Source organism: Canis lupus, chromosome 7 (assembly GCF_011100685.1).
Source record: "Canis lupus familiaris isolate Mischka breed German Shepherd chromosome 7, alternate assembly UU_Cfam_GSD_1.0, whole genome shotgun sequence".
In the NCBI taxonomy this organism is placed as follows: domain Eukaryota; kingdom Metazoa; phylum Chordata; class Mammalia; order Carnivora; family Canidae; genus Canis; species Canis lupus.
The window spans coordinates 58,074,795-58,137,029 of NC_049228.1; the positions used below are offsets into that span (position 1 = coordinate 58,074,795).

A 62,235-nucleotide genomic window follows, 5' to 3' on the forward strand; every position below is an offset into this window, starting at 1 on the left:
GTGTCCTTTCTCAAGGAACTCATAGGCTGGCAGGCATAGGAAAAATAGTGTGTTAACAGAAGTAAAGGAGAGCTAGCTAAGCCAGCAGCTTGAGGGCAGTGAAAGAGATATCAGGAAATGCTCTCAAGAAGTGGCAATGCTTGAAGTGAGTGTTGAAGGGTAAGTAGGAAAAAGCTAAGTAGATGAGAAGAGCAAAGAGTGTTCCAGGTTAAGGAACCAGGGAGGGGCAGAGTGATGGAGGTATGAGAAAGCATTCCCTATTCTAGGAACTGCAAATAGTCCATACATCTGACTTAAAGTGAAAAAAAAAAAAAAAAAAGGAAGAAGAAGGTTAAAGTCATTCAAAATGTAGAAAAACTTTTATTGACTTATTGGAGTCACCTTAGACCACCCAACATATACCTGCTCACCACAGTGGTGATCTAAGATCTCTGAGGCTTTGGGGTCAACAAGCTTACCTTGGAATATTGTCTTTTTGGAAGATCCTTGGCTCTCTGGCCTCAAGAATGTCTCTGTGTTCAATAGCACACCAACTGTCATGAAGACTCCTAATGGCTGCCTCCGTTGCATCTCATAAAATAAGACCTGGCCATTTAGCAGCACACAAAATTTCACTTGTTCCTCATTTTATAACAAGTTAAGACCAAACCCCTAATGGGATTCAAGATTCTCCACCATTTGCCTTTCTCCCTAATCTTTTGAATGAAGTCAAAAGCATTTGAAGATTAAGAATAAGAATAGGCCATCCTGGGTTTGAATTTTAACTCTGCTACTCACTTAAGCTCTAATACAAAAATAACAATGCTTTAGTATCTTCATGTGTGACTTGGATATCAGTCATACCCAGTGTTATTTTATGAACTCAATATGATAATATATTCTAAGAAATTAGAACAGTAAGTGTCATATAAAATGGCTGACTATGTAATAAGTTTATAATGCCTACTTTGTTTCAGACATTTCTTATTATATTTAATTTTACCACTTAATATTCTTTGAATATATCCTATGTTTTTAGTTTTTATACCTTTGGAATCCCTGTCAGACACAATTCTGCTTGGTCTAGCTCAGATCTCACCCTTCAAGAAGTCTTCCTCAATTCCCCTTATTGAAATTCACTATTCTTTTCTTATTTCAACAGAAATTGATGCCCCTGGTAGAGGAACAATAATGATAATTTTATCGAATTTAAATACAGTGGGAGAAAGAGGATATTTAATTCTGTAACTTATACAATGTCTGGAATAATTTTTGGAATTTATTCAGGAGATTTGTTAGTTTATAGTGAGCATTTACTAAGAAAATAATGATTTTATTGAGAAATTTTACCATTGGTGAGTAAATGAATTATTCTGAATTCCAATTTACAAGTGAATCCATGCTCCTGTATTATACCCATCATGATAGAGACAATAATCACCCAGGAACATGAAGGGAAGAGGTTTTCTGGGTGTGTGTTTGTGTGTAGAACACTACATACACCAAAGAGAAAATGAAACATTTATTTCTTTTATCACATTTTTATTGGAGAAACATATAAAATATTATTACATTTGGTAATGTATTGCCATCAGAAATATCTAATCCAAAAGGAAATTTTTTCCAATAATTTTTTTCTGAAACAAGTTTGTAAATAATCTGTTTTTTTTTTTTAATATTTTATTTATATGAAGGAGAGAGCATGAGCAGGGGTAGGGGCAGAGAGAGAGGGAAAAGCAGACTCCTCGCTGAGCAGGTAGCCTGACTCTGGGCTCCATTCCCAGGAGCCTGGATCAGGACCTGAGCCAAAGGCAGATACTTAGCCAACTGAGCCACCCAGGCGCCCCTGTAAATACTCTGTGTTCTTGTCTTCCTTTCCCTTTACCTAATAAGGCAGTTCTAATAGAACTTATTTTTACATTTGATAATGACTTCCCTTCAGGTAATTGCAAGTGGCAAGATAATATGATTCAAACTATATGTTATTATACTTATTAGTTAAATATCATTTCTTGAACTTATGGGTTCATTTTCAAATTTTAACATCAATGCTATATCATCTTTATATCCTAGATAAATCAATACCCTAACTCTTCAGCAGGGCAAGGGAGATCTTACTTATGCTTTCTATTTTATTTGGGATAATATTTTAATAATACACCAATTTTGGAGCCTTATGTCATATGTGAATGATACAGACCATCTTGGAATGATGGAGGAGTTCCTTCTCACTGATAATATTGAGAGAGAAAATGAAATGGTTCTGGTCTTGTTTCCATGGACAGTATAAGGGAAAACAGCCACCAGAGATAGATTTCCTCTTTTGGAAGCACCATTAAATCTTTGTGTATTGATAGAAAAGTTTATAGAGAAATTTTCATAGCCTTCTCACAAGTGGTATCAGTTAAACTTTTAGTACTATTTTCTTCATCATTTCTCAAATCTCTTATTGTTTTCAGTTTTAAATCCATTAGCACTTTACATTTAATTATTCACCAGTTTTTTCATAATTTGAAAAATTATTAGCGCCATAGAATGCAGAATTCAAGAGAGAAATATCCACATCAGGATATGCTATGGCACTGAATGCATGCAAGGTGTTACATGGCTGGTTTGTTGACTATTAAAATGACCATGGTATTAATATGCTCCTTAGCTACCCTATGAATTCATCAAATTATAGAGTTATGAAATGTAGCAGAATCTTGGTTGTGAATAACCACAGTAAGGAATGACTATAATTACTGGTAATACATGTAGCTTGGAAAAGATGAGAAAACATGTAAATAATCTTCTGGCGTCATACCGTTTCAGCTGTTCTGCACTTAAACGTCACAAAACCTTTTTTTTTTTTCTTTTGAGAGATACTTTTTCTTCCAATTAGGAAATAACAAAGACTATGCAATGGGCCAAACTTGATCTCCATGTCTGATATAGTTATAGTATTGAAACATGGACCAGAGTACCTGAGAAATGGCTATAAGATTTTGTTCCACAACTAGCAAGTTGTAGTCACTTTACCTCTCTGGTTCTAGATTCCTTTTCTGTAAAATGAGAGAATTGGGCAAGAGATTATGGGAGATGCTCCTAATTCTAGAGTAGTTTTATTTATAAAGGAACAAATTAAGCAAGAAGCACTACAGTTATTTCCTTCCAAAAGGAATAAGCCCTGAAAATAAGTTTATTTCATTTACATTATTTTATGAGTCACATTATAGTTGCTACTATATAGTTTACATATTTTACAGAATTAAATAAAATTATCTTGCTAGAATTTCTTTCTCTTAAGCCCACTTTATACTTACTAAAAGCAAGCAATCTGTGTATGTGTTTCTGTTTTATTCATTCAACATAATATAGCAGTGTTAAAAAGAGAAACACAACTTGGTAATGGACTTAAATATTTTTTTAATTATTCTTGGCAGGAACTCAAAGCTGTATCCCCAGAGTTTTAAGGCTACGGATGAGTTGGAAGTTCTAGAAGACAGGTAAATCATGTTTGTCTTCTTCACGTATTTATTCACAGAGACAAGACCAGCACTCAACACAGTAGCTTCTGAGTAAATATTGTTGAATATATGCATAACCAGAGAGGTACTTTGGAGAATACTTGATCGCTAAATGAAAGCTCTATGACTTGGGTCAACAAAATGGAGTAAACCATATTTAATATGGTTTTCTGACATAATTAGCAAGAATAGAGAAAACATTCTAAGAAGGAAATACTTTAATGCTTTCCCTAAGAACTGTTTGTACTCTATTGTTGTCATAATTCTTTTTACTATCGTAAATTAATTTACAGTTACTGATATAAATCAATAAAGTGCGATAAAAATTCATCCATATTGATTAATGTATATATGCATATCTATATATATGTAATTCTTTTCAGTGAACTATTTTCAGTAATGCACTCAGCTGTCAAACTCTCTCCCTGTATTATATTAGTTATGTCCTAAATATTGCATATCTTGAGAAACTACTGAAGAGACAAATGATTTCAGGCTGCTAATGATAGATGCTCTATTGTCCTTTCCAACCTTCTTTCAGAAATGTACACTTCATTCAGTTTTTCAATTAAAATTTTTTAACAGAAATATTTCTCAAAAGATAAATATGACTGGTAATTGTAGTCATGACTTCTTTTGCAACCTCCAAGAACAAGGGCATCTTGGCTTGTATGACTAGTCCTACAGACCTGAAGATCTCGAAGATTCACCTTATGAGTTATGTGCTATTTATTAGACAGTATCAAAGGAAATAAAAGATTTTAAGTTTTTGGCACATTATTTAAAACCTGAAAGAATTATAAAAGGCTTATCTAAAGTGCTTAGCCATATTCACCACCCCCCGCAAAAGACATATTCAAAGAGTAGCATTGATCTTAGAATATCTGAATATTTGTTGGCTATTAAAATGTTAAATATAATACATTTATACCTTTAATGGATATGTGGGTGATTACAAAGTACAAGGTCTCCATATAGAGTATTGACCAAAAGCACTACTGTTGGGAGTAATGTATGTTACTATACCGTGTTACTCTGTGTCGAGATGTCATTGGGGATGTGGAACCAGTGGTTTGGCTTATATGAACGTTGGGACTCACCATTTGTGTCACTTGAATTTCTGGCCCTACCAAAATACCGCCACTCATTACAGGTCCCATACAGCCATCAGTCATGGTACTGCTGTTCACGTCAGGCATACCAGGACTAGATAGCACTCTCTCAGTGTAGATTACATTGTGTGCGTTGGCTAGCTCAGCAGGTACACAGATATTCCCTTGGACATCATAAACAGGTGCCATCACTGTTTCAGTCACTACAACATTGGGTGCAAGCTGAGGATCAATAACAATTGTAGTGGGTTGCATACATTGGTCAGCAGTTGAGTATGTCTCGGTCACTACGATATCCCCATGGATTATGGGCTCAGGTATTGCCATTTCTGCCTGGAATTCAGCCTCTGAGAGGGTCATTCCTGAAGAATCATTAACAAAATAATTAGGCCCCAGCAAAGGCAGGTCGGTACTGATAGGTATACAGGCCTGCTGTGAAGGAAATGGCTCAATTTCTGTGTCTAAGCAGATTTCAGCCAGAGTCCTGAATTTTGGATCTAAAGTTTCCCTGCAGCTTTCATCTAAATCATCCACAATCCAGCTGCAGCAACCAATGGAGCCAACAGGAGACCCTACTCCCTCGTGGTCATAGATGAGTAAGCAGTCATTTGCTGGCCGACCTTCATCTTCATCTGCATAAACATAAGCTTTCTAAAATTAGAAGAAAAATAGGAAATTAGAAGCCTCTTTTCCCTTAAGATAACCAAAGAATAATAATAATGCTTTAGAGATGTCAGATTTGAGAAGATTTTAATGGAATGAACTGAAGAAAAACTGATGATTTTTTTTTGCTCTATTTCTAAATAATCGGGATTTTATTTTTATTTATTTTTATTTTTTCAATAATTGGAATTTTTAAAAAATATTTTATTTATTTATGATAGACATAGATAGAGAGAGAGGCAGAGACACAGGCAGAGGGAGAGATAGGCTCCATGCCGGGAGCCCGATGTGGGACTCGATCCCGGGACTCTAGGATCCCACCCTGGGCCAAAGACAGGCGCTAAACTCCTGAGCCACCCAGCGATCCCCAATAATTGGAATTTTTAAAGGAGATCAGATTCATTAATAGTGAATAGAACTTGAATGAATGTGAACTGTTCTTATTTGAAAGCTAACATAATAATTTTTACATTTTATTCAGATTTTGACAATCTGGATTTATCAAAGACGAGGTTTTAGTCTTTTGGACTTATAGTCTTTTGTTTCTCTGACATGGTCTAGAAATAACAAAATATATTTAGCTATGTTCAACATGTTATTTACTTAAGGAGAGAAATTTTATCAACTTAGAATAAAAGCATGTATGAAGATGTCAGTATCTTTAAGCTCCAGAGACTTATGTTCGAATGTTCAGTGGTTTTATGTGAACTAGGTGAAGAGAGCCAAGCTGACTTTGGAGTTAGGTTGACACCAAAAAAACACTAGGATGATACCTACTATGATTTTCAAATTATTTTTAATGACAGCCCCTTTAAATGAAATCTTAGGTAGGAGCCCTCTATGTAGAAGAGATGAAAGAGAACTTCTCTGAAGAGGTGAGGTGGCTGCCAGTTTTCTCCCCGATTTCCCTCAGCTGCCATGGCCCTTGTTGGGTTCCATGAAATCCCACGGGACCTGGTATAATATTACCTCCTTTCTATGTTATAAATAAGGTAGCCGAAGGCCCAGAGAGAGTGAATGGAATGCCCGAGACTCAAATAATTGTAGAAGGCTACCTGAAATTCAACTATCCTTTTTATACTACATCATGCTCCTTACCCTCTGGTCTGTACTAGACTCTAAATTCAAGCATTAGAAAGAAATGATTTTAAGTCTTGAAATCAATTCTTCATGAGTTTGGTATTACCTTAGAACTTTGCTGTTTAATATTTTTAAGTCGACACCTTAGTAAGAGAATAATCCCCTCTTGCCTGGGGCACAAGTTGGCTGTAGGGGTGGTGGTGGTGGTGGTGTAAAACAGAAAAAAAGAAGCACTGCACTCTTCTGCAGGTTTCACCTAGTAGAGGGAGAGGCTGCATCTCATCACCTCTGAAATCTAGGGCCATTTTTAAAGTGTAGAGCTGATATGTTTGGGAAAGGATGAACCTCAGTGCTCACAGAGAAAGGAGAACACGTTTTGAATTTATTTGACCTATCAGGCACCAATTGTAACCAAAGGAAATAATGCCCAGTGCAATTTTGACATTAATGGTAAAGCTCTTTTATTATTAGTGTGATTTTTATGAATGATTTGTTAAATAAAATTTCTGTGACATTTCTATGATACATATATAATTTGTGCCCATATATCGAGTGTACTCAGTGATAGTAGTCACTCATTTAAATAATCAATGCTATTCATGGATAGTCTGCAGTAGTATTTGTAATCACCAATTTTAAGAAATAGCTTAGAATTACAACATCCTTAGCATTTTTGTTTTGTTTTGTTTTGTTTTGTTAAGAGCTATGATAAAATTCATGTATTACCATATAGGGAGTAAAATGGGCTAGTTGAACTCTAAGATGAAATGGATTTCTAGTTAAATAAACATACTAAATAGAGATTCACAGGGGATTTATTTACTCTTTGTGCTACTCTGTTAGGCCAATCCAATGCCTATGGAGCTTTCTTTGGAATGCTCATAGACCCATGATCCCTTCTCTAACTGGGGGACACATATCCTTGGTGATGGGAGAATAGGAGACAGGGGTTCTGGATCTTGATCTATCAGCAAGTCATGGCAGTGCTCTGTTCCTGAGTTACCATTCTCTTCCTTCCCTAGTCCTGGCTTTAATTTCTTTTTTTTTTTCTCTTTTCTATTGGAGGTACTTGCAAGGCAGGAAGGACACCATAAGGAGAGGACATGGATACACATTTTTTTTTTCTTCTTGATCAGAATCCTCCTGTTTTGCTGCTGCTATGGGAAACAAAGTGGGAAAACCAGAAGGAAACAGAAGAAGAAAAATAGGAAAAGAGAAGTAGGGAACAATGAGGGATGCTAGCCTTTTCCACAATATTAAAATAGAGTATGTCAGTTGAATACGAAATGTTTTTGGCTGCACTGCCTTTCTGTATTTTAAGGAGAAATGAAATACTTCTTATTCAGGATGGGGATAGACTTGAGAATAACTGAATATATTTCAGAAGAACCTGTTGGGACGCCTGGGTGGCTTAGCAGTTGAGCATCTGCCTTTGGCTCAGGGTGTGATCCTGGAGTTCCAGGATCAAGTTCTGCATCAGCCCCCCCGCCCACCACGCCCCCCCCAACGCAGGGAGCCTGCTTCTCTCTCTGTTTATGTCTTTGCCTCTTTTTATATCTCTCATGAATAAATAAGTAAAATCTTAAAAAAAAAAAAAAAGAATCTGCTGAATGTTATCATTCAGTCCAAGACTATTTTGTGGGGCCATGTGCAGGGGGATTACCTCAGAGAAATAACTGTCCAAGAAAGCCATATTCAGGCCCATATCTGCATATTCCCACTGAGTTCCTATAGTGGAACTCCTCCGCCGCGCTCCTGCTGCATCTTCGATGGCCAGACCGGCAGCTGTCCCCAGCCCCGTGTTGAGTTCCACTCCTGACACACCCCCTTCAACTGTTCCACCACCGGCGTAGGTGTTAGTGTAGATTTCTGAAAGGAGAGAGTGTTCGGGAAACAGTGCTTGAGGGTCTGCACGGATTATTCATGTAAAACACTGCCAGCCACTGTCTGCTGTGTCACACCACCACCACCACACAACATGAGTAGGTTCTGGAAAGCAAGGCTGGGAGCCATCCAAATTCTACCCCGTCTCAGGCTTGCCAATAAAAGTAAGTAAGCGGTACAGAGGGAGCCAGCTTTCGCACGTGGCCCCACATTTGCACAAGCTTCTCCCCGAGACTCAGGTGGAGAACTAGCCAAGAGGAGCAGGACCTCTGCCTCTGCTGCTTGGGCAGGTCAGAGAGGGCTTGCACCCATCCAGGAACCCTCCACTGCAAGGCCAGCAGAAACAGGCACAGTCCTTATTCACCCCAACACTAGAGGGACAGCTGGCTTTTAGAGGAGTGGCCAGCCACCTTAGGCTCTTTGCATCCAGGGTGCAGTTTGGGACACTAAGGAGCCACTGCTGAGAAATCTCATGTCTGCTCTAGAACTGGGCAACCTCTCTATATTGTTCAGTCATTGCTCACTAGCTGGGTATTTTTTATAGTATTCCTAGATGTACATAGAACTGAAAAACTAGGAGAATATAAGGCTGGTGAGGCAAATGCATGTGTGGATTTAAGAAAATTCTTCAATGTATATTAGAAGAATATATTTGCTGCTTTTTCTTTTCTCTTATTATTATTTTTTTTTGAAAAGCTTGTGTTACAAATAATGGCTACAGTAGCACTCTGTGTAAGGCTATTCTTATAGTCTTAGAATATACTATTCTAAAGTATATTTTGTGATACATATACATATTTTATATGTATTTGTATGCATGTATATTTTGTGATATATTTATTCACATACCACACATATACATATAAAACATAAATTATATAATATATAATACATTATATAGCATATATAATATGTGTATATTTCTGTGTGTCACTCTTCACAATGACACTTTGAAGTAGGTACTATCATAACCTCATTTTCAAAGATAAGGAAATCGAGGCCCAGGGAGTTTAAGTGCTGGCCCAAGGACATAACTGGGAATCAAACTCAAATATTCTGGTTCTAGAGTTTGCCTTTTTAATTGCTGCACCATACTGCACTGCCTTTAGTTTAAGAAAAAGAGAATGCTGATTTCAAACGTAACTTTTCCTCTCATTATAATCTCCTCCAAAAAGTTTGGCAGGTATACTGTTTATTTAAAAAAATTACTTTTACATGAAATTTATCTGGTTGGATAATTTTGCAAATTTCAAAAAGAAAAACAGATTTTGGTGTCCACTGACCAGAAGAATCTATACGATCCTGGGTATTAGAGGCTGTCATTGGTACACATATATTTGATACATCCTGAAAAGAAAGAAAAATATTTTTTAAGTAAATTCTTTATGTTAAACATATAAAAATTGACATACTTTTATTTTTATGTCTCATATAATTGTCAAGACATGCATAATCCCACTGAAATCCCACACTTCTCTGGAACATGACAGTCCACTCACCCTGTCCTCAGGATGGGCCCCTTCGATTCTCCAAGACTGCATCACTCCATCACCTCCCTCTGGCACAGGAGCAAACCTCGTCCCCAGGCCTTCAGGCTGTCTTCGTTTGCAGCAACACATGAGCAGCAAGAGTGGTGACACTACCCAAGAAAGTAGAAAGAGAGTTAACACATATTGCTCAATTTAGGAAGTCATTAAAAGTATCCTTTTTTGAAAAATGCAGCATTCTATTTAGAACCAAAGGGATAAATATAAATGTAGGAAAGCATTTCCTAAAGGATTGAATATACACATCCATGTTTATGAATATAAAATCACCAAATCACAGACTTTGAATGCTGGGCTGAAAGGAATTTGAGATCACATAATCAGGGTTCTTTACTGATAGAACAGGAAAATAAGATGCAGATCCAGGATTCAAATCCAGTTTTCTGATTCCTAGTCCCCCATGTACACACATATAACTGTCTGTGTATGTAAATGTGTTTGCTAGCCTATATATACATATGAATAAATATATTCCTATCCTCAAGAGTATGTGTATTTGTAGGTACCTGGATATGGTATATACATACACATAGACTGTCTCTGTGTATATGTGTGTGTGTGTGTGTGTGTATACGTTTGCATATCCATATAAAAACCAATATATACAAACCCATGTAACCAAACATCACATATATATGTATAAGTTAAGTGCATAATCAATATATGTTATCAAAAAGATTGAATACAAATTTCAGCTATAGGACCTAGAAATAGGTCTCTTCTACCCTTATATTTAATAAAATCAACTAGATATCACCCACTAAATTTAATTGAGCCATTTATATTTATTTTAAGATTTTGTCTATAAACTATAATGAAAAATTTACCTCAATTCTACACTTTAATCCATAAATATAGACATTTCTTAAGTTTTCTAAGATTCTAGAATACACTCAGTTTAGTTCTTTGGGTCCACTCTAGTTGATTTTTTTATACTCTTCTAATTCCCTAGTGTAACATGCATTCCACTGAGTTAATTAGAGGTATGGAAGAGAATAACAAAGCTGCTAAATAGGACTTTTATTGACTTCATTGAAGTAGTTAATCTCACTCAGAGCAAACATCAGAAGTCTTAAATGAAGGCCCTTTGAGAAAATGTTTGGGCAGGGACCCCTCCTCTCACCATAACACTGCTTCTCCTCCTCCATAACACAGCCTGGTTTTCTCCAGTGAAAACAAATAATCGACTAAAAGGGTATACCCTTTCTATTCTACAATCAACTTAACAACTCTTATGCTTTCTTGTCCTGGTTAAGGAAGAGTCATGAAATTTTGAGTGCTAGTCCACTGAGAATGTAGCTGATTCTGGTTTTTTTTTTTTTTTTGTTGTTGTTGTTTTTTTTATCCATGAACTGCACATTAGCTTCACCAGACATGCCACAACTTGGTGTCATCTTGAGTACTTCTGCTTGAACATGATTAATTTTAAAGATCTTCAGTGATTCCAATGTGCAGGTAGGATTGAGAACCGCTGGCTTAAAGGCAAGCTGACACCTTGACTCATTTGCTATTGTCATGTTCTGGGAAAATATCTCTAGTATCATTATGATAATCACTCGTGATATTGATATAATCCTAAAAATTCATATTGTTTTAAGAAGGAAAGTCTGCCCCAAACTCATTTGTTATTTTTTCATTCCTCAAAGTGATAATGTTTCAGTGTGTACTTATCCATTGAAACATATTAATATTATATTTTGAAGGATTTAGTCATCTTTAATTTTAGAATTCAATTTTTGATTTCCACAAACTTAAGTATTGCAGGGGAAGCCTAAAATGTATTAGTCTTCTGAGGATCTACATGCTTTAAAAAATGGTATAGGGAGAGGAGGATTCTTTTTGCAGTGTTTGCTTAGGGACTTCACCATTCCTATGACCATGGTTTTAGTTGCAAACACTTCTATCAAGAGTCTAGAGGCAAATTTTCTCTTCTAGGCTCTTCTCCCCACTTCCTATTATACTAGAGTGAAGAGGTCACCTGATCCTGTACATCCTCACTGATTTCTCAACTGTGGACTGAAGCCCAGAATGTTTGGCTTATCATGAACTTTCCTGCTTTATGGCTCCTAGCTTACCTTTTAGCTTATCTACTTCCTGAGTGTCCAATGCCTTTCCATCCCTCTCCTTGTTTATGTTTGTGTTACTCCTTTCAGATTTCCCCAGATACCATCCTCCTTCTAAGAAAATCTTTAGCTTTTAGGGCCTGGGCCAAAGCCAGTTTCTATGTGAAGACTACCAACCTTCCCACTTGGACTTGAATTGCTTCTACTTCTCTTTTCAGCACTTTGCTGAAATTCTCCTGATGGGATTTACTCTATGTTTTGCTACATTATACTTAGACATTTGCTTGTGTTTTTCATTTTTATGACCCTCCCTAACTCTAGCTATCATTATTGAACAAGTATATGCTCTAATTGGTTCCACTTTTTTTCCCCCCCAAATTCCTGCAAGAATTGCTATAGCTACCAAAAGGAAATGGCCAAACAAATTTAGTCACACCAGTGAGCCTAGTTACATTCTTATTTTGAAGAATGGCTGAAAAGAGGGATTCAATCCAGTACTTACAAAGTAGTAGTAGGAGTCCCAGAGCCATCATGCCAATCCCTGTTGGTCCGAGACCAACATTTGAACTCCCAAGTTGGTCATCAGTGACAGACCCGTATATATCGCTGGTAACTGAGCTGCCGTCCCCTGTGTTGATGCCCGTGGTACTAAAGTACAAGCATATGTGGTCGTTGTCACAATCACAGGCTTCTAACACCACAATCTGTGGCAATTCACATGCTCGGTTATAGCTGTCCTTCACGATGATTGGGATTTGGTAGAGCATGGGACTTAAACGCCGCTTAGCTGTCAGGATTGCGAAGGTAGCTGAAAAAGAAGAGAGGAAAGAAAAAATAAATTGAAATTCCTTTTGGGTGACCCTTCTTAATACCCAAGACTAACCTAGGGCTTGGTTTTTCCATGTTCCCCTAGTCATACAGCACCCTACACTTTTTTTTTTAATGTTTATAATGAATTGTCCAATACTTCTTCCTGCTGAATTGTTATTTTTCTGAAGCAGGCTGGGACCCTGTTGCTATTTTCTGGACCAACAATATTTGGCATGTTATAGGCAGTCAATAACTATTTGTCCAATGAATGAAGAATTATCGAGCTGCAAGGAAATACTAGAAATCTTCTATTTAGGATTACAGTTTGCAAATACCTCCTTAAGACACTTGATTATCTCTTATTCAAAGTTGCTGTTGTATCACTTAAATTTAAATTATTCGAATAACTATTATTTTCCTAATTCTTTGTGCTACCATTGCCTATTGATTTGCATAGATACTATTGCTTAATACATAGCTTGAAATTTATTTACAAACCCAAGGGTTTAGAGATTATTAAGTTTATACCTAAATCATGAATATTAATGTATTAATCTATAACATGCCATAATTATAAATATTATGGTTTATTAATTTCATTTAACTATGTAATAAGCCAACTGTGTCTAATAAAATGCACCTGTGCACAAGGCAAGAGTTGAATAACATGTGTTATGCCATAGCACATTAGGTGAAAGTTTATTCTGTTCTTTAACACCAACATTGAAACAGGACCCTAGGAATATTTTTTCCAGTGTGATTATATTTTTATTGGCAAATCTATAATTTGAATACCTTTATGAACCTCCACATTGAACCTTTTTAAAAATGTTTTTACTCATAATATCTAGGATCTTAATGAGGAAAGGTCATTGGCAGTTGTTATTTAAGAATGGGATATTAGGCTTTATAGGAAGTGTGAATTCAAAGTTGTTTTGATTTTAATGGAGTTACTTTAATGTGCTTAGCTTTTTAAAATATTAAAGTGGTTTTGTGGAAAAGAGCCAAAAGTTTTATTATGAAAACAAGTTGCCTAATTTCCTCTTTTTATTAAGTGCTTAAGTGTGGCTCTTTTTTTTTTTTTTTTCTTTTTGGCATCATTTTAGCATTTTTTCATTCTGTGAGTGGAGAACCTCAGTGGTCTCGGAGAGATGGCAAGTATTTCCTCTCACCTTGGGCTCTGAGGTTGGATCTCCATCCCATCACCCTCTAAAAATCTTTTATTGTTGCCTCAAGTGAATATGAAATTAGAGAGCTATTGTAACCCAAATCAGGTCCTCTTATAGCATTTTATTTTCTATTACACATTTAACATCTCTGGGAAGTAGAACCTAAGTATGTAAAACATTATGTAGTCTGATATTTACTCTCAGTACTTTCAGGCATTCATTTTTACAAAGCAGTGGTTAGCACAAGCGCATATACTACCTGGAGATCTTTACTCTTTAAATACTATGGCTTATGTGTTTCTTTGTATCTAAAAGCTTCACATAATTCTAATTTTAATGCTGTATGTACTACATCTTAATAATGTGTACTACTGTTTGCTTAACCATTCTTTTCATTTTGAGCAATTTGGATTTAACAAATTTTTACCTTTAGGAAAAGTTTAAGCTTATCACTCTTTCTAAAAAGAATTTCATTGATCTTATGTGTACCTGAGCAGAAAATATGTAGATATGGGATACTTGAGTTTCAGAAATTTTTAAGTGATTTGCCTGAAATAATTCAGAATAGGGGATTATGACATATGGTGAGTTAGTCAAGGGTTCTGTTTATTTCAAACTGACCAAATATTGGTTTAGTACCCCATGTATATAAAATGGTAAACTGATATTTACATATTACTATTTGTAATTCTGTATTAAAAATTACTGATAAAACTTTTAAAATTTTATTTCAGTTTAAGAATTTTCCAAATATCCTAATTGTTAATATGAGAGATTTTTCTCATTTACTATGAATATGGTGTAGAATCACAGAAACAGAGATAGATATTGTTACATGTCTTGCCTAAGTATTTAGTAATTGTTTTTGCTTTTGGCCTTGAAGATGAACAAGTTTGCATTTCACTTACCATTTTTTGGTTTGATATCCCATAAGTCTGCTGTGCCTGGTGGCTGATCAACAACACAGAAGGTATAGGGAGACCCATAAGAATGATCACTAATGTCTCTTGCAGAGATAAGGATCGATGGAGAGTCAATGCATATGTATTCACTTTCAGCAAAAACAACTGGACAATAATCATTGACATCAGGAACTTCGATACATATGGTTCCTGTTGCTGTTTTCCCAGAGCCATCTGAAACAGCAGAGCATCATAGGTGTTGGGGTACATGGTGTGAGGCAAAAAATTCTTATATTCCATAATGATGCCACAACATAGAGGAATAGCATGAATAACTCCTGAGGTGCTGCATGATGGGTTCCTGCTTATTTCAATGACCCAAAGCCACTCTTGGCTTTGCTCACTACCTTCCAGCCACACTGGCTTCTTTTTAGTTCTTGGAACAAGTTTCTTCCTAACCCAGGACTCTTGTGCACACTATTCATCCTTCCCAAAATGTTTTTCATCTCAATTTCATTCAGCCAACTCCTACACATCCCAAGATGCAAAAGTAAATGTCATTCAGAGAAGCCTCACAGCTTTCTGTTCCTATCCTGTCCCCATGAACGAGACTCCCTGCCAGCCTATAGCCTTCCATTCGGATGCTTATTGAGCTCTGTGCTTGTAGGAAAATAACCACAGTTGAAATGAAATGATTATTTGTATATTTTTTCTTTCCGTTTTGCTATTTTTTTTTTAATTTAAATGCCATCCCTTGGATGCTATTTCTCTGTGAAACGGCACTTCTGAAAACAAACAGAAATCTATTAAATTTTTTCCTAACCCACTTGAAACAAATTTTGGCTTAATATTTTGGGCAGAGGACCAAGAAATAGGAATCTGGGCTTTTAGTTCACTTTTCCATCTGGATGGCTTATACCTGTGCAGATACTCTGCATAGGTACATAAAGAATAGCCCTTGTTTTTAGTTTGCTGTTAAACATTTTGGTAGTTTTTTCCTCCCTCTTTATTCACTTGATGACTAATTTTTATTCTAGTTTCTTTTTCTTTCTTTTTTTCTTTTTTTCTTTCTTTCTTTCTTTCTTTCTTTCTTTCTTTCTTTCTTTCTTTTTCTTTTCTTTTCTTTTCTTTTTTTCTTTTCTTTTTTTTGCAAAGTGATAGGAGTTTATTAAGCAGAGACACGGAAAAAGCTCTCAGGAGTGAGAGGGGTCCCAAGAGCATTGCCCTTTATTCTAGTTTCTGAAGATATTCACATATGACCAGTATGCAAACATAGGCATTGATCAATAGGATTAGAATCCATTATAGGAAAAGGTTTTCTAGAATACTGATAATAAATAAGACTATAGTATTTTTATAACAGACCCAGCTGTTAAAGTGACACTCCCAGGATGAAGAACAGAATGTATGGACCATAATTACTTGGGTATTATCATGGTTTCTTTTTAAATCTTATACTGCCTCTTTATCTTTTTCTTTGGCTACTGTAAGGCCCAGTTATAAATAATATAAACCTATAGTATCTATCTTCTATTAGGTATACATCTGGTACACCTGTTTTTTTCTCTTCTTTCCTGGATCCTGACCTTTTGCGGTTTTTTTTTTTTTTTTTCCTGTAGTAGCTGGTTTCCTAGATACTGTTCAGAGAATGATTAACTATTGATAAATAACTTCCTGTTGCACTCACCAAGAAGAATCCTTAATGGATTTTCCCACATGAGAAGCAGCTCAGTTACAAGTTCAGTGCATCTGCACTTTGGGCTTTTAATTTGGATCTTATATCTTTAATTTGTTCTTTCTATCTTGTGCTTTATACTTTGGACAACATGTCCACTTAAACTGCACTTACATAGGCCTCTCATTGTAGCTCAGTGTTAGTGGTTGTAAAATAACTATACTCTTGGGTGGCTCAGTCCATTAAGCATCTGACTCTTGGTTTTGGCTCAGGTCATGATCTCAGAGTCCTGAGATGGAACCCCACCTGGGACTCCAAGCTCAGCGCGGAGACTGCTTGTCCCTCTCTGTTGGCTTGTCCCCCATCCCCAAGGGCTTACACATGTGCTTCCTCTCTCTCTCTCATAAATAAATAAAAAATGTTTTTAAAAAATCCTTAAACTAACCCTTGTCTTTGGGAGACACTGCTTTCCGATAGGTCATCTCCAAATGAACTTTGTGTATACCTCGCTAGCACTTCCTTTACATAAACATTTCTAACACTGAAAGTTGGATTAATCATCTCAAGAAATGAGGCCATAAGCAGAAACTGAGTTTTACTTATAGACATAACCTTTTATGCTTTCTGCTGTATATCACATAAAGTTCTTTTTTGGAAGTAGGTAAAATAAATTATGATTTAAATGTAAATTATGGTTATGAGTGTACTGAGTTCAGTTCTTAATCTACGGTATTTAGAACTCTATAAGTTTTTGCATACAGATACACTACATGATATATTTTGAGTCAATCTAATATCTATATTAAAATCATATTTATATTTAATGAAACATTAATTTTATTAAAATATTGAAAAGAAATTTTCTTACCATCTACAGCCAGGATCTCTGCTGTGTATATCCCATTGGTAATATATTTTGACTTCTTATCAAATTCCCTAGAAAATTTTATCTCACCAGTCCTTGAATCTACTTTTAGCCAGCTGCCTGCATCATGTCCTATGACATACCTGTTGTGAAATAAATAAGTTCATCATTTGCTCATATGAAAGTTTATAATTTTAAGTTACATGCAATGTATTAAACATAAATATGGTGCTTGTATGTAAAAAACCAAGTGATAATTGCCTTGATCTATAAAATGTATATATATCAATAAAATTTTAGTGTTGAACATAGTAAACACAGGTTCACAACAGTGTTTTAAAATTTCATAATTCTTACTCTTCTAGTTCTTACTCTAATTGTTAGTAAAATGTATGAATCTCTTTTAGGTTTACTTATTATAGCAATACCTACTGAGGGAATATCCTTTATTCATTTTCACATGTGATGTACTTTGTTTTTCCTAGATTTTAAGGCATATTAGTTTTAGGGTACTTCACTGGTAGACTGTTAGGGTTATGGTATTATATTAATATAATATAATATAATATAATATAATATAATATAATATAATAAATAATACAATTGATTCAAAGTGCTTGACCTTAGTGGAAGAAGATCTAGCCTCTGTAGCACGCACAATTTCAATGTCCAAAGCACTTATCTGACACATCCTTTTCCTCTATCCCATACTGATAGACTTCATGATTTTTGTTGTCTGTCAATTTGTTAGCCTATTAAGTAATCAAAACTGTTGATATTAAAGTAATTTGCAAGTCAATACTGTTCACTCCAAAAATATTAGGAGGAGGAAGAGAGATAAGCAAAGGATGTAGAGAATGCTTACATATTTCACTAGAGTAATTTTCTAGAGTATATTGTAATTAAATGTAATTCATGTATAATCTGTCTACCTAGTGCCCCTAATGCCTACCTTTCTATTTCTCCAATTCTGACTTCCTTTATACTCAAATTTCTGGAACACCTGTGTTTTGGCTTCTTCTGTTATCTTTTTTCTTCCTCTTAAATTAAGCTGGTGGTTGAAATTAGCTCCAAAGTCATTAGATAACACAGGTGTTAAGGAAACAAGCAGTGATTCATCTTTTATGTCTCATAGTTTACAATACAGCTTAGTCAGCCTGGGGTCAGAGTGGTAACAAATGGCCACAAAAGATTAGAGAGACTCATAGAGTCTCTTAGGTAGCCCTTTGACCTTATTCTTTCTCCCTGGACACAATGACCTTTGTAACCAGTTAGAGACCATATTGCCTCTAAACTACTTTTAAAATCTTGGAAAAATGTCAGTGCTACAAAAATGTTTTAAAACAAGCAAATGAACAAGAGAAGCAAAGCAAAACTCAAAAAGCATTTCAACTCAAATAGTCTAGCAGATTCTATATGAGTTAACACTGGACCAAACTGCATTTTATCACTTTGACATGAGCATAGTATTTGTAGTACCTGACATTTGTGGCAGGATTTCCTGTGTCCAAGTCTATTGCCGTATATGTGCCAAGCACATAATTCAATAAGGAATTTCCTCTTATCCCTTCCCGTATACTGAAAATCATAGAATTTGGATGAAATGCGGGTCCTTCTTTCACATTAACAACCTGAATTCTCACAGGGGTTGAGTGCATTTGGAATCGAGAGGCAACTGAGTGGTGAAATTCAGCTTGGTTTTTAACTCCGATACCAAGATGAATATTAGGCATTTGTTCATAATCCAGCATCTGAAATGATAGAAAGTAAAAAACTCTAAAACAGCGAAAGGACTCTCTTTTGATAGACTAAGTAGCCATGATAGGAAATCAACACACTATAGTAAAGTCATGGAGCTATGTAATTCAGATTTTGAATTGATAAAACTTTTATTACTGCATCAGATACCTCGGACATGTTGTTCCCTTTATCTCGTGGCCTAATCAGGTATATAAGTCATTTAGGCCTGTGACTTAAGTTGGACTCCAATCCTGGAGTTTTAAACTTCTTATATAATAACCGTGAAGTCAAAAATGATCTCTTTCCAAATGAGAAAAATAAAAAATAAATTTAGAATGAAATAAAAAGGGGTTTACAACTGGTGAATGAATAAATAGGACTCAGGTTTTCTTTGTAGAATCCACATCTGAGAATCTCTTAAAATCAGCACAATAAAGGAGCCAATATGTGTGATGTAATTGAAGGTGTAATTTTATTAAAAAATGATGCAAACAACTTCTAAAGGAAAATTCATGATTATTATACGTAGTTAGAAACTATAATTTAGTTGTGTTGAGTCTAGTGGATTAAAAGATTTTTTTCACAGGCCTCATTCAAATAAGTAAATACGTCTCCTGGAGAAAAGTCACCTTTGAAATGGGTTCTTTGGATAAAAGGTGAATGAAATCTTTTGATCCAGAATGATTGATGTGGTGACTTGAAAGGTCACCACCAAAAATTCAGCACAGAGCTGACTGTGAACAGTGTACTAAAAAATGGATTTTCAATTGGAAGAGAGTTCCCGTTTGTACAACACATGAAAAAATAGTTGTGGAAAAAAGGAGTCCTGGACAAAGTCTGGTTAGAAGTGTTCTGGAAGCTAATGTAAGCACCACTTGGATCACATTTATCAACAACAGAAGTCAGGATAGCAGTGCCATCAGCAAGACCCTGGGGTAAATCTCTGCTTCCCAAGGAAATTCTGTGACACCATAAATATTTTCCCAGTCAATTTTTGTTAATTTCTTTGTAAGAGCTAATAAGATACAAGTATTCACAGGAATTCAATTGCATCCTTATTTAGGGCCAACTCAACATGATTTCCTTAGATTTCAGCTCAAATCCTTCAGGTTTGGGTTTTGGTTTTTTTATCTGTCCTCCTCCTGGTCCACACAATGCCTTGCACAGAGCTGACTTGAATGATGTACTCAAAAATAGATTTTCAATCAGAAGAAACCCCTCTCTTATAACTCAGTTTTTATTTTTTAGAACTCCATTGCTGTTTTTAAACAACTGAAAAATCTAAGATCTTCTCTTCTGGTACAGAGATCTCCTGGGGCTCTTTTGTGCATATGCTTCTTGTTTGTCAGAATAGTTCTCTACCTTTTTGAATGGAGTGTGGTGAAAAATATATTAATGTGTATATAACATCATGTGAATTATAGATGTTCATAGAATATAGTGACAGGAAATTGGGGGCTGATCTTCCTCCAATAGGGAAGAAAAAAAGCAGAGGAAAGGCGGAAAGCCTCTTACATCCTTTGCCAATGGGAACTTTTAGCAAGAGTTTTGCAATTGTGTACAGAGATCGGGATTGTGCAAAAAGCAGTAAAAACAAACAAACAAAAGGCAATAAAAACAACCATGAGTCCCTGTCTGGAGTTAGAATGGAGAGGCTAGAACACCTCAGTTTCTGCAGTTTAAGGCCTGACAAGAATAATCACACAGGATATGCAGATCTGTGCCAGAAAGGGTGGAGCTAGTGTTAGAGAGTCTACAAGAGGCTCAGGGTAAAGAAGACCCCTCTAGAAATAGATCTGGCTTTGTTTGTTTGTTTTTGCTTATTCTAGGTTAATAGGACCCTGCTAATTCTTAAGGGGATGCCAGTTCATTTTAAAATTAAGTATGAACAAGAGGAGGAGATAAGCAGTCTGTGTACAAAACAGGAAGTTTTCTATGCCAGGGGATTGAGGAAATGGTTAATTATCTACCATGGTGTGTACCTTCTGCTTTTCAGGAATTGACATTTTCTGGTGTAAATGTGTCTGGAAGAGACTAGCAGGACACATATGATTGGGAAGGGGCTTATAGAAGTAAACAGATGGAAGTGTCTCAAGACTCTAGTTCTTGCTTCAGACTTGTTTCACTAGCCCCAGATTCCATGGTGAAGCACAGAGGTGGCAGTTAATTATGCCTTTGGAATCAGAAAGCTCTGGTTGGGAGATCCCTGAGTGGTTCAGCGGTTTAGCGCCTGCCTTTGGCCCAGGGCGTGATCCTGGAATGCCCGGATCGAGTTCCCTGCATGGAGCCTGCTTCTCCCTCTGCCTGTGTCTCTGTCTGTCTGTCTCTCTCTCTCTGTGTTTCTCATGAATAAATAAATAAAACCTTTTAAAAAAAAAAGCTTTGATTGGATCTTTTCTTTGTTATTTGCCACCTGGGTGGACTTGAGACAGGTTAGTTTTCCTCTTTGATTTTGTTTCACTTTCTATAAAAAAGGAATCAGAATATTTTCTTCTCAGAGTTGTGATGATTAGATAATATGTGTAAAACCTCTATAATGCAATATAACTGATTAGCTGGTGTTTACTGACTGCTTAATAAATGTTAATTTGAATTATTATAAAAACAGAGTATCAATATTTCTTTGTTAGAATTCCAACTGGATAATATTTTGCTTTTTTTCTCAATGCTGAAACAAATGTGTGTACACATGCATGTGCACACACACACACATTTATATTGTTTGTTAGTATTTCCACACACATTTGTTGATAAATACCAAAAAAAGTTATTAAAGTTATTGTTGACAGTTTTTAAAATCGTCTTAAATATTGTCTCTTGTTACACTACAAATTTATTTAGAGCAAGGACCATGTCTCATTCACTTTCATATCCCTAACACCTAGCAGTTCTTAATACATTTGAGTTGAATTGAGTCATTTATAATATCCTTAGACTAAGAAAAGGGTTATGGAAAGCTTAGTCAAAGCCCATGACTGAGGGGATAGTTTCCACAAGGTTAAATAGCAGCTTGAGTGAAAATGGAGAGGATGCAGGAGGGCATTAGTGACCTCATTCCAAATGCCAAATTCTGGATATTACACATATGTTCTCTAAATACATAGTTCTTCTGGCTGTGTCCTGACATGCATACTAAGGTTTTAAATTTCATTTTAATTAGCTTTTCCATATTATTTTGATGTTTTTAAACATATTTTTCCTGATTGTTTAATAGACTTGAGAAGTTATCATCCAGGAAGAGAGATGCTTTGTCTATATAACATCTAACATACCTGGACCAATTTTTCATGAAATTGAATTTCCCACCCATAGTTTTTCTTTGTGATGAACTAAGTATATTAAAAAACCTCCACTTTTTAGCTCTTACAGAAGACACATCATGTAAGTTATAGTATAATTGCCTACATTATGAACATGTTTTCTTTTTAATTTTTATACTTTTTTAGAAATTATGCAATATGCAATCAAGCTCAACTCCATTTGGGTGAAAACCACACCATCCTCAAACTTTTGTGAGTTTCTACTATCTTCTGGACACTGGACCAAGTGCTAGGAGTGGTCCAGTGTTAGATCAAGTTGTATATATGCAAAGTTATTACTATGTTATTTCAGTAGATTTGGAGGCAGACCAAAAACAAAGAACAGTTATATAAGATAACAAGTTAAGTCAATGATAACGATGGTAAGAATTATGCGACATGTCTAGATCTTGATTTTTTTAACTGAAATGCAAGGTTAAACAAATTATGATTCCTGAAACAAACTTGACTATTCAGAATTTGATAGGATGGCAGGTGACTTCTTGTCTCTCTCTTCCTTATCTATGTTAATTTGGCAATGGCTATTCTTGTTCCCTCATTTCCATTTTTATTGCTATTGCCTTAGATCAGATTCTTAGCACCTCAGGACTTGACTAATACAATAATTTTCTTAACTTTAATCTTTCCAGAGTTGAGCTAATAATTTGTTTTTTTAAAAAAATATGTCCCCTTGGTCTAGAAGTAGGGATTAGTAAAATTTTTTGGTTAAGAGCAAATAGTAGGACAGCCCAGGTGGCTCAGCAGTGTAGCGCTGCCTTCAGCCCAGGGCCTGATCCTGGAATCCCAGGATCCAGTCCCGTCAGGCTCCCAGCATGGAGCCTGCTTCTCCCTCTGCCTGTGTCTCTGCCTCTCTTCCTCTCTGTGTCTCTCATGAATAAATAAATAAAATCTAAAAAAAAAAAAAAAAAAAAAAATTAAAAAGAAAAAGAGCAAATAGTAAATGTTTTAGGTTTTGGAGGTCATACACAGTTTTTGTCTTCAACATTCAATTCAGCCACTGGAGGTTGGAAACAGCCATAGAAAATAATGAATGATGATGGCTGTGTTTTAATAAAATGTTATGTACAAAAAGGTGGCAGGTCATATTTGGCCTGTGGGCTATAGTTTGCTGACCTATGGCCTAAAGCAATATTTCTCAAACAGGAAGGCTCTGGTGTGTTCTTAGAGTCCTTGTGTTCTCTTCAGGAATTTTGAAATTTTGAATGGCAATCTTATAAAGTATACATAGATATTTTCCATAATTTTGGTGACTACTTCCTAAATTAATACAGTACATGATTTCAGTGCTGGTGGTTGGGTTTTGAGGTAAATAAGTAATACTTTAATTGCTCCAGACAATTGCAAAAAAAACGGAAAAAGGCTCTATATAGAAATGGTGTGTTTGTATTAGATGAGGGCCAAATGACTTCCTGATATATAGTAATTGGGATAAAGAAAAGTGGTAACAGAATGAAATAATTACAGCTCACACTGTGTACCAAATTGAATGTGTGCATTTGTCTCATAGTTTATATTTTCATAACTGTAAGTTTTGCCTATGTTGTTAGTAGTAATTTTGTTTGAGGAAAAAATTTCCCTTAAGACATTACTGTTAATTTGAGTCTTACTGTTCTGTAGTTTTAGTTGTTTCTAATTTGTATTTTTAGATTTTATTGGTGTCCATAATTTAAAATCATAAAGTAGTTTAAGAAAATTAGTTATAGGAAAAAGTCAAACCTTCTACTCCAGTATTCAAGGTTCTCAGTAGACCGACTCTAATTCAGCAACTTTGTTCTTATATCCCATTTTCTCCCTTCCATGAACACTCTGCTGCAGCCCCCAAAATTGCTCATGGTACCCAGAACATGCTTTATATTTACTCACCTCAGTGTCTTTGTTCATTTCAGTTTTGACATTAGCAGTCTCAGTTGTAAAGTCTTAACTTAAACTAAACTGTCTTCTCTGCATGAAACTTTTTCAGACAGATCCAGCTCAGAAAGATCTCACCTCTTAGTAATTATTTCATATATCACCCATTTGGCCATTAATTATGTTTAACATTATAACATCTATACAACTACTTCTTTGTTTTGAACTCATTATCGAATTCAGGAGTGCATGCCTTGTCTTCTCAACTAGATACTGAGCACCGTGAGAACAAAACACCCTCCTTACTTCTTATTGCTCTTGGTAATAAAGAGCATGTTGCTGAGCTGCAAGTCTCACACTGACATAGTGAGCTAATTTATGGCACTTGTCCACATAAATAGTATTCACGGTTCTAGTGTGGTTTTTTTGTAGGCAGATTCTGGCTGTAAGAGTATTTGAAAACTTTAGAAGTGTTGCAGATCCTATACGGTACCTTGACGACTTTCAAAATGCCCTCATTGGTTCGTGGGTCTGTTTGAATATCAAACCAATTCCCATCATTTCCGGAGAGAATTAAATATTTTGCCAACCAATTATCAGTGCTTTCTTCATCAAGATCAATTGCTTGTAATCGTATCAGTTCTGAGCTTAGACAGTTCTCTTCAATACTTGCTGAATACTGAAATGACAGATCAATTTTATAATCAATAAAGTTTCAAAAGGGGAAAGATATCAATTAATATATAACTGTCATTTAAGATACTAACAACAAACTTTCAATAATTTTTGCACCATTATTAAATAACATACATTCTAATCATAAATCTAAGAATAAAATGATTATAAGGTAATAAAACTGATTTTTTGTTCTGTGTGTGAAATCAAGGTCAAACAGGCACTTTGTTTCATTCTTCTTGCTTATTTTTTTTTTCATTTTTCTTAAGTTACTCCCTCTTTTACTCTGAAGGGTCAAATAGTAATATCTTAGGCTTTGTGATCCAGGGAGTTCATGCTACAACTAGTTACCTCTGCTGCTGTAGGATCAAAGCACCTGCAGACAACATATAGAGGAATGAGTAAAGTTGTGGTCCAATAAAACTTTTTTTTTTTTTTTTTTACCAAAATAGGTGGTGAGTCAGATTTGGCCTTGCTATTTTCAATTCTGTGCTTCTTTATGCCTAAATATGAAGATGAAAGTTGAAAATGTTTGGGACTCTTGTAGAATTAATTCAGTAAATTATTAGGCCTATAAAGATACATCAATAATGTTACATGATTCCCAGACTTAGATTAATAAAATCCCAGATTTCTATAAGTAGAGAGTATAGAGGAGATGGTTTGCTGCTTTGATGGTCTGTGTGAGTTGCACAGAATAGCGCCTCAAAGGCAAACATGCACTAGTAAGGTATATTATTATTTTTTTAATGAAATACAATTAAAATATAATTTTTAGTTTTACGTACAATGTAGAAATGTGATATTTATATGGAGTGTGAAATGATCACCAGAGTAGGCGTAGTTGCCATCTGTCACCATACAAAGTTAGTACAATATTATTGATTAATGAGATATATTATTAGTATACATAAGAAGTTCCAAGGTTTACACGGCAAAGCTGAGTCCATCCATACATATCAAATCAATTACTGACACTTAGAAAAAAAGGGTTATAGGGTAACAACTTACAGAAGTTTTCTCCAAGGTGGGAAAATTATCATTGACATCTAAAACCTTGATTCTACAGTCGCACTCAGAGGACAGTCCATCTATAGCTCCATCTCGATCTGAGCCCCTCACAAGGAGGTTATACATACTGTGTTGCTTAAGATAAAAAAAAAACAAAAACTGTAAGACTTAGGTCTCATTTTTAATGAAATCCAACACATCCCAATGTTGTTTTTCCAATTTCCTTTTATGATTTTAAGTAATATTTTAATATAATTTTTTCTTTTTATAATTTTCATTGAAAAGTCATGGTTGGATTATTTTTTCTTCCCTCCTTTATTTTTGTCTTTTGAAAATTGTATTCTTTATTTATTATCATTCATTCATAGAAGGCTTTACCTCTCTGTCAAGGAAACTGGACATCGTGCGGACTTCTCCAGTATACCTGTTCAGGATGAACATTGGTGCACCTGCTGGCTCCTGAGAGATGATCTTATAGGCTATTTTAGAATTCAGATGATTGTCTTCATCTGCATCTGTGGCACTTAACTTTACAACCAATGTGTCTAGAAATGAAGATGGAGATGGAGAATGTTTGGGATTCTGTTAGAATCAGTTCAGCAAATCATCAGGCATAGGAAGAAAGACTGGTTGGCCTTCCCCTGAATTTTCTTTTGCTTTAGTTTCCATAAGAATATAGTATCATAACTTTCAGCTACACCACTGAGTGCAAAAATAATAGTGGTTTGCTTCTATAAAATCCTTTACAGTTTCTCAAGTACTTCCAGTCCTTAAGTGATTAAATGGTAAATTAGGGGCAAACTAATCACTGATGTATGAAAAGTTCCATGGCCTTAATCATAAAGCTGAAAAACAGAATTTATCAATTTGTTTTTGTGTAGTCGTGTGACATTATTTTAAAATGCTTAAGGAAGAAATAGTATAACTTAATTAAATTCAGTGTTAAGGTTATTTATTGAGCACCTATATTCTTTATTTTCATTTACCCAGAAAGTAGAGAATTACTATTTGTTGCCTTGGAGGATGGTAGTCCTTTACTGAATAGTCAAAAACATATACCTACTGAAAAGATTTGTCCACAGGAATAGGAAAAGTTCTCAATTATTCATAAGATCAAAGATGCTTATCCAGGCAGTCCTCAAGGACATCAGCCCAAAGGACAGATTTTCCAGAGCTGGATGATCCCTGATGTTTTTCTGCTTTCTAGCCAGGTTTCAAAGTGAAAAACCCTAACACAGAGAACCAGAGATGCTTTCAATAGAAAAAACCATTCTCATGGAGTTCATAGTTTATGAAAATACGCCCTGGCCCTGTGGTTGACTCTCCTCGCATGAGGGAGTGTGAACAAGACTGCTAATCAGCAACCAAGGGTACGTGGACTCGGGTGTGCATTTCAATGCGGGTTTTACCTTCTATCCATTCACCAGGTTGTGGAAGGATGTTAGTGAGGAAACAATGATGGGCTTTGGAAACCCTCTCTCTGTTTGGCTTCCTTTGAGCAAACTTTTATTTTACTTCTGTTATGTCCTCCCATTCTGTTATGTTTTATGTTATAAAAATTTTGTGTTTCTTCTTTTCAGCATCACTGTTTTTAGGGCCTCTGCAGAAGGAGCTCTCCAGACACCCCCTCTTGACTCCTGCCTTTTTACCTCCTCCTTTTCTGCTCCCACTTTTCTTGTCTCCTTTCTCTTTTCCCCTAGACTTCTCTATTTTTCTTTCTTTGACTCTTCATCGGTATCTTTAGTTTGCTTTCTATGTGCCTTCTGAAATTTCTTTCTTCTATTCTTTTTTCCAAATCTAATTTAGAGGTACACATGTAGACATAGACATGGAAGGAAAAGGAATATTGGAATATTGGGGAAAGAAAGAGGTGGAGGGCAAGGAAGGAGAGCAGAGGAAAAGACCAACACAGGAAAAGCATAGGGCGGAAGGATGTTCAGGAGAAGTGATAGAAAGAGGGAGAAAAGAATATTCGGCCTGGAGATGAAATTAAGCAAGATGGAAAAAATGAAAAAAAAAAAAAAAAGAGAGAGAGAATGTAAGGTAGCTTGCTGTGTAGACTGTGAAGAGTCAGTGATTACCCTATAGGACTAACCTGATGGGTGCTGTTTGGGATGTACCCTCCATCACTCTCTAGTGTGCTTTAGCCCAGAATTTGAGGAATAGACCAGTACAGAGCCCTTTTCCATATCATGGTTTCTTCTTCAGTTTACTCATTAGTATTAAGTTAATCAAGAGCCAGTAAAAATCTTTAAGGAAGGCACTAAGCACCTACTAAATCACATCTATGAGAGTCCTCCACAAACAAGAGGATATTTAGTGTTTTAGACAGCATGTTTTTATCTAGGTCAGTTTTAAGTTAGAATTTGTGGGGTTTACTCAAAATACAAGTTTGACTTTTTCTCATCTTTAAATTCTACCTGTATGTCAATTTCCTACACCTTTTGACCAAGAAAAAATTGATGTGATACAATGCAGAGAAGGAGTGTCATCTACTTACTTGCATCACTGTTTTCTTCAATGCTGGCTGTGTACACATTTTGTGTAAAAACTGGAGGGTTATCATTTATGTCCATAACCTTGACTCGAAGCTCAAGAGGTCTTTCTAAATCTTCACCCCGTGAATTCAGAGCCCGGCAATAGATCTGTGGAGAGTTGTGGAAAAAAAAACTGTCTTTTTCAATCGAAGATAATTAAGTAATATGCTTAGAAATATTTCAGGAAATATGCAAAGAAACAATTTACTTAGTGAATTCAGACTACATTACAATTTATTAATTTAAACATTATCAAGACATTTGATGGCATACCAATGCAACACACCAGACACTCTTGAACTATAAACTTATGTTTTCACACTTTTTTCGTCTCTTCAGTCCTTTTATTTCGTCTCAGCTTTGCTGTGTTTTAAAAAGGGAAGAAAAAATGCACAAATTAAAACACACTGATGTGACTTACCAAGAAAAGTGGAGTTATCTCTCTGTCCACCACTGAAGTGATATTAATTTCCCCAGTCCGAGGATTAATGGTGAATACTCCGTAAGGTGGTCGATCAATTCCTACCCCAGAAATGCGGTATGTAATCTTCTGGTTTGCTTCACAGTCTGATCGAATCTGTGAAGAAAATGGCTAGGTCTGTGATCTTACTGAAAGCAGTTCCTGAACTGCAGAGTGTAATAGAATGAGAAGGGATAGCTTTGTAGCCAGATGGGCTTTGGGTTGAAACCTGGCACCATGATTTAGGCCTGGAGTGACCTTGGAAAATTCACTTAACTTTGCCAAGTATCAGCTTATAATGGGATAATACCACCTACATCCTAGGTTTGTAGTGGGGATGGTATGAGGTAACATATATACACCCACCCCAAAGCCAGGCATAAGGCACATACATGCTTGATGCTAGATTTGTTACTATTAACAATACATTGTTTAATTCTCTGATTTTCTTTGCATATAAAGAATTTGACAGAAGAAATCACCATCTTTAGTATTTGTTAAAAGATTGTGTCATATTGATATGTACCTTGACTATACTTTAGTTGGAGATTTAATCAAAATTATAGATAATTTAAGAAAATCACAAGAGAAGCACAATATTTAGAGATATTGGCAATCATTTTTTTGAATTGAAACCTACCATATCATTCATTCACCTGCCAAATAGATTTTGTGGCAAATATTCTGCTATATAAGTTTTGTTTTAATAGTTTTTTTTAAAAGATTTTATTTTTTTATTCATGAGAGACAGAGAGAGAGAGAGAGATAGGCAGAGACAAAGGCAGAGGGAGAAGTAGGCTCCATGCAGGAAGCCCGACGTGGGACTCGGTCCTAGAATCCTAGGAACACTCCCTGAGCCGAAGGCAGACATTCAACTGTTGAGCCACCCAGGTGTCCCTGTTTTAATAGCTTTATACCTATTGCTCATAAATTTAAATAAAGATAGTTTACATTTTGAAATCTCACCTGTATACTAAAGATGAAAACATTCAATAAAATACTAAGATTTGTGACCCAAATATCCACAATTAAACAAAGACAACTGTAAATACAACTTGGATTAGCTTCACTGTAATCCAGAGATCTTATTTATATAGATGAAAATCCAAGAATTCTTCCAAATACATATAAAAAGAAAAGAAGAGGGATGCCTTTCTTTCCTAATTCTCCTTCCTTATTAATTGGAATACCATTATTTGGAATACTTTTTAAGTCTCTCCTAATTTCTGGACTTAGGAATCTAGTGGGAACTTTTGATACTCTCTTTTCTTTCTTGAAAAGAATAAGTACTATAAACCTTTGATTTGGGAGTGGGATAGTCGGAGATTATTACTACACATGTAAATTTCCTATAACATGTACATACGACAGATAAACAGAACACAAATGAGAAGATAAAGCCCAGTTGTGCTGGAGATCCAGGTCTCTCTACTAGGATCACTTCAGAGACTCTCTGCTCTGTGTCGGCTCTCCAAAGCTGATATTCGAAACAGTGCCTCAGCAACATGAGCAGATGAGTACATGTCACCCATCTTCCTAAATTACTATTGAGTAGTAAAGGCTGCTAATCCCTGAAATGTCTGAGGCTTTCCTGCCCTGCAAAATCATTTGTTATTAGCACAGCGTGCTCCTGTTTATTTCATCACTTACTCTGGCAATTGGATTCCTCTTGGAGTTGTCCTCTCCTTCTCGGCAGGCAGCAGCAAACTTGATCCACTCCCGCTTTTGTCTTCTGACGGTCTGCCATTTTGTAGTGCCTTTTTCAATGTCTAGTTCTTTCACCTTATGCAAAAATAGTTCACATTTTGTACAGTGTTAGTACAGTTTTACTTAGGAAGGACATGCATTCAACATTGTGAAGTATACCCAGAAGAAGCAATAGTGTTGAATTTGAGGAACAAAGGGTGTTTACTAATTCATGACTCTAGATAGTTAGAGCTCTGTCACCTGCCTGCCTACTTCTTTTGGAATCATCTCACTTCTAACTATATGATTCCAGTGAAACAGATTTCATTAGCTATGTGTGGTGCTCACAATGTGTTACATTGGATAATATGTTATGATTTTTCTTTTTTCAATCTGTCCTCACCATGTGGAGGGCTTGCCTACCTCACCCTTCATTGACCTCTGACCAGGCTTTTTTGTCTCCAGATTCTAAAAGACTGTTAGTGTTCCACTGAGTACGACCTATGCAAAAGGAAAGTTGTTCTGGTGAGTATGCTCACCTAAAAGATGGAAGGGATTTTTCTTTTCTGTTGGTAAGGACACCACTCTAGCTAAGCACCCAAATATATTATTGTAGGATTAGGAGAATATTTTAACTAAATTGATGGTACTTACAATAATCCTGTGAACAACTCTGTGCCTTCTCAAAGTTGTCCATTTGTATCTCTGCTTGCTATATGTTTTTCTCTTTGTAGGTTTATGTTGCTATTGTTGGAAGATGTCCAGGAATTTTATAGTATTCAAGAGTGTAGAAACTTAGTACATGCATAAACATTTTTATACATGTATAAATGTATGCATATATTTGTGTATAATGTACATTTCCTTCCATTTTGATACAACTTCCTGAAATGTACCATGTATTCCCTACTTTGTCAACAGAGATTAGAAAAGTAATTTTTTTCAATGATTTGAGATTATCATAATGAAAGTTTAACTACAGTAAAAAAATAAAATTCTCCCAGAGATTAAGGACAGTAGCTTTATTTCCTGAGTCCCACTCTAAATGGCACCAGATTCCCTGTTGTTCTACTTAGTTATGATAAATATTTTTTTACTTTTATATTTTTCCCTCATTGACTGATGATCAGTTACCTAATGGTGTAACTGTATAAAAATCCTCTTTCCATCTTAACGTGTTACTGTGCTTCTTTTGTTTTGTTTAATTTGGGAAATGTATGGATAAACTACTAATATAGTTTGAGAAAAGTAGCAGTTACTATGACATTGAACTGTCACAAACCATGCCTGAAAACATGGATATTTGGAAGTATGGGTTTTACCATTGCTATTTCAGTTTGGCAGAGATTCTTGCCTTTTATCTAGATGATTATGATTTCAAATATTCTGATATTTGTTATATGATGCATTGCAAAATTCTATTTTTCTTTCAATTTAAAATTGAGAAAATAGTTTTATTATACATTACCTCAACAATAAATTCGCTGTTTACTTCCAGCACCACCTGTTATAGAAGGTACAAAATTAGCAAAAATTTGCATAAATAAAGGAAACGATGTCATAAAACCATTGAGAATGTTCTTTTATTAATTCATTTCTTAAATATACATTTTGTTCATAATTTGGAACAAACATGGGTAATACAAAATAAATAATAGACTTTTTGCCCTCCAAAGGCTTTTAAACTTTTAGGAAAGAAAAAGTATAATTACAGCAAGGCGGATTAGGACACATGTTGCAACAGAGGCACCCATGGGCTCAGTGGAAAGATATAGCAGATAACTCAAGGGATCAAAGTGAATTTTGGTAAGGCCTTATAGGAGACTAGGGATAGAAAGGGTTCTGCAGGATGAAGCTGCTTTGATAAGAGGAGTTGATGAAGAGAAAAATTTCAGCCAGAGTAAAACATGTACACAGATGTAAAGGAAGTTCCAGAAATGATAAATAATATTAGCTGGAAGGTAGGGGAAGTATGAAGGACACATGGGAAATAAGATTTGGGATGTCAATTTGGAGACAGATCATGAAGCACTTCTTATACCAGATTAAGGAGTTTTAGACTTCATTAAGTAAGAGACAAGGAGAGACAAAAGCAGTGTGTGTAAAATACAGCATTGATACAGAAGGTAGATTTCAAAGAAAAACACTGGAAGTTGAGATACTTGGGAATTAGCAATCGCTTAAGAAGGACAGAGTTAGAACATCAACATTGGTGCTGAGTGGCCCTAGAAAGAAGAGAGGAGAGAGACATTCCCAAAGGACTGACAGGACTTATGGACCATGTGTTGCCAGGGAAGGAGGGGTCAGATGGTGCTGGTGGAGGAAGCTTGGCTTTCAGGAACAACTGGAGTAGTAGTCATAGAAACAGAAAATTCAGCAGAAGTGTGTCCCTGTGGTGAGAGGATGATGGATGTTTGTCTTATTTATTTTTAATGTGATTCTAAAATTTGGGGTAGATATCAAAGCAAAAAAAAAGTGGAACTTATCCAAACATGAGAGCTACTAAAAGTTAAAGGAATTGAGGTTATTACATGGAATGGTTCAAAGTCAATGAAATAGGGCAGGGAATGAGCTCTTATGGGAAATGCTTACATTTGTGCAGTGGACAGAAGGAAGAAATCTAAAAGCAGAGGGCTCAGAGAAAGTAAGGGAATAGAGGGACCGAGGGATCAAGGTTGTGGGCACACAGCACATTCAGTCAGTGTCAGAATGCTAAAAAGTGGAGATGATCATGGTGGTTGTGGTGGGCTGGTGAGGAAGGTGACTCAGAAAGGAGAGATTGTATAAGTAGGTGGAAAAGTAGAAAGAAAGGAGGCAGAATGAGTGGAGTGCAGTGATAAGAAGCTAGACAAAAGAGGGAATATTTAATGATTTATGTACATAGCAAGGTTGAGGTGAATGGGAACGGAGAAGGTCATGGGGCTCTCCTTTACATCTGTGTAAGTAGCATGGAGTCATTGCTAACGTTTGCTGGTGGCATAAGTCAAATCATAGGAGTCAAGGGATGAGTTATTGAGAAAGTGGAAATAGCAATCATAGATTACATGAAAGTAAGGAGTTAAAAGAAATGTGGGAGGGCAGCCCGGTGGCTCAGCGGTTTAGCGCTGCCTTCAGCCCAGGGCCTGATCCTGGAGACCCGGGATCGAGTCCCACATCAGGCTCTCTGCATGGAACCTGCTTCTCCCTCTACCTATGTCTCTGCCTCTCTCTGTCTCTCATAAATAAATAAAATCTTTTAAAAAAAAGTAAAATAAAATAAATGTGGGAAATTAGATGCAGTTTGAGGAGTCAATTAGATCAAGACATATTTTTTATGTCAGGAAATCATGACCAAATATACAATTTTTAAAAAAATATTTTATTTATTTATTCATGAGAGACACAGAGTGAGGCACAGCCACAGGCAGAGAAAGAAGCAAGCTCCATGCAGGGAGCCGGATGTGGGACTCGATTCCGGGACTCTAGGATCACGCCCTGGGCTGAAGGCAGACACCCAACCGCTGAGCCACCCCAGGCATCCCCCAGATTTTTGGGAGGATAAAGGGAGAGATAAAGGGGTGTGTGTGGGAAAAGTGATATGAGGAAAAGGAGAAAAGAAAGAGGAGCAGGAGGAAAAAATCAAGGAGCTGTTACAGTTGGGATTAAAAGAGAATAGGAATGACTGCGTCAAAGCTGAGTAAAAGAGCCTTGGTAATGAGGTAGACTATTTCTTCCTTTGAAACATAAGAATGAAGAGAGAAAATCATTTTGAGGTATAATTGGAGGAAAATTATAGCACCGTTTTGTGGAGTTGGAGTGAGCAAGAATGAGGAGGGGTGTAGGAAAGTGACAGGAAGTGTTTTGTGCCTTTTCTAATAGAACTTGGCAGCCTGGGAGCTGGAAGAGAAGGAATATGAGGGCTTCCTTAGTTGGGGATTGTTACCAAGGCAGACTGAAGATTCAGGGATGTGATAAGATACTATTGTGAACTCCAGTGAGTCAGGGAGCAGAGCTAAACCAGGGAGAGACTAGAAAGAGACTGGGACAGAGGGAGAGGGTGCAGAGCAGATCTGCAGGTGTGAAGGGGGGTATAGGAGGAGTGGGAATGTGATGGGGATTTGGAATGTCACCTGAGTCCAGAAAGGGGAAAAATACAGATTAGAAATTTGGCAGTGGGGAATAGGGTTTCCTCTTTTTTTTTTTTTAAGATTTTATTCATTCATGAGAGACAGAGACAGAGAGAGAGAGGCAGAGACTCCCTATAGGGAGCCTGATGCAGAACTTGATCCTAAGACCCTGGGATCACAAACTGAGCCGAAGGCAAGAGCTCAAACACTAAGCCACCCAAGCGCCCCAATAGTGTTTCCTCTTAATTCACTTTCTCCCTCACATGCACTTTTAATTGGACATTAGCAAAATATCTAGACCTGGGAAAGAAGTTCAGTATTTAATAGGAGATCATTTTATTTGATTACAAAGGATGTTTTATTTAATAATAAATAACACTTTTTTGGGGGGTGAGGTTTTTTTTGTTGTTGTTGTTAGAAAATTAGATGGTTCAGGAAGGTATAAGTAAAAGTAAAAATCACACTAAATCCTACTACTTGGAGATTTATCACTGTTAGTGTTTGGAGAAATTCTTTCAGGCTTTTTTTTTTTTTTTAATTTTCTTCTTCTTCCCAAAACATATATACATGTACAAGTTGTAATTTTTTTTTCTTAACCAAAAAAGAGTTATAATGTGCCATTTGGTAATTTGGTTTTTGTGCTCAGTGATTATTTTGGTAAAGTTCCAGTGAATACATAGGGACATCCTACATTGTGAAGGTTGCCTTATGTATCACTCTAATAGGTATCTTCCATTCAAACCATTGGGATATTAGGATAACAGAGAACTGACTAGTTAATGCTGAGACTAAACTGTGATATGTGATTGTCAGGCACTGTCCCCCCAGTGGGAGGTGAACTGGAAGCACTGCCTTAACGGATGCCAGAAGGTTGATGAACTTGTCATCTGAGCCTACTGTTCCCCATCTTCAGCTTCCCACCAGTCTCTATTTTCTGTTTCTCCTGCACTCTCTTCTCTCTTTCTCATGCATGGACTAACTATTTAATTCTGTTTTTCATTTCCTTCATCAGAATTTGGTAGATTTTCTCATGTACACCTTGTATATATTTTGTTAGATTTATACCTAAGCATAATTTTTTTGCTTATACTTAAGCATAATTAATTTGAGGGGGGGGTTAAATGATATTGTGTTCTAAATTTCAAATCCCACTTGTTCATTGCTGGTATATTGAAAAGCATTTGATGTTTGTATATTAATCTTTATCCTGAAACCTTGTTATAATTTCTTATTATTTCCAGGACTTGTTTTGTCAATTCTTTTTGATTTTCTACATAGACAATCATGTCATTGTTTTTGTGTTGATTTTTAAAAGAAAGTTGGAAAAGCTTTCTTGCTTGCATAGAAGCTTGTTTATTTTTACTGATGAATTACACCTCCATTGAAAACTATTGTACAAACATGTTTATTGTGGAGTAGAATGTATAGCTTTTATATATGTTCCTTAGGAGTACCAAATCTTCTCATTAAGATTCTTTCCTAACTAGTTATCCCCACTTCTTTTAAGATTGAAAAAGTTACCAAATACAAAATCCTTATTTCAGTCTCATATACATAAGGCAAAATATCTTAGGGGGCTATATCATGGATCTTTTGCAAGGGCCAAATAAAAACAATTTAATAGCTAGGACAGTCTTTTTGAAGCACATATTGGATTAAGTCACTCCCTTGCTTAAAACCCTCAAGGCAACTTCCTGTGGCCCTTAGAATGGAATTTAGGCTACCTTCATAGCAAGAAGCTCTATCTGATTTGGTCTGCCCATCTTCTAACTCTATCCCTTATCTCTGTCCCTGAGCTATCTGTTCTTCCAGGACCCAAGTGCTCACTTGTCTCAGGCTATTGAGTCACTGCCAGGAAAACTCAAACTTCTGATTTTCAAAACACTGGCTCAGTCCCTTTCTCAGTGAGACATCCCTGACTTCCCAATCTCTAAGCTCAATCAGCATCCATGACCACCCTTTGTCAATGGTTGTCAAATCCATCATTTTTACATCTTCCTCAATAGGAGTCTTCCTAGCACTTTTCAGTGTCTGATGTTATTTTGAAAAGATATCTATTGTCTATACCTGTCCATTACTATATGTGTTCCAAGAAAATTGGGACTTTGGGGATCATGTTCTTACCCTCTCTCCCCTATCAGAATCCCCAGTGCCTAGACATACAGTAAATATTTGCTGTAGAAGCCAATGGACAATCACTATAAAAATGATAAAGATATTAAGCCTTGCAAAAATAGAGTGTGGCATTATTCAAAAATGTAGAAGATGCAAAAGGAAAAATAGGCAGATACATAGATGTATTAAATAGTCCATGTAATTCTTTGAAAGAAATTGTTTTATGGTGGCTTTTGATATCTTTTTCTGTTGGTTCATGATATGCCTATGATCACTCATTATCTCTGCTCTTGGTTAAGCATTTAATTTGAAGCAGCCTTTGAATGAGTGGGCTGCCTTCCATGTTTACTCAGACATGCTTCCATCTTGTGGAGTTTTCTCTCTCCAAATTTAAATGACTTCTTAGACTTTCCACATAGCTTAAATGGTAATTTTATGATATTTCTTTTCAACTTTTTACCTTATCTGTAAAACATTAGTCTAATTATGATAAACTCACATGAGAAAATAACCATTTGATTAGGAGCCATCAAAGGAATGACTAAAGTCATGTATCAGGCCTTTGTACCATAGGATTTTTAGTATCGATGTGATTAAATGATGGTTTTGTACAAATAGATGATAGATTAGAAAACCAGTTGGGTAGCAGTGAATCAAACTCCAGTCCTTGCAAATACATGGGCATTGCAGTAAAATAGCTAGTGGGGACTGCCTTCTGCAGGGCCATGGGATGGCTCTTTGGGATGATTAAAATCTTATTAGACTTGATCTTTGCTGAAAATTATTTAAGAAAAATGAAATATATAAACTTGGTTTGAAATCTAGAAGTTGGCTTTGTTTATAGTCTGTATTTACTTTGTAAATAGTTGGGTGAGATGTAGACCTTTCAGAAAAAGTGGGGATTTAAAAATAAGGAAGACAAAATAATATTTGTAATTTAGTGCTATTCTTCCCCTGCCTCTCATCCAACTGTTTGGTGTTCATTAAATTAGTTCTGCTACATAGACAGATTTTAGATGAAAATATAACATTAGTGAGGGTTAATGTGCTTCAAATTGTGCAGTTATGGAAAGTATACATGGAGATACGTGTTGCAAATTAAAGTCTTGTTCTGATCTACAAGTAGGACCAAATAGGTGTTTTATTTTTGCCAATTGACTATTTGGAAATTATTGAGAATAATTAATCTCCCAGAGGCATTTAGTGTCTAAAAATGTTTTAAAATGGGGTGATCCCTGGCTGGCTCAGCGGTTTGGCTCCTGCCGTTGGCCTAGGGCGTGATCCTGGAGTCCCGGGATCGAGTCCTGTGTCAGGCTCCTGGCATGGAGCCTGCTTCTCCTTCCTCCTGTGTCTCTGCCTCTCTCTTTCTCTCTATATATCCATCATGAATAAATAAATAAATAAATCTTTTTAAAAAATGTTCTAAAATGGGCATCCCAGGCAGCTCAGTGGTTTAGCACTGCCTTCAGCCCAGGGCCTGATCCTGGAGACCCAAGATTGAGTCCCATGTCGGGCTCCCTACATGGAGCTTGGTTCTCCCTCTGCCTGTGTCTCTGCCTCTCTCTCTCTCTCTCTCTCTCTCTCTCTCTCTCTGTGTGTCTCTCATGAATAAATAAATGAAATCTTAAAAAAAAGGTTAAGATTGACTTAAGGAAAAAAATATATATGGAAGCTGAGATCTAGTAAATGATTCATTTAAAACTATCTGTGGACTTGTACCCTCTGAAATGATCATGTATCTCAGGGATATCTCTGCCCCAAATGAAAATTATTGTTATAGCAGCAAGTAAGGTGGTATTAAGGTTTTTCAGTCTGTATGTATCTCTAAGTCAAATAATTTCTGTCTCAGAGTGAATATGTAGCCCTGAATTATAGTTAACTTCATAAAAAGCAATGTGGTTTAGACATTGATAATAATGATTAGCAATGCATCCTTCTAAATGCAGAAGAACTGGGTATGGGTCTTAATTTTGTTTACCAGCTGTGTGATCTTGGATAAATTTCCTAGCTTCTCTCTGACTCAGGTTCTCATCTAAAAAGAATAAAATTTGTGAAAGTAATAGGCACCCTATATGCTCAGTATATTTATACAAAGGAAGAACAGTGAAAGAAGAGTTTCCTTCTGTGCTTTAAAGGATATGTTCAGAGCATACCCTGTCATCTAAAAGTACTAGTCATTCATTTTTAAAGACTTAGCTACATCAACCTGATTAGTTCTCAGTTTAAGTGATAAAGGGAGTGTTCTGAATTTATTTAATTTGCTCTTGTCCTCTCTACAGAACCCAACTCAATTGAGTAGCAATAATCTATGGTTGCCCTGTGAATTTGTGAGTATAAGTATAAATGTCCGTTTTTTGTTTTGTTTTTGTTTTTTGTTTTTTTGTTTAAGGAAGTTGTAATATTAGATCCTAGGGCCCTTCCTAGGATAACTTATATTGTGCCTGATGGGGATGGTGCACTTCTGATATTTCTGTTTTCTGCTCAGCTGGCTCTACTGATGATGGTCCCAATAGCCATGCTCTCCAAATTCCATCCCTTTATGTGCAGGTGTTACTGAATCAACTCTGTAGGTTCTGTTCTCAAGCTGTACAAAATCAGGAGGCTCCTCACTTTCCAAGAAATACCTGTGAATGGGTGTTTTGGAAGAAACATGGAATGACATCTTTCTAAATTGCACATAGTACCATAACTGCCTAAACCTCAATTACACTGTGCAGAGTAGTTATGGGTTCCTGGATAATTGAAGAAATTCCTTGCCTATAAAAGTCACCTTTTGGGAGCCTATGTAGGTCATGCATTATTCTAAGGTATAGTTTTGCCTGAAAGGCTGGCTAAAAGACATCACACAAAATGGAGAGGGTTGAACCAGTTGCATGATAATGGAGTAGAGAAGTTAAGGGCACATGCAGTCGAAGGAACAGAAATAACCCAGAGAGATGTCTGGTATCCTGAGTGTGCTGTGCTCTCTGTGGGCTAGTCTGATGAGAGGGTTTCCCATCTTCTTTTTTTCCTTTGGATGTCTTTACAATAAATTGCGTTAACTGAAGTAACATGAATTGGACTTTTTCTGGCAGTATAAAATGCCTCTGAAGCTAAAACGTATACGCCTGTGCTACTTACTCTCCAAGTATGTGTTTAAGACTGAGATGGAGTATCTGCCCAAAAGGGGCTCCCACATTCAAAGGAGGAAAGCAAATAAATGTAAAAAGATATTGGACTAAATGTGTGGGAAATATCAGAAAGGGAGACAGAACGTAAAGACTGCTAATTCTGGGAAACGAACTAGGGGTGGTAGAAGGGGAGGAGGGCGGGGGGTGGGAGTGAATGGGTGACAGGCACTGGGGGTTATTTTGTATGTTAGTAAATTGAACACCAATAAAAAATTTTAAAAAAAAGATATTGGACTATTATAGACATCATAAAAGAAGCATGGGTTGGATGTAGCATTGGCCCAGTTAAGGGAAAGAATCAATTCTGAAACTGGATAAAATTTTGGACATGTAGTTCAATTTATAACTGTGCCACTTATGGTACATTTATACCCTTCTTTATTTGTAAAACAAGGATACTTCTATTTATCTCTTAGGACTCCTGTTATGTGTGTGAAATGATTTCGTTAACTATAAAATGCTTTGTTAGTGTGAGACAGTACGATGAGAATGCAGTGACAGACTAAATCCCCAAGATCCAACTCCCATGGTTGTCTCAATTTTAAACCCACAAGCTTACTCTGAAGTTCACTAGCCACATTAAAGTGACCTATTAACATATAGGTGGAAAATATGGTGAAGTGACTTGGTGAGAAAGATAAATTAGAAATGATATCCATTCATTATTCTTTGATAAAATATTATGTGACAGGTACTGTTCTTTGTGTTGGAGTTCCAACCTGTAATGATGTACCTAGTCTGGGGAGAATAATAGGATATACAATATTCGATAGCCATCTAACTTTTGGTGAATTGTTGAAGTTTTTCTGGGCCTATTTTTCTTTGTCAGTGCTTTCTCCCAGAGAGAATATGATGATTTTGCAAAGATATTGGAAGCACATTATGCGTGCTTACTGCAAATTAGTCTACACATTGTTCTTTTACATACTGAGTGATTTAGGTCATTGCTACTGAACAAGGCTATTTTTCATTTTTGTGCCTTACCTTTACCTTTTTTTATTTTTATTTATTTTATTAAAAAAATTTTTTTAATTTTTATTTATTTATGACAGTCACACACAGAGAGAGAGAGAGAGGCAGAGACATAGGCAGAGGGAGAAGCAGGCTCCATGCACCGGGAGCCCAACGTGGGATTCGATTCCGGGTCTCCAGGATCGCGCCCTGGGTCAAAGGCAGGCGCCAAACCGCTGCGCCACCCAGGGATACCCCTTTACCTTTTTCTAAAAAAATATTTTATTTATTTATTCATGAAAGACAGAGAGAGAGATAGAGAGAGAGAGAGAGAGAGGCAGAGACACAGGCAAAAGGAGAAGCAGTCTCCCTGCAGGAAGCCTGATGCAGCACTGGATCCCAGGACCCCGGGATCATACCCTGAGCCAAAGGCAGATGCTCAACCACTGAGCCACCCAGGCGTCCCTGAAGTCAGTTTCTGAATCCATTTACACATCTAGGACTAACTTATTAATAAGCAGTTCTCTCCTGAATAATACTTATAAAAATAATTGAGTAAAGCAATTGGTATCCTCATAGGGGTATGTTAGAGATGCCAAGTTCAAGCCTAATTATACTACTTTTGTTTATAATTGAAGGTATATCAAGTAGTGGCATTTTAGTTTGCAAGCCATGTAATTTTCCATGTAGAAAGGAAAGGCAAAGAGTTCTCATGCGGTAATATCTGAAGGTTTCACTCCAGTCACTCTTCCCACAAACCCTCTCATCAGAGGTGCTCCTTGTGGGTGAAATATTCCAATAGCGCTGCCACTTGGGAAAAGGAAGGAAATGTCCCAGCAGCTCAAACAACAGTTTCATTGCTTTGTAAGGAATCCCTGCCTGGATAGTTAGGGACTAACAAGGAGTCAGAGGCTATGTACTCAGGATTGTGATGTTTTCTTAAAAAGAGAAATATCTTTGAAAAAAGGAAAATATCATAGAGTCTCAAGAGCCATGAAATATTTTTTAGAGCAAGATTTTTATCTTACAAATCTACAGGTAGATATTCTTGAGAATACCGTATTAAAATTATTGGTCATGTTATGATAATATATATTATTATATTATTTATATTATATATTAAATTATATATTATTTTAAATCCAACATAAAGTCTGCAGGAATCAGAAAGCAAAAATCTAAATTTACACTCTCAGGTTAAAATATGTATTATAATTTCTTAGCTGCTTATATCAACAACAGCAAAAATAATAGAGGTGAGATTTATTTCCATGTAACTTTTGGTGTTAGGTATTGAAAGAGGGAGGAAAGCCAGTAAGTGTGAAAGGATATTGGAATATAATAGACAATATAAAGGAAGCATAGAAAGGATACAGCATTGGCCCAATTGGGACATCCATGTATCTGTAACAAGCAGTACTAAAACCAGTCATATAATGTTATCTAGGGTATTCTGTTTAGCACAAGTCAAAAACAAAATCAGATAAATATTTTTATTGTTGTTATTAATGGTGTTCCCATAAGTCTATACTCCTAGAGATTTGTCTGAAAATAAAATAAAACACAAATTTCTGTTCTACATGGTAAAATCACATTGTTTTGTGTGAGAACTAAATTGATAAGTGGCTTGGTTAGTTCTAAATATGTTTTTAAATTTTGATACCCGTTTTCAACTTACAGTGAGATAATGTTCATATGCTTGGCCATCTACCTTCTTTACTTTCCAAGAAGGAGAAGACTTAGTTGGAATGTATACATTTCATATGTATACATGATCATGAATGATCACCATATGTGCAAAAATTCTTATCCGATAAAAGCTACGTGGCTGTTTTTTTAGTGATAACAACTTGATAAAATACATGTCTCTCACAGCTAATAACTAGTTTGTCTTGATTCCTTACTAATAAGACTTATATGATCCACAGCATGACCTAAATCTTTAGATTCTTCAACTAAAGTTATGAAAATAATTCTTGGGAGCCAGATATGAACTTCTACTGCATGACTCTTTGGTAGAGGTAATTAAAGAATCTCAGAGTTTCTGCATTGGCAGAAGCTTAGTGACGTCATGTCTAACAGTGTGTCCTTACATGGAGCACAAATGCAGCCCTGAAAGATTGGGTGCCTTGGCCAAAGTTACCCAGTTCCTTCGAGGGGAAGCTGTGACTCACCCCTAAAGCTTCTGAATCCTAGTCCAGTTTGACTGTATCTGACCACCCCAACCCATTTCAGAGTAGAACATGATGAACATTAGGAAGATGCCAAAAGGGCTCACGTGATAAAATGAGACACCCTCTTGTAGCTTTGAGTTTTGGGTACCATTTATAGATCACGTCACAATCTTGTTTAAAGTACTCTCTGTGGTTGAGATATAGATGACACAAAGTACCATCTCTGAGAAGCTGCCACACCCTCATTAGTATAAGCTGCAATGATGCCCAGATAGCCTTTGATTTAGTTAATGTAAAAAGGGCAGAGTTCAAGTTCAAGTAATGAAAGACAAGTAGGTGTGCTTGTTTTCCACAACATCCATAATATTATATTGATTTTCCTTAACTTATTCCAATCTTGGTATATGCCAGCAATTTCTACTTCCTAATTACAAAAGTTACTAATTGATATATTAAAAGATCTATTAGAAATCTTTTAGGAAAGACCTTAAATTACTCACAACTACCAAGAAATTTAAAACACAGATACTTTAGTTATCAGTGGGGAGTAGGGAGAAATTAAGCATCAAAAACATGAAAATTAATAAGGATAATAAATGTATACTACCAAAAGAGGATGCTGAGAATCTGAAATATAATACTTTCTCAAGATCAAGGAGAAGAAACATTAACTCTTCAATTAAGTAATATTGTCATAAAACATGCCTGTACAGAGAGTAGGAGGCAAAATTTTGTGCTCAGAAGTAGCCTTTAAAATCTGGATGCAGGCAATCAGTTTCCTTACAAAAACAAAAGATTTATAAGCACAAGCAGGGGAGAAGGGGGAGAGGGAGAGGGAGAAGGAGAAGCAGATGCCCCCTGAGCAGGGAGCCCATTGTGGGGCTTGATCCCAGGACTCTGAGATCATGACCTAAGCCGACGGCAGACGCTTAACTGACTGAGCCACTCAGAAGCCTCCCAAATGGTCTTGTTTAATAATCTGTCTCCCAAACTCAGAGAATGGAATGTTCCTCCACTGTTCCCTTCCAAGGTTGGGCTGTGTGCCCTTTGGCAGCGTTAGACTCCTGCACTGCTTTTGAAGCTCATGGAAACTGTGAAGTCCAGAAGAATGGCACCTGCTGGGCCAACTGGATGGCAATGTGCTCCCTTATCTCCCTACCCTTGGCTGCCCTCTGCCTTTTAGAATTGATGCTCAGATGAGTCCCAGAGAATAACACTTACAAATCATTTTCTAAGCAAATGTCATGACATCACTATGGACATTCCTTGGAGACTGAGGTGAGGCCAACAATAGAGTATTAGCCTTTGTTTGCTTTGAAAAAAATATATGTACAATTTCCTAATGATCTCCTTCTCTTATCTATCCCTTTCATTTCTCTTAACTGTTTTGGCTGAATTGTTCTGTCATTTAACCATCAACAGATTTATGTCTAATGTAATCTAACCCAATTTAATGGATTTTCCCCCCAAGATTGATTGATTGATTGATTGATTGATTTATTGGGGCAGGGAGAGTATGAGTGGGGGTGGGGAGGGGAACGAGGAAAAAGAGAGAATCATAGGCAGACTCCCTGCTGAGTGCAGAACCACACAGAGTTTGATCCCAAGATCTTGAGATCATGACCTGAGCTGAAATCAAGAGTCAGATGCTCAACGGAATGAGCCACCCAGGTGCCCCTTAATTGATTTTTTAAAACAGATTTTTCTAATTGAGAATTAGTGAATTGACCAACCTGATCTTTGTTCCTCTAGGGATCTGGCATTAGGAGCTGCCTTAGCTTTTTCAAGAATAGGGCACTCATTGTGGATGATACCTATCTGGAAAGCACTTCAGCACCCATGGGTTGGAGGAAAGTAGTATAATATCCAGAATGCCATGTTTATTTTAAAGAACTATATCATCTAAATGATTCCTTCCTGGACTGTAGAAATGCCCTAATAATCCCAGAAAGGGTCTGTCTTGATGGCTTGGTTTTCTTCATTTTCTTTAGCCATTTCTGACAGGAAAAATTTTCTCACATGGCTGAAATATTTCAGTTATTCACAATGTAATTTTGACATAGCCACCATTCTTTCACCTTAAAACAAACTCACAGGAACATAACATAACTGTTTAAAATAAATGAGCTTGACCAACTTTACTTCCCTAAATATGTGGAATCCATTTATACTGGGAATTTTGACAGTAATCTGTTTGGTTTAAGTATAAATAAAAGAATATAGAAAAATAATTTTGTTTCTGATTAGAAATTTTAGAATTGTCCAGACATTTAATCTGAATTAGATTGTGCCTATGATGCCACTGAAGTATAATTCACTCAGATCCTCGCTCTGCTTTTCTATGGCATTAGGTCCCTCAAGCATGGAGAGTCCTTTCAAGTCACCAGCAGCTGAACTCACAGGAAAGGTTTAAAAAGGAATAAATCCCATGTAGAAAACCTGACAACCAACAGAATAGATAGGCCTTAAGGCTGCATTTCCTTGCCAGGCCTTTAAATTCTACTTACCGTTAAAATGATCAAAAGGCAAATGTTCCTGAAAAGGAGCCAATCCATTCCTTCGAGTCTCTCTTGCACACGAACCCCAGTGAGATGTGATTTTAGTCCTAGTCCTCCAGGTTCTGAATTCAGCTCTGCAGCAAGATGTGCTTCAAGATGCCCTTTTAGGAGGGCATGGGTGATAACTCTGGTGCTTTCTGAGCAGAGGAATGAAGATGTTCTATAATGACTCTGTTTCCCCACCCCAAACTCTTGGGCTGGTCTGGAAGGCTGGCATTGTTTGAGCTCTGGGTAAGAACACAGACACACCTTGATTCTTATTGCAATGAAACCCTTTGTTGGACACCAAAGAAAAATCTTACAGAGTGAGGACAAGATTTACAGGGAAGATACCCAATGAATAATAAATTACTCACAACATGAAAAATAATTAAAATGTTAGGGCCTATCATCATGCTGAATAAAATTAGTAGGCTTCTTCTTCTGCCAACATCATAAAAGCAAAATTATATATACTGACAACACACATACACATGTCCACTACAGAACCAACTTCAAGGACTCACACTTTGAGCAGAGGATTTGGTGCAAAGGTATCAGGCCCAAAAGATGGTGTAGGGAGAAAGATAGAATAATGAGACTCTCATCTCTTAATTCCTGCTTCCCTCCTTAAGAAGTACTATGGTCAAACTGCATTACTCAACCCTAAAAATGTTCTGAAAAAATAAGGCTAGAATAAAGAGACTCTAATTTCACTAGGATGTTTGTTCCCACATTTTAGCACCTTCTTTCCTCAATATACAGTTGAACCTGTTAGATACGGTATAACACTAATGTCTTAAAGAAACTACGATAGAGTTTCCTCATTCTTCATAGCATTTCCCCTGATTTAAAAAAAGCACATAACATGGGTAAGGAACACGTCTAAACCCTGATAAATATTGATTAAGAAAAAACTGGAATTATAAGCCTGAGAATTTAAGAGGAAAAGACCAGAGCAACAGGGATGTCTCTGAAAATCATTACTTGTTTTCATTTCTCTCTTACCCTTTGTTAGTGTGGATTTGGAGTAGGTATAGTTTCCCGTGAAAAAATTGCAGGTTGGCAAGCATCATCAACAAACATAAAAAGAAAATGTAGTTGAATGTCCTCTAACTGCTGATACAAGTTTGTTGGAGAATTTGATAGAGTTCTCTACTGCTAATACATATTGATTGGAGATTGCATCTTGTCTTTACTACCTCACTGCTATAATTCAGAAACAAGACGGGCTCTATTGCTGTTAATGGAAAGTATTCTAAATAACACTTAGTTTTTGAGAATCTTAGTTTGACATTTTGAGGAGCATAGGAGAGAGCATTAGAGGGGTGGCATAGTATCCTAAAATGAAAATGAATGAATTATATGTTGAAAATATTTATAAGAAAGAGCAGGAAATTATAGTTAAGCAATGGAAAAAGTGAATTGTTACAAAAAGGCAGTATTTGGATACACCTGCCCAAGCCAAATCTAATATTTGAGGATATCTGGCTCATTCAAAAATATATAGGCTGACCTGATTAAGTATGTGTATCAGGTTTAAAGTATATCAGATTGTCCTCCGGATATTAATTTACTATTTCATTGTATGTTAGATACGTCTTTAAGCCAAGAGTTATGGAAAACTATGCTTGGGTAAATAAGCTGTAAAAAATTATTTTGTCACTGTTTTACACACAACAGAGCTTTCATCTTTTGTTTTCATGAATTGTTCAGAGGGTTTGAAATGGGACAATTATATCTACCTTGGAAAAATTTTCTTTTATATTTTCTTCTATCCTAATAGAACAGCATTAAATTAAATACTTTTACTCTCAAAATATATCCTCTATCAATAGTGCTAGTGAGCTTTGGGCTTTGGAGACACATTGGTATTTTCCCTGTGTTTCTCTATATGTCAGAAGTATAAAGGACACCGTTGCTTGAAATGATTTCCAAGGGATAAGTTGGTGTGAAGTGGTTCTTTCCAATACAAGCTACCAAAGACTTTTTTTATTGTGAATAACTGTGTTGTGGCTTTGCTTTTATTTTTGTACAAAACATTTGAATTATTTTGGAATAAAGAAGGAAGGACAATGAGAATTTGCACTATATCAGTGAGGAATAGTCTTTGGCTAACTGTGTACATTTTTAGCCCTAGAAATGCACCACAAACAGCTAAGAAGATGGTTTGTGACTTGTGGAAATTCAGTGTGCCATGCTGCTTCAGATTTGAAGTATAGAAACACGAGAGGAGAATGTAAAGTGTCTCAAATATTTAAAGAATATATAGCTGACATCCTCTTTCTGTGTGCCACCCCATTTACCATGGCCCATGTACATAAATTTTTTTGGTGTCTATATCCAAAGGAGGAGTGATAGAAGAGGATCTATAGCTTCAGTGCTTTCAGTACGATGCTCTGGGCCATCAAGCAGAAATGAATCTGGGAGACCTTTTATTGCAATGGGAGTCACTAGAGAATAGTAGAGAATGAGAAAGCCAGTAAGGATTTGTTAGCAGACTTATGGTTATAAACAATAGGTCAGTCAGAGCTTAAGAAGGAACTAAAAGTTCAAGAAGTCAGTGGCTGTCATGATGATTTTATTTTCACCACTACTTCCAAACAGGCTTTGAGTCAACGTAATAGTGCATTACAATAATATGCATCATAGGGCAAGTTGACTGTTGTTTGGCTAACTAAAGAAATTCATTTTTGTTTTATTTCAGTTAATATTGAATTAGAATAATTTAATGAATAGCAAGTCAGGTAAACAAAAACTTTTATTTTTCAGAAGAAATCAACTAATCATGATAAAACAAAAAGTGGAAACCTGTGCAAATACCTCCATCAAACAGAGCCAGGAAAGAGTATAATTTTCCTCTTGTGAAAAACAGTGACAGATCTAGATCTGTTTCACTAATTCTCTTAGACAAATTAAATTATTCTAATTCAATATTAACTGAAATAAAACAAAAATGAATTTCTTTAGTTAGCTAAACAACAGTCAACTTGCCCTATGATGCATATTATTGTAATGCACTATTACGTTCATTGTTTCAAAGAAAACAAAAGGAAAGGAAATAAAAGAAAAAGAAACAAAAGAAATGGCAAACAATAGAAATAGCTTGTAGATTTTTTAGGTAATTCCTCCAGATTTCCCCATTTGTAACTCCTGTACTCAGTGATTAAGAATTGAATCTGGTGACTATGATTATACAAAGATTTAAAATATTTTATAGTGAAATAAGTCAATTGGAGAAGGACAAACATTATATGGTCTCATTCATTTGGGGAATATAAATAATAGTGAAAGGGAATAGAGGGGAAGGGAGAAGAAACAGGTAGGAAATATCAGAAAGGGAGACAGAACATGGAAGACTCCTAACTCTGGGAAATGAACTAGGGGTGGTGGAAGGGGAGGAGGGCGGGGGGTGGGGGTGACTGGTTGGCGGGCACTGAGGGGGGCACTTGACGGGATGAACACTGGGTGTTATTCTGTATGTTGGCAAATTGAACACCAATAAAAATAAATTTATTATTTAAAAAATATTTTATAGTAACTGAGGAATGGACACTTGATGCCCCAACACCTCATTTGTATTTACTCTCCTTTGGAGAGTTGTGGAGGCTATCTCAAAGTAGAATCCTGAAAGGATTTCAGTTAGTGACTAGTGACTAGTTTTCTGGGCAAAACTTAGGTCATGATTTTGAGCTTAGATTGATAAAGAACAGCTACTTTTGTTTCTCTTGCGGGGTACTAGCCATCATAAAATCAGAGTACAAAAATATTAATGTTTAAAAATACCCTAGAATGATCTAATGCAACCTCTTCACTCTTCATTCTCCCCAATGCCTGTTATAGGTATAGCCTTGAGTCTGTAGAGTTTATTAGTGCCAAAGTAGAACAAGAATTCTACTCGACTATAGTCAATTTATATAAATACCATGCCACTATTCAGTGTTGGCTGGATATGTGAAAGCCAACTAAAAAAGGGTTGATGGCTGAATGCTATTACCTTTTACAAAAACTCTTTACATAGTTTAGAGGTTACCAGACTATTAAGTTTAATAGCTGGCTCTGCAAGCAGAATTCTAAGAGTAAATTTGTTTTATTATTAATGTTTGATATCAAACCAGTAGCATTTTATTTGCTCAGATGAAAGTGTATGTAGAATTTCAGAGATGCTCTTCATAGTTAAGTATTGTTCTGTGCTTCAGTAATATTGTCTCATACTGGGACATTTTAAAGTAGTGAGACATTTTCATTCCATACATCATGTCCACATAAAAGTTAGTTATTTTAACACTTACATTTTTTAAAAGTAAGCCCTCAAAGATAGGTAATTAAATCCATGCCAGTACAGATTCTTTTTGAAAAAAAGAAACATAATCTATTTAGGCCAAATTGTGTGAACATGATGTTAAGGCAGCGTTTGCCATAAGTTTATCAGTGTAGGATTACTGGTGGATAATATTAAGTATCCATGGGCAATTCTATTTCTTGTTAGCAGGTGTTAGAGGAAAGGAAATTTAAAACATATTTATGGTCCTAAACTATGTTTATCAAATGCAGTAGGCAAGTAGGTTCTAGAGTTGACCCCAAGCAAAAGAGTTTTCATTAGCATGGGCCTGGGTAGATAAACAAAATGTAAACAACACTTGTCTTAGTTTTGACCTCAAGCTGTGCTGTGAATACACCTCTGACTGTCCACCCTGAGTTAATGGCACTGGAGATAAACAACCTATCTCCTTGTTAAAGCCAATTTATGTATGGCAACCATGGTGCCTGCAAACCAGGTTATTTAGTGGGTGTTGGAAATCATAGAGATTAAATGTCAGTTTCCTAAAGAGTTATATTAATACCATAAGGATGATGTTAGTTTATACCCTAAAATCATACTTACATCCTGACAGAGGTGTCTTGTTGATTCTCTCTGTGATGTCATGTCCTTGGTGTGGGATGTCTTCTAAGTAAGTGCAGAAAGAATAGTGTGGCTTCTCACTGTGTATTAATTAAAGTGCACACTTACATACTTATTACATATTTGCTGCATACTTATCCCACAAAAATTTCATCATGGTCTGCTCCCTGACTCTGGATCATGATGACAATGACAGCACTTCTGCACTATGAAAATTACATAAATATCATGCTGGCTACCTCAGTGACACTGGCAGTGCCCCCTCTTTGGCAAAGTTGTATTGTGTATATTGTTTAGCCTTTATGCTGTTATGCATCTGGCAGACTCTGAAGTGGGATGTGGGCTTAGGCTGTTTAGGAAGAAATTCAGGAGGAGGAAGGTCACAAGCTAAGCAGTGCTTTTTGAAATGTATTTCTTGGGCCACATGGGCCAAAAATCATATGGTCCAATATGTAGGAAATGCAGATTTATTGGCCTCAGACTTACTGAATCAGAATGTCTGGAGATGGGACCAAAATTATTTTTTCTTAACATGCTCTTCATGTAATTCTGGGGGTTCAGGCTGAAGTTTTAAGAACTACTGAGTGAGGATAATTAACCTAGGCCTACATAAGCAGAAATGGCAGCAGGTAAACATATTTTTCAAAATACGGTAAGGTTAGCATCTCTTCATGAAGGGGTTGGTATTGGTTATTTGTGTTTCTTTTTATGTGAAGACTTTACTTCTTTATTCTCTCCCACTGTGTTACTGATGCCTTTATTACAGATTTGTAAATACTTTTCATATATAAGGGAAATCAACTTTTGTAAAAAACATTAACACTGTTTTTTGCTTTTTTTTTCTCTTTTGAGTTTGTTTTGATTTTTCTTTTTTTCTTTTCTTTTCTTTTTTTTTTTTTTTGCATTTGAAAATGATTATGTTTTTCCTTGGAGTAGGCTGTTATAAACAGTGCTACTATCTATCCCTGTTCCTGTTGTAATAAATTATCACAAACTTAGTGACTAAAAACAACAAAAATGCATTATCTTACTAGTATAAATGACATATTTTCTTTAGTTATAGTTTCTAGCATTTATTTTCATATACACAGAAATATAATTGGAGTGCCTGGGTGGCTCAGTCAGTTAAGTGTCTGACTTTGGCTCAGGTCATGATTTCAGAGTCCTGGGATAGAGCCCCATGTGGAGCAAGCCCTGCTAGGGTTCTCTGCTCAGCCGGGAGTTTGCTGGTCCCTTTCCCTCTGCCCCTCTCCCCACTTGTGCTCTCTTTGTCTCTCTCTCAAATAAATAAAAAAAATCTTTACAAGAATAAAAGAAATACAATGGATTTTGGCCTTTTGATTTTTGTATCCAGCAATTTTGCTAAACTTTTTTTCTTTCTTTGGGAGGAGGGGGTAGGAGGGCGGGAGGGAGGTGAGGGGGGGGGGGGATGAGGGAGGGGGGAGGGAGGGCGGGGTGGAGGGCGGGGAGGGAGGAGTAGGGGGTTTTTCGGCCTCGCGTACTGCATGAAGTCCGGCATTCTTCTTCCTTTCTTCTTTCTTCTTTTTCTTTCTTTCTTTCTTTCTTTCTTTCTTTCTTTCTTTCTTTCTTTCTTTTCTTTCTTTTTTTCTTCTTTCTTCTTTCTTTCTTTGTATATAGTTGACACACAATGTTACATTAGTTTCAAATATAATACAGTGATTCAACAACTCTATATGTTGTGCTGCGCTCACTGCAAGTGTACCTACTATCTGTCACCATACAATGCAGTAACAATACCATTGACTACATTCTCTTGTGTTGTACATTTCATCCCGGAAACTTATTCATTCCTTAACTGGAAGCCTGTATCTCCCACTCCCCTAAACAGAATATTCTGTCCATGTTCATGTATGAAATTAACATATAATTTCCCTTTCTTATACTGATCTTGATGAATTTGTCAAAAAGTTATGCTAGTTTTATAAAATGAATTGAGGGTTGGAAGGCCTTATTCTCTTATGTAGAAAAGTTGTCTAAGATTGGAATTATTTCTTCTTTGAGTGTTTGACTCTTGAAAGTTTGGATAAACTGTACTTTTCACTCTGAATTTGTCCACTTAATTTAAATATTTTAATTGATTGGCAACGAGGTATTCATAATCTCTTCATTTCATTAGTGTCTGTGGAATCTATAATCATGTCCTATTTTAAAGAACTCTTGATTTTTTTTTTTATTTATGTGTTCTCTTTTTGTTCTTATCAGCCTTACTAGGTATATAAGTTTCATTAGATTTCTATTTGTTGTTATTTTTTTAAGATTTTATTTATTTATAAAAGAGAGAGAGAGAGGCAGAGACATAGGCAGAGAGAGAAGCAGGCTTCTCGCAGGGAGCCCGATGCGGGACTCAATCCCTGGACCTGGGATCATGCCCCGCGCCAAAGGCAGATGCTCAACCAATGAGCTACCCAGGCATCCCAGATTTCTATTTGTTTGATAGGATGTGCCTGAAGATTTTAGTATCTGAAGTCTTTTTAGGTATTTTTCTGCTTTCCCTTGTTTCTGCTGGGTTTTACTTATGAAATCTAGTTGAGATTGGTTCCCGAGTTACCCTGAAAATGCTGTCTTTGTGCCTCTCCATCCTGCCACATATCCAAAGATCTCAATAGGGGAGGAAGCTTAGTTACAGACAATACAGGGGACATCTTTTAAGGAGTCTGCCTTTCAGCTTCAGCTCCCCTGGTGACCAGTGAGGGAGAACTGGTTCCTAGAAGAATTTTTTTCTGATAATTCTATGGCTTGCTTACATCACTAGATCTCGAAAGAATGTGTCCTTGTCACTTGTTAGCTTTTGTTGTGTAGAATTTAATTTTATTTATGTAGTTTATTTTATTTATGTAGTTGATCCCTAATTATAGCTTCTAGTTTGTCATGCTCATAGAATTAGCTATTTATAGTTAATGTAAATTTGGAATGCTAGTGTTGCATATTAAAACATTAAAGATGTAGATCTGGTTCAAATTCCAGAAATTTCACTAGCTTGGTTTGTTTCTATGAGTGAGTTAATTTATCTCTGTAAATTGCAATTATCTCATCTATCTCCTTCCTAGGCAGATTTTGGAAGTTAAATTAAATACATTTAGAGAAACTAGCACATAGTACACTCTCTTTGGTATTCTTTCTTCATAATTTCTAGATTGTGTATGTCTATAATAGACTTGCCACTTATTAAAGCCTATGGTATTAGGTATATATATGCTATTTTTTCTATGTGCTAATATTTGATTTTTAGTGACAGTCAATAAACAGGTTTTTCTTATTGCTTGCTCCTCTAGTTTATAGCACATTAATTTGACAGTTTTGTACCTGTGATTGAAATTTTATTTTATTTTATTTATTTTATTTTTTTTTGAAATTTTATTTTATTTAATTGGTTTTTAATCTTCATTTTGGATTTAATGATTTTTAAAATACATATGTATCTTTTAAAAAATCTGGCTCATTATCCTTACTTCATAAATAATGTTAAATAATGTTTTATTTATTTTATTTCTTTTTAAAGATTTTATATATTTATTCATGAGAGACACACACACACAGATAGAGAGAGAGAGAGAGAGAGAGAGGCAGAGACACAGGCAGAGGGAGAAGCAGGCTCCATGCACGGAACAGATGTGGGTCTCCAGGATCATGCTCTTGGCCAAAGGCAGAGCTAAACCGCTGAGCCACCTGGGCTGCCCATAAATAATGTTTTAGAAGGAGTGCTTTTAGGTTGTCAATGATAAGAGCAAAGAGAAATCCAGTCAGATAGGCACCCATATTTGGCCCATTCATTGTTTAACTTGGATTGAGTTCCCCATTGCAAGCTTTACATCTAAGTTTTCTAGCTTCAGATTTTCTTTTTTTTTTTTTAAAAAAAAAGATTTTATTTATTCATTTGAGAGAGGGAGTAAGAGCATGAATGTAAGAATTGAGGGAGCAGCAGAGGGAGAGGGAGAAGCAGACTCCTTGCTGAGTGGAGAGCCTGACGTGGGCTCCATCCTAGGACCCTCAGATCATGACCTGAGCTGAAGGCAGATGCTTAACCAACTGAGCCACCCAGGCGACCCATAGCCTCAAATTATTTTCATCTTTATTTTGAAAGTAAATTAGTTTTCCCGGTAATTGGTGTTCAATAATCATGTTTATAGAAGATGATTTATGAAATAAAATATTAATTTATTATTTTATAATGGGGAGATTTTTCCATTGCACGGTAACTATAAAGTTCATATTCTCTAAATGCCCTCCACTTACCCTAGCAATCAAGATACTAGCTCAAAAATTATTTATTGGTTAAGAAAGGAAAAGCAGAGATGGGTCGTTATTTTGATACGCCTTTCATCTAAGCTGCAGGGGTAAAATGTTCTTTCTCTGAGATAGGAAATACCTTCATTTATTCTCCCAGAGAACCAGTATGTAGAAAGGCCTGAGCTTTTACATATGTTTGATTTCATCTATCAGGTGACATATTTTAGAAAAATTGAGTAGTGAATGGATTGCATTTATTTATGTGTACAACAAATAATTATTGAGTTTCTGCATTTTGATATATCAACCTCACAGAGCCTGGGAGCACTTTTCTACTGCCACCATGACCTTTGTCATATGAAGAAAGCCACATTTTCATCCCAACTTTTTTGTACTCTATTTTCTAAATTTTTCCACTTGAAAAATGTGTAGTTATATTTGAAAATAAACTACTTTTTAGGTTATTTAATCTAAAAATAATTCTTTAATTCTAACTATATCCTAGCAAGATCTAAATTTTTATATATCTAATCTTTCCCCCAAAGCATATTTAAAACAATTGGTCAAAATATATTTTACAATCTAACAAAATTAAAATTATATTGTTCCACATTTTAAAGAGGAATCATCAGGCCAAATAATAATTAGGAAGGAGAAGTTCTATTGGGAATGGTGGAATTTGACAAGCAATATAGTATAATCTGGGGGCTCAGTTCTCATGTAGATGGTCAGTACAAGGATGGGTTTTAGATGAGTTGAGTAGTGGATTGATTGTATCAATATTATGTATTCAATACATAATTATTAAGTTTCTGTTTGTTGCTGTGCTGACCTCTGTATCACACATTAATTCAAAATGTGTTATTTAATTACTTCTATATCCAAATAATGACAATACAATTTTTGGTGTACCTTTTTAAATAAGCTAGATGCAAGGACATGTTTTAGATACTGAGTAAGTTAACATGATGTTATTGGAAATAAGCTATTAAAATGTTGGGCTGTGTATACAAAAAATGATAACTTTAATAGATTCATGACCCTTCTTTCTAGCAGTAAATAGATATCAAAACCAATTATCTATCAAGCTCACTCTTAAATTTGTAACAGTAAAGCTAAGTCATCTCTTATAGGAGAATGATTATATGTCTAAACACTTTACAGGGACAGGCATCTAATTAACATGAATCATATAATATCATAAAGGTACAATTTAATGATAAAGGGGACTTGCAAACTTTCCTATTTTATACCACTGGGTTTTGTTATCCAGTTTATCTATATATTAACTTATGGTCCATTCTTATTTACAATGGAATGTTTAAGTAAGGGCCGTGAAATCTGAAAATTTTATTTCTTGCTTGTAGCATGTTTCGCCAGAGTGCTGCCGAGTAGACCAGTGGTTGTAACAGACCCTGTTGGTGTCCTTTCCATATATTTTGCCCTTATATTTCAGTACCCACAAATCCAATTTCTGACTGCCAGCTATTCTGTTTCTTCACTTCATTAATGCTATAGCCACTTTGCCCCTCAACTGTGAACTGATGGACATTGTCTAAGTATGCGATCTCTCTCATTTCTGGGCTAGTTTAACTCTGCACTGCATGCACTACACTGACTTCCAACATTTTCCCCAGGAGAGCTGAGCTTTGGTTATCCGTGGGGATAATTGGCCTCTATTGGCTGTTTTCCCTTCTCTATTTCATTTCACAGTTACTTACCAGGATTTCTTCACATCCATCCCCTTCTTCCTCAGACTGCCCAGAAATCCTATTTTTCAGGGTCTAATTCTGGGTAAATCCAGTCTCAGATGTGATCAAAACAAACTGAGGAGCCCATGTCAGTAATTGAGCAAGGAGGAACTGGCATACATTTTGAAAAAGATAGCTATTAATTTGAACACAGCAAATTATTTTCCAGTGAAAATGTGACAAATTAACATTCTCGGTCCAACCAGATATAGTCTTTTTTAAAAACCACATTTATGTATTTATTTATTTGAGAGAGAGACCCATGCATGTGTATACAAGTGAGGGGAAATATAGGGGGACAAGGAGAGAAGCAGATTCTCCACTCACAGGAACCCAGTCTGGGGCTCAATCTCATGACCCTGAGATCATAACCTGCAGAAATCAAGAGTTGGATACGTAACTGACTGAGTCACCGAGGTGCCCCGAGATACGACCTTCAACGAGAAATAGAGCCTGACATGTTGAGCAGTTGTAGAAAAGTTCTTGAGGCAAGGCTCTTCCCTCTAGGTTTGTTTAATTAATTAATTAATTAATTATTTTAATCTCAGTATAACTAACATACAGTGTGTTATGTTAGTTTCAGGCATCCCATAGAGTGATTCAACGATTTTATACATTATTCGGTGCTCATCATGATAAACATACTCTTAACCTCTTCACCTATTTCACTCATTCCCTCCTTCCCCTCTGGCAACCACCAGCTTGTTCTTTATATTTGAGAGTCTGTTTTCTTGTTTGTGTCTTTTTTTCATTGTTTTGTTTCTTAAATTCCATATGTGGTATCTGTCTGCCTCTGATTGTGAGGTGCCTGGGTGGCTCAGTTGGTTAAGTGTCTGTCTGCCTTTGACTCTGGTCATGATCTCAGGGTCCTGGGATCAAGCTCCACATTGGGCTCCCTGTTCAGCAGGGAGCCTGCTTCTCCTTCTCTCCCCTGCTCATGCTCTTCTCACTATCTCTCTCAAATAAAATCTTTTAAAAAAAAGAAAAGAAAAATAAATCTGGGATTGTGATACCTCTGGTTTTGTCTTTCTCAAGATTGCTTTGGGCATTTGGGGTCTTTTGTGATTCTATACAAAATTTTAGGATTATTTGTTCTAATTCTGTGAAAAATACTGTTGGTGTTTTGATAGGGATTACATTAAATTTATAGATTTCTTCAGGTAGTGTGCTTTTCCACCTGAGTTTTATCTGAGAAGGGATGACTAGCACATAGGCACAGAACAAACAGGGATATACCAGGTTTTTCCTAAAGTTTTGTTTGTAAAATTAAGAAAAATAAAGGTCAGCTAGTGTTTGTCTTATATGAACTCAGGCACTAAGTACATGCCCAGAAATTGGCTCCTTTTCAGTCTTTTGGACCAATTTAATATGTTCCATCTGTGTTTATTATGCTTGAGTTTTTTCAAGAAACTTTATAATGAAATTTGAATTTAAGCTAGTTCTCAAGGCCCTTTTTCCAATTTCTTTTGAACTTCTCTTTATTAAGCTGCTTAAGGTTTTTCTTTTTATTTTTGTTGCTTGTTTTGCTATTAAACTATATGGTCAAACCAGGTAGTAGGAGTCCCTCATTAAGAGAGCTAGTTGTAAGTGATCTTTCAAAAATCCAAATCTGAGCAGAGCACTCCTCTGCCCAAGCTTTCCAGTGGCTTTCTATTTCACTTAGGATAAGTCAGAATTGTTGCAATGACCTGAAAGCTCAAACTCAGTCTCATCCCTGTTATGTCTCAGATTTCATTTCTTGTTGCTTTCCTTCTCTCTCTCTACCTCATTACTGTTTATGGTTTGTAGTTTCCTTTACCTGAAATGTCTTGTACCCAGATAGCCACATGATTTGTTTCCTAATGTTCTTCAGTTGTCTGCTCAATAGACATGTTACTGCCATCTAGCACACTTTATTTTCCTGTTTATTGTCAGACCTACCCCCTTCCCTACTCCTTATCCTGAATGTAAACTCAGAAGGACTTTATCTGTTTTGTTGCTGTCATATCAACACTGTTAGGCATTCACTAAGTATCTGCAGAATGAATGGATGAATGAACAAATGAATGAATGAGTGAATGGCTTTCTGAGGGAATGATACTTAGATTGCTACCTAAAAGATGAAAACAATGTAACCATATGAAAACAAGGAGGAAAATGTGCCACACAGAGTGAATTCTCATGGCAGAGGTCAAAACATTTCCTCAGTTCATTTCTTTCCGCCTTCTCCGTTACAACTATTCTAGTCCAAATCACCATTATCTTTCCACCATCATCTTTCATACCAGATCAGATGGGTCCCTATAGGCTATTCTAGTACCTATGGATCCCTATAGGCCATTCTAGGATTCTATGCAATGGAAATCTATTAAAATTCTTGAAATAAAGGATTGGCTTAATCTGATTTACATTTAAGAAGGCCACATAAGCTTATCTGCAGAAAACTGTTTGAAGAAGGCCACTATGGAAATAGACAAGATAAGATACAGTTCTAGGAGGGGGTGACCATATGGAGATGGAAGCTATTGGATGGCCTGAGCTATGTTTTGGTTATAGATTCAGTCAAAGTCATTAGTACATACTGATGGATCAGATGAAGGAAAGGGATGTGAGGGAAGGGATGAAATCAAGGACGAGTACTTAGTCTCTGTCTTGAGCAGTGGGTTCTATTTATTGGGACAGAGTACTGGGGAGCACAAGTGTGCTTAGTTTTGAACATTTTAAAAGAGGCTTTGATGAGGTCTCATAGAGACAGTGTAGAGTGTAGAAAGGGGAGAGCATAGGATCAAACTTTAAGGGGAACACCATCATTTGATAATTGGGTAGATGGCAAAGAAACAGGAAAATAAGAGAGAATTCATTCAATTTATTCATTCATGCAGTGAAATATAAGCTATATTTTGAAAGGATGGTATGAAAGCCAAGAATGAAAACTGTTGCAAGGAAGAGAGAATAGTTAATTTTTTCAGATTCTTTCCACAGGTTAATAAAGATGAGGATAGAAAAGTGGACCTTGTGTTTGGCAATCTGTAGGTCTTAAACTTGACAAGGGCCATTTTAGTGGATTGATGGGATGGGGTTGAAGTTTGATAGGACATGGGAAAGAAAAGTCATGTGTTTATAAGTCTTAAAAAGTTTGTGAAACCAACAAAAAATGAGGCAGTAATTCTATGGAGGGGTGCTGATGAACATGCTCTGAAAGAAAGAGAGAGAGAGAGAGAGAGAGAGAGAGAGATGGTTTCCAAAAAGGACTATTAGGGAAAGAGCAAAGTTCTTGAGCACAAATTGGGGATTGTCTTTTTATAAAAGTAGAACACCAACTCCATTGTAATAAGGGGGGGTGGAGAGAGTACAAGTACAGGAAGATGTATAGGTCAGGTGAACAATAAGATTGGGTCATCAACTAAGAATGAGGAGGAAAGAAGAGGTGCAGGAGTTTTGAGGACAGAGAAGGTATGGAATAGTGACCTAGTATAATGAGATGGGAAGTCTATCAGAGATGGAGGTAGGATTGTGGGGAAGCATTTTATATTAAACTGAGATTTGAGATTAAGTATTCAAAATGAAAAAAAAAAAGTCAGTCACACCTGAGCTGTTTGTGTGAGGACAGAGATGAAGAATGAAAGATTTGGGATATGAAAGGGGAGAGCAGGGCAAGGAGTTTGAAGGCATTCACCAAGAGGCAGCATATTTAAGCTCATGACGCTTGATTAGACACAGAGGGAAGTGGGGTGGCAGATAGTAGAAAGCAGGGAGAGTGAAAGCAAAGACGTTTTGATTAAGTGGAGGAATTGTGCAATCAGAATACTTCAGCAAGTGAACTGAAAGGATAAGGAGGAAGTGATCAGAGGATGTGAAGACTGAAATGGGCACCCAAAGTACTGCCCTGCTGAGGTGGGATGGAGAAAAATGGGGGTCAGGTGCCTCACCCCTGTAGTCACTTAAGTTACTGTGAATGCTTTCAGGAGTTGGAAAGATCGCAATGGACTGTGTGTCAGAATATGAGTCTTTAGTAAAAGTGAGGACATTGCTGGGAGGTCAATGAATGACACAAGCAGGAGAGAGAGAGAGAGGAATACAAGCAGATCACATGAGTCTGGAAAGGATAAGGTTTTGTGTAAGGTGAACGTGATCATGTTCTGAAAGTGGCATTGGAGAGCAAAAAAGAGATGCATTCCCGATAAAGATGAAAGGGGGTGATTTTAAAAGCAACTAATAAGAAAATCCATTTTAAAAGAAATACAATGCTAGTGTAAACAAAAATATAAATGAGAGTATGAAAGAGAGAAAGATGAAAATATAAAGATGCTAAAAATTTCAAACAGAATTTTAAAATCCCAGCTTTTTGTCTTTTTTTTTTTTTTTTTTTTTTAATGATAGTCACAGAGAGAGAGAGAGGCAGAGACACAGGCAGAGGAAGAAGTAGGCTCCATGCACGGGAAGCCCGATGTGGGATTCGATCCCGGGTCTCCAGGATCGCGCCCTGGGCCAAAGGCAGGCGCCAAACCGCTGCGCCACCCAGGGATCCCTGTCATTTATTTATTAGTGCTTGGACACTGCTGACAAGTACTCTGCAGAGGAGGCTCCTCAGTAAACAATGGGGGAAAAAAAAGAGCTAGAAAATGGGAAATGTAAATAAGTTTTAACAATGTGAAAATAAAGTATTTCTTCCCTCCTATGGGCTGAAAATAATCATTTGATTTGAACACCTCTAATTATGCCTTACAGTCTAAACCGCCCCACCTTTAAAATTCAGAAAAGATAATGGAAGCATACCAATCATTTTATTGCCATAAACATAAGTCTTTGGAAATTACAAACTGACTTAAAATAGCCAACGGAGGACCAAGCAAGGAACTATTGCCCAAATGAGCCAAGAACTTTTATATTGAAACCTAAAAGAAAGCACCTGTTTTAAACATCACCAAAGATGAATATTAGAGTTTAAAAATACTTGTAAAATAGCAAAAGAAAAAAATAAGACTAGGTACTGCTTGATGATAGTGTTTAGTAATTCAAATATAACTAAATGGAAGGAATACAGACAGTTAAACAATAGATTATTCCTTGTTTTAAAATTCTTTGATGGCTAATAGGTTGATCCATTCGTGCTGTTGTCCTAATATAAATTGAACAATCTAGAACCAGAATGCAGATTCTATTTCACGGGGACTAGTAATCTGTGTAGACTGGTGTATTGCAGTGCAAAGTGAAGTAAGTCTTAAAAATACCAGAAATCCTACAAAAGGTTGGAATTTATTAAATAGGCATGGGAGAATGTGGCAAATACTTTTAAAAGTTCATTTTGGGTTTTGAATGTCTTTCCTAAACTGGCTCTTCTAGCCAATGATGATAAAACCTTTAAATTCCTATTCTAGCCAGAGGGTATCATATGTGTTACACCTTGGTTGATTTATACCAATTTATACCAACATTCAGATGTTGGTATAAATTCAGAAATGAATTGTATATATAATTAAAAACATCCAGTTAGAGCAACTATGTAATTTTTGAAGCTATATGATTAAAATTGTCAGGAAATTACATTGAATGGAGATTATAAGGGTAAAACTATGTGGCAGTGTAGAACAGATGTCCAGATGAAGCCCTAAATATATCCCCAGGCGATAACTTTTCTGTAAATTTGTAGTGCATATAGTTACATTTGGCAATATACATACAGACTAATAATATGTAGCAGACAAATCTGGAACTAAATGTTAAAATTAGCTCAGGATGGTAATTTGGTTGATATCAAATTATGCA

General features: G+C 36.2%; 1 protein-coding gene across 1 annotated transcript; it reads right to left on the minus strand.

Moving 5' to 3' along the window:
* Nucleotides 1-1,743: 1,743 nt before the first annotated feature.
* On the minus strand, nt 1,744-37,441 carry DSG4 (desmoglein 4). The gene is made up of 16 exons (XM_038541813.1): nt 37,325-37,441; nt 32,004-32,039; nt 30,500-30,631; nt 28,811-28,966; nt 28,353-28,497; nt 26,231-26,397; nt 25,853-25,987; nt 24,660-24,845; nt 18,738-19,009; nt 17,262-17,401; nt 14,725-14,952; nt 12,340-12,645; nt 9,727-9,866; nt 9,511-9,574; nt 8,007-8,212; nt 1,744-5,251 (listed from the first exon to the last, which is right to left on the minus strand). The coding sequence occupies exons 1-16, from the start codon at nt 37,439-37,441 to the stop codon at nt 4,484-4,486; spliced, it is 3,198 nt and encodes a 1,065-aa protein (XP_038397741.1). The 3' UTR covers nt 1,744-4,483.
* Nucleotides 37,442-62,235: the final 24,794 nt, after the last annotated feature.

What these genes read in the sequence shown, in the direction of transcription:
- DSG4 (XM_038541813.1), bottom strand. Translation starts at nt 37,441, where the DNA reads ATGCCCATGTATTTGCAAGGACTGGAGTTTGATTCACTGCTACCCAAC. An exon ending in GGGACTCCTACTACTACTTT is followed by an intron (nt 9,867 to 12,339) that starts GTAAGTACTGGA and finishes TTTCTTGGGTAG; the next exon opens with TGTCACCACTCTTGCTGCTC. An exon ending in TGGACAGTTATTTCTCTGAG is followed by an intron (nt 5,252 to 8,006) that starts GTAATCCCCCTG and finishes TTCTAATTTTAG; the next exon opens with AAAGCTTATGTTTATGCAGA.